This window comes from Nanorana parkeri, unplaced genomic scaffold (assembly GCF_000935625.1).
Source record: "Nanorana parkeri isolate BGI_ZX_2015 unplaced genomic scaffold, ASM93562v1 scaffold7, whole genome shotgun sequence".
In the NCBI taxonomy this organism is placed as follows: Eukaryota; Metazoa; Chordata; class Amphibia; order Anura; family Dicroglossidae; genus Nanorana; species Nanorana parkeri.
The window spans coordinates 4957021-5029109 of NW_017306275.1; the positions used below are offsets into that span (position 1 = coordinate 4957021).

A 72089-nucleotide genomic window follows, 5' to 3' on the forward strand; every position below is an offset into this window, starting at 1 on the left:
TGGTGCATGTGCCTGGAATGGTTATTTTTCTCTATTGCCAGGGCCAATGTGTGTTTATCTGGAACATTGCAACTTCTAAACACTGTTTGGTAGTGTCATCAGTAAAAACCTACATGCATCAGGGGGTCTGACAGTTCATTTAGAAGCTGTTAAGTTTTAGGACTAGGGTTGCACAGGTGATTATAACATGCGGTCATGTACTGTAGATATGTAAGTGTGTGTTGCCATTCAAAGTTAATTGCACTCTGATGCACCTCTAAAGTATGGAACGCACCTGCATTATGGCACACCTCAATGCACAGATGCATATGTTCATGTAGGACCTCTTTTTGTGTTTAAGGTGAATGAATGAGGTTCCTAATGCAACACACCTCAAATGTGTGTGTTGCAGAGCAATGCAATAAGGTTTGAATGGGTCCTAAGATATTTATAACCTTGTTAGCATTAGCAGCACATTAAATTATGTGTGTACTGCAAAGGAGATGACTGCCAGCAAGTTACATTTCTCAGTGGCAAAGGGATACAACCATCAAATACAGTTGACTAGAAGAGATATGGTGATGAACCACAAGATGGCAGTATAGTCATAAATACATTTTTTTTCACGGTTTCTTCCTTTGTAGATGCTGATTTAGGATAAGAGACTCATGGAAAAAGTCTAAACTAACTAGTGGTTTTTGAGAACTATCAGAATTCTATTAAAGCATAAGCGTGCTTATCCTTTTTGCCCCTTTGTCCTGAGATAACCGAATCCTCCACCACCATCTTTTAGGGCAGGTTCACACCATTTTCCAGACCAGATCTGATCCAGATCTGCTTCAGAAAATGGTGCGAACCTGCCCGCAGTTCCAGTGCATTCCAGATCCGACAAAATGAGACATGCAGTATTTTTCTGTAACGAACTGCGCTGGTGAACAGATGCCATAAATAGCATAGGAATACATCAGGATGCATTTTGGGTCCGGAAACAATCTGATCTGGTTTGGAGATGATCTGGATGTGGTGTAAATGGGCCCTTAACAAATGCCTTAACTTAATCCATTGGCCATGGCCTCTGTCAAGTCTCACGGTTCTGGCCATGCCTGCACATTACAACCGCATAGACTTCTGTGTGTACCTTGGTATGGACAGGGGCGGTTAGAAGAGTCTGCAGGAGCCAGAGCATTGCACCCATGATTCACTGATGGAAGTTGTAATGCTTTACTGGCTTCAATGCAAAAAAATAATAAATGTACATTTTTCTCTTTTTATAAATGTGTGCATTTTCTTTTTTCTTTAAAAATGTGGAATATACCTTTTAATGTCCACTGTACTAGCATGTGGTGTTTGTTAGTGGCAGAGGTTGAAATGGTCAACCATCTACTTATGCTGTTTTTCCAGTGCTTGCAATCTTGGTAGCTGTCAATGACACCCACTGGGAGCTATCCACATCACTCATTACTTGTCTACCTACAGCACCATGAACACGTGGAGAAGAGGAGACTGTGTATTTGTTTATTCATGCATAACAGAGTCAAGCTTTATCATCTGCTCCAGATTTTGTCTGCTCCAGGTCAGATAAATTCCCCCATAGTCTTATAATCAGACAGTAACTTTCTAAGAATAATTTCTAACAAAGGAATGCAAGTATGGTACAAACAGTGATGCTTGAGATATTAAGGCCTATAGTGTGACACTGCTTTTCATTGTCTTCCTCCATGGAATGCGTCTTGCTCTAAAGTAGAAGATCCTGTCGTTTAATCATCTCTTAATGTGATAGACTGACCTTGATGCTCTGAAGTGTAACCATCACTAGAACTGATAGTGAGTGGTACAACTATTCAAAACTATACATTTAATGCCCCGCGTTTTGGTTTCCTGTTACAAATAGATTCTGAAATTCAATTAAGATGAATAACGGTCTGTGAACTTACAGTACATATTCTATGTACACAAAGAAACATACACCCATGTCTTAGTCACTAACATACAGAATACAACAGAATTTTGCAACATAGTTTATTGACAACTAAGGTATCAGTTACATGAAATTTCATCTGACGGGGGTCAACATTTATAGGGGGCGGAGAGATAAGCTAGCCACACACTGTTTAAATTTTAGTTGACTTCGAGCATTGTACAAGAGTGGATGGAGTTGAGCCATAAATTCCTGGCCGAACAGAGACCACAGCCAAACTGGGTATTCTGACATTGGCACCCCTGCTGCTGTTGGAATACAGTAGCCTGGCGGGGGAATCCCCGCCATCCACGCTAAACACTTTAAAGTGTTTTTCCACTTTTGCAGTCAACTTTGAGAAAACTCCTCTATATGTTTGTTGTGTGTTCCCATTCACACAGCATATCTAAAAATATTTTTTAAAATATATTTCTAACCTTTTAAGATATTTCTTTGGTGAAGGCCTTTGTGCAGATTCCAGGCTACTCTGAACAGCTTGAAATTGAAACCAGAGGGTCAGCCTGAGCTTCCTCCCATTAACATACAATGTTTCTAAGTCTTTCACCCTTTGTTAGGACAGACAGTGTTCAAGTTTGCAACTGATAATGAAATCTGCCAGCATAGTACAGACAGGGTTAACATAACTTCCCACAACCCCTCCTTAACATTACGTAGGGGTAAGCTAAGTAGGATTTGCAAGCAAGTAAAAAGCACTTGAAAATTTAAACAGAATTTTTTTTTTTAAATGTTAAGTTGTGCAATGTGAATGGGAACATAAAATAGGTGTTATCTCAATTTGGCAGCAAAAAACTTTAAGTGTGAAACTGCATTAAATCAAATGTGAGCTGCAGGAGGGTTTGCTGACTGGTCTGCTGGTCACCATGTAAATCCTGGGGGGTGGTTGGCGCACAGATTATTCACAACTAAAAATGTGAATAGTGTTTATATCTTTGTGTTTATGCATCTCTACAATATACTGTATGCACATTTCTTAAAATGTTATCACTTTAAAAACCCTTTAACAGCTTCAACTCTTCTGGGAAGGCATCCACAAGGTTTAGGAGTGTGTCTATGGGAAAGTTTGACCATTCTTCCAGAAGCGCATTTGTGAGGTCAGGTGCTGATGTTGGAAGAGAAGGCTTGGCTCGCAGTATCCGCTCCAATTCATCCTAAAGGTGTTCTATCGGGGTTGAGGTCAGGACTCTGTCCAGGCCAGACAAGTTCCTCCACCCCAAACTCGCTCATCCATGTCCTTATGGACCTTGCTTTGTGCACTGGTGCACAGTCATGTTGGAACAGGAAGGGGCCATCCCCAAACTGTTCCCACAAAGTTGGGAGCATGAAATTGTCCAAAATGTCTTGGTATGCTGATGCCTGAAGAGTTCCCTTCACTGGAACTAAGGGACCAACCCCAAGCCCAACCCCTGAAAAATAACCCCACACCATAATCCCCCCTCCACCAAACTTTACAGTTGGCACAATGCAGTCAGGCAAGTACCGTTCTCCTAACAACCGCCAAACCCAGATACGTCCATCGGATTGCCAGAGAGAGAAGCGCGATTCATCATTCCAGAGAACACGTCTCCACTTCTCTAGAGTCCAGAGGCGGCATGCTTTACAACCCTGCATCTGACGCTTTGCATTGCACTTGGTGATATAAGGCTTGGATGCAGCTTCTTGGCCATGGAAACCCATTCCATGAAGCTCTCTACGCACTGTTGTTGTGCCAATCTGAAGGCCACACAAAGTTTGGAGGTCTGTAGCTATTGACTCTGCAGACAGAGTGGCTTACCACTTCGTGGCTGAGTTGCTGTTGTTCCCAGTTGCTTCCACTTTGTTATAATACCACTAACAGTTGACCGCGGAATATTTAGTAGCAAGGAAATTTCACAAATTGACTTATTGCACAGGTGGCAACCTATCACGATACCACACTTGAATTCACTGAGCTCCTGAGAGTGACTTATTCTTTCAGAAATGTTTGCAGAAGCAGTCTGCATGCCTAGGTGCTTGATTTTATACACCTATGGCCATGGAGGTGATTGGAACACCTGAATCCAATGATTTGGAGGGGTGTCCCAATACTTTTGGCAATATACAGGTCTATTCACTAAAGGGGGAAGAGTTTGGAGAAGGCAGGATAAGTGAACAATCTAGAACAAAATAGCTGATTTGGAAAAATTCTCCACTTCAGCTCACTTTCCAGTTCAGCTATGTTGTCCTAGATTGTTCCATTCTAACGCCTTCTCCAAACTCTTCACCCTTTTGTGAATAGACCCCATAGTGTATATTCAACAGAGAAAAAGGAGCAGATAAAAAGGAGTTAACTGTTAGCGTTCACATACATTTTAACATTACTAACACCTAATGCTTATTAACCTGGATAACTATCCAGGTAAAGATCAAAGCTATCAATCGAATTGTACAGTCAATTATGTTTAGATGAGAATTGTACAGAAATCCTAAATGTGTGTAAGCTTCCATTGACTGCATCTATAAAGAATGGAATGGGCTTGTATGAAGCAGTGATTGGGTACATTGGAGAGTTTTAATTAGCGCAAAGCAGATTGTACAAATGATCACATATGTAAAAAGAAATTCTCAAGTTTAATTAGTGTGTAAGATATTTTTTTTTTTTTACAAAAATACTTCTATTTATTAATGTTCTCACCCAAGATTCGATCACTGTTCACCCAAGATTCAATTTAAAAAAAGAAGGGAATCTTGGGTGAAAACACAAATAAAAAGTTCAAAACTGGAGGTATGGGAAAAATTATTCTTTGTTTTCTTAATAAAAAACTAAACAAAAAAAAATGTTCCCTGGCTGTAATTCTCATCTGATGGCTTACTTAGATGTAATGACATCAAGACATCAAATGTACTTTTGCACAGGCAGATAAGTAACAAGGAAGGACAGCAATGGCAGCCTCCAATTTTCTCTCAGTACAGGCTTCATTTAACAAGTCCCATGTCAGACCCATCACTGTCCCTCCTGCATTACAGGTGAACCCTCTTAGGTTGGTGAATTGATGTATGTGGAATAACTAAAATGTAAATTCTGCAGAAGCAGGCTTATTGGACAAGGCAGTGTGCAGTAACACACAACCAACCAACCAGTAACCAACCAGATGTCAGCTTACAGAAAACGATGAACTCTGCTTGGCTGTACTGCTGATTTACAAATGCTTAAAGTCCAGCAATTTTTTTTTTTAGTTTTGGATAAAGTGGGGATGAGTGTGAACTATTTTTTCACATTTTTACTTCTATTTGGGGCTCCATCATAGAGTTTTCCCTTCCCTTTCCTGTCTTGGCAGCGGACAGAATATTAAGGTAATTCTCCAAAAGCAATACAGACAGGAGTAAAATGCTAAGCATTCTGTCCCATAAAAAAATATAAGCAATACAGATGTACAACTGATGCAACATTTACCCAGAAATTCTCAAGTCTTTATTCTTTGGTGTAAAATATGTGATACGTCAATATAAATCAATGCATCTTTCATATACATATATGTACATTATAAAGATATGTACAACAAATATTTGGACCCTTTTGACATTGAAGGGACTATATGACAGTTAACCCCTCAGACAGCAATGGAGCCAGTTCATAAAAACAATCAGTCTTTAGCTTAGAGGCACAATACTGTACAAAATCCATCCTGATTTGTCAACACTGTAAGGAAGATGGTAAGCATTTTGGAGCATAGTTATGTCACAACAGCAATATGGCACAGACTAGATGTGTACATCAGTGGCTGTAAACTACTTATTTTCTTATCAATATATTAACAGCTGAAATAAAGTGCAATTACTGTTGTGCAACCAAATAAGGCAAGGTCAGGTTAGGTTAAGGGCAAACGTCAGTTGAAGATTTAGCAGTAGATAGGGTAAAGTATGATAGCCAGGGCATCAGTTCTCAGGCATCCAAGTGCATCAAGTAAACAAGTATGATTTCTTCAATGAAACACCAGGTCCTTGGTCCCATTAAATTAAAATACAAAGGACACTTCTTCTTACATTATTTCAGCTGGCCCAAATAAAAAGTAGCACAAATAGATACAAATATGGTATATGAAAATAAATGCACATGGATGATGCAAGTTGGTGCGTTCCTGATCTGAGTTTGTGGACTCCATCAATTGTCTCTTCCAGTCTAAGTGGGGAGGAGGCACACTGGACTAGTGGCACTTGGTAGGATGTTGCTCTCTTTTCAGGTCTATCTGGACTGGAGCCGTCACTTGGCCTTTGGCCATTGAAAAGCAAATACCTTCCTCTGTAGTCTTGCTCCATCCTAAAGAGCTCATATTCAGTGTGTGGAAGCCTTATCCCTAAAGCCACGCAACCATTTGTGTGAGTAACATCTTGCTCCACACCTACTTTCCAGGATCCCTCTGCTCCACACTCGTTACCATTGAAAACGTTGAGTAAAGAAGCTGTAGCATAGTCCATTGGTGTCACCTTCATGCGGTTTACTGTAAAAGAAAAAAAAATAACCTGTCAGTAACACAGTTACTGTCCTAGGTTGAACAACACTCACCCACTGTACTGCATTAACGGAAGAGCACCATTGTCACCCTAGGCTGCTTTCCTGTCCTGATTTGAACTACAAAATGTATTTCTTTCCTTGTCCCTATGAAATAGTTTTGCAGTTCACAGACGATAGCTGGGAAAGCTGATAACATTGTTTGAAATGTTAGTTATTTTTCTGACATGCATATCATTTAGAATACACAACAAAGTACTTACTGATGTTTTGCAGAAACATTATTACATTTTTGTAAGGTTTACAAATTTTTAATTCGGTCCTTCTATGTAAGTTACCATCTAAAATGTCTTTTTAATATCTGTATATTTCTTTAATCTTCTTTTTTCCTTTTTCACATTCCAAGAAATGTTGTATTATGCTACAGTACACCATTCATTAAACTACCATGTCTTACTCACCTTTAAAGATGAATTCTGTCCCTCCCATGACCTTAGTTGAAGTCACTCCTCTGCTGTAGCGCCCCTTGGCATAGATGGTAAAGGAAGGGTGCTTGCAAACAGGATCTGAGTAGTGATAGTAATATCCCTCCCAGGTGTTGTTTTTATCGTGGAATATAAAGTGTCTGGTGAGGAAGAGTACTTCTGGTCGGACCTCACAGCGCTGGCTCACCCATTCTCCATTTAATCCAATAGTTAGGTCGGCTTTGGGAGGTAAGATCGGAGGGTGCTGTTCATCTGATCGGAAGATGATTCTGCAGGCGATGCATGATTGATCGTGATTCTGAAATAGAAATATAAAGAAATAAGAGCTGGAAATATATTTTGTCACACACTAATTACAGTATACAGATTTGGGACTATGATCATTGCTTATAATTGCAAATGTTAAAGCTGAACTACTGGCAAACATCTAAATACACAGATGAAATACATATATGTGAGTAGTTTTACCTGCCAAAGGAGTTTCATTTATGCCCATTCAGTCATAAGGGTTACATAGCCCTGTCACACAGGACAACAAGGACGATGAACACTTTGTTAAAGTGTATTTCCACGTTTGCAGCCAAATTGGGATAACACCAACTTTACATTTGTTACATGTTCCCATTCATATAGCAAGACTTAAAAAAAAATACAATTTGCAGCACACCATTTTTTGATGATGTTGCTGCAAACCCCGGAACTGAAAAATCCTGCTTATTTCTCATTGTCTGAGGTGTTGGGGGCAGTTTTGCTTCAAATAATTAACTCTGTCTGATGTGCTGGCAGATTTTAATTATCACTTGTTAACGGGATGAGCAGGACTGTCTGTCCTAACAGCGTTAAAGACCTATAGACATTGTATGTAATGCACTTTTAAAAAACTGTCCCTCAGTCAGCTCACAGGCTGACCACTGGAAGCTATCTGTAAAGTCCTATGTACAATCCTGGTCCAAAGAAACAGCTAAAAAGGTAACAAATCTTTTTCTCCAATTTGGCTGCAAATGTGAAAATACTCATTAAGAAATACAGTGGTGGAACCTTTCTTCTTCCAGCCTGGACACTGAAGAAGCAACAGCAGACTGATGGGGTGATCTCTCTGCTCACTCTGCCCTCTCATCCTATCAGCCTATTCCTTGTCAGTGCATTTGTATGCTGTTTGAGGTAATGCTCAATCTGTTGGTTGTTCTCATTCAGCAGTGGGCAGTGTAGGAAACATTTGATGGTGTGGAAGCCATAGCTAAAGTTAGACTTACTATAATATAGCAGGGTAGCAAAGTATATAAATTACATTGCTCAGTTTCTAGCATTATTCTAAAAAAAAAAAAGTCACAAAGCTGCCCAAAGCTCCAAAACGCAGCTGGTCACATTTTTGTTTTTTATTTGTGGTCTCCAGAAACAGGTAGGTATTTGATTTAGAGAATCATAGACCTGCTACTCTGATCAGCTTTCCAGAGGGAAGAAAATACCCAGGACTTCTAAGTATGGAAGAGCATGTGAGTTAATCTTCTTCCTCCTATGTGACAGAGATGGTGCTTGGTGATTGGGCCACAACTATCACATGGGGTGGAGGAAGTCCTAAGCCCAGAGTAAGCTCTGACAAGAACATCTTGAAGCTTCCACAGGGTTTCCTTTCCTTGCATCTTTCAGGTTAATGTGGAAGAGTGGAGGGAAATGAAGGAAAGGTGAGAATGTGCAGCTGGGTGGGGGATTAAATTCCTCTACATAGACAAAGCACATGGATACTTTAAAATTAACCTGTCATAATAGGTGTGGGGACTGCCATCACTGACCTCATTTTAAAAATGACAGTAGTGTGTCTGTTTTCCTGTCTTCCTAAAAAATATTTTAATCAATCACCTCGAACAAGTATGGAGTTCAGAGTCAGAAGTCCTTATCTGCATGCTTGCTCCTGGTCAGTGTCTCAAAGTACAGACTCAAGGAGGGTCAGAACGGCAGCCAGGATACTAGCAGGTTTAGAAGGTGAGGACTACATTGGCAGCCTCCATGTTTCTCCCATGACAATAAAAACCCTGCCATTGCCGACTTTATTTTTAAAGGTGCAGGTTTCAAAAGTTGAAATTTTGACCCTGACTTCACTATCTAGTTAGTGAAAGACCAGGAACAGAAATGTAGCCCAGTCAGACATGACTGCCTTGTTCCAAGTCAGTGAATTAAAAAGCCAGGACCAACATGACCGTCCCAAAGCCTGTATGTTAAAAAAAAGTCAGCAATGGTGGCTCCCATATTTTTATTCACAAAGATTTATTTTTCCATGAATTAATATTTTCTTGTAGTACCACTGTTTGTAAATGCATGGAAACCAGCAGAAATGCTAATCTATGTGAAAGCGTGCCATGGGGGCAAATTTTGCCTAAATGTCCCTCTTTTCCACCTTAGAAAGCTGGTAGGTATGCAAATGCACGGTGTTTGCCACAGTAATAGTAATAATAACATAGGAATATTTTTAATTAATCACACTATAAAAAAAATATTTTTTCCAGGGAAGACACATTAATAAGGAATTCAAGAGCCAGCAGGATTTTTTAGGGGCCAGTTCAATTGACAACAACTAGAGGAAACCTCAATAGTTAGGCACCAGCTGTATTTTTTAAGAAGCATAGGCCACCTGACTCCTGGGATTTGTCCGGCCTTGACTTTTTTCAAAACAATTATTCAGAGCAGTCATGCTAAATCCTAGCTGAACACCAGGAAAGGTGCTAAATACACACAGAGGAACTGTTCTACCTGCCAAAACATTTGTAATACCAAGCAGCCACCCTTGGGATCTTGCACAGCCAGCACAGCTTAGGTAAGAACACACCCCAGCCAGTCTGTCCAATTCAATAGCAGGATTTTTTAGGGGCCAGTTCAATTGACAACAACTAGAGGAAACCTCAATAGTTAGGCACTAGCTGTATTTTTTAAGAAGCATTGGCCACCTGACTCCTGGGATTTGTCCAGCCCTGACTTTTTTCAAAACAATTATTCAGAGCAGTCATGCTAAATCCTAGCTGAACACCAGGAAAGGTGCCAATACACACAGAGGAACTGTTCTACAAGCCAAAACATTTGTAATTCCGAGCAGCCACCCTTGGGATCTTGCACAGCCAGCACAGCTTGGGTAAGAACACACCCCAGCCTATCGATAGGACAGAAAAGCAGCAGCACACTGATTAGGTGCTTCCTCTGCTCTCTTTTCCTGCCAGCATTCTTACTGTCAGCACACGTGAACATCATCAGACCCTGATTGGCTTCCAGTTCTACCTCTGTCTTTCCAAGTTTTGTTAAACAGGGGATTACAGCACACTGATGACAAGATAGATTCAAATACTTACACTATTTGAAATGTTAAAATATTTGTTTTCAGTTAATGAATGCGTAATTGTACTATTTAATGTTTTGTATATTTGCCAGGAGTTCAGTTTTATGCTATAAAACCACATTTAAGTTACATTCTTTTTTCAAATTTCCATAACTGAAGTCGCTAAATGGTTATGTTGTCTGTGCTCAGTAACATTAGCCTGGCAAATCTTTGCTAGGGCACTGTAATGCTGAAAAGGTTAAGATTAAGGAAAAGGCTGTTTTTGATGTTATATCAAAGCCCCCTTTGATCTTGATTAGAATATTGTGCTGCTTTTCCATAAAGGAAATGTTTGTCTGAAGAGATCTGTATCTCTACACTGCTGTCACATTTATTGTGTTTTACAGCACTACATATTTTATAAATCCGTCACGCTAACGTTTAATTGCAAATGAATGTAGACCTGCCCCTGTTTTACCAGTTGACATCCGCGGTGTTAAACCCCCTTCCCATCCAGGCCATTTTTCAGTATTCAGCGCTGCGGTACTTTAACTGACATTTATTCCGTCATGCAGCGCTGTACTGAAATGAATTTTATACCCTTTTTTGGGGACAGATAGAGCTTTCTTTTGGTGGTATTTATTCACCACTGGGGGTTTTATTTTTTTACTATATTAAGGAAAAATTACTGAAATTTAAAAAAAACAACAGTTTCCCCTATATTAAATGATAAAACATACAGTTTTTTAAAAATAAAACATGTTATACTATACCTCTGTTTAAGGGCTCATTCACACCAGACCTCATTTTCAACACACACAATTGCAGTTCAAAAATGAATAATACAATTTAAGAGCTGCTCACATTAAATGTGATGTTGAGACAGCCATGCGAATAATTAGTTCATGCAGGGTTTTCATCAAACAGCATTTTTATATTTAAGTCAATTGAACTGGTACTGTTCAATGTTGCTAACATTCTTTAATGCACAGATCTGGAGTGAAATTGATCTACAACCAGGAGGGAACTTTATATTAAAGCCTGTAGAATAAAAACCTTTTTTTTTTAGTTCTTGGTAAGGTAGGGAAGGGTTTGAACCTATGTCAGAGGTTTATTACTGTCTGTCCCCACTGGGACAATTTCTTCTTCTGGTGGTGTGAAATATTTTAATGGGGTAGAAACAGCAGCAAAAACACTTTTTAGTAGAGTGGTAAAAGGTTCAAATTTGTCAATTGTTTAGTCCTGTGGCCTTGCTAGCAAGACTTCCTTTCATTACCAGCTAAAGGAAATCTCTCCAAAACGGACATAGGCCTCAATGGAAATATGTTTGGTAGAATGCGGAAGAATTAGAAATCATTCTTGGTTTCTACTGCTATCTGGCAAGCCTGAAGTTGGGCTTCGGGTACCTTTAGGAATATGTTTATAAAGCAAATGGTGACTGACTGTTTAGATATTTGTGTGAAAAGTGTCTCACTGTCAGTGTAGTACAACAATGAGCATGCTAACGTGACATAAAACTGACATATATTTAAAATGTGATGATGTGATGTCTCATAGGGAGCATCTAATAGGTTTAATTGTGGCAAAATCAACCATTTAAATTGAATTCCTCATGGAAAGTGCAATTTTTGCCATGGCAGTGCCTATACACTCCCATGTCTGCAGCATTGGCTCATCTAAGACATGTCCTACCGACTCTTGCCTCTGATGACTGCTACTCTTGCAAGATTTGGAGTGTGTCATAAACTCTGTAGGGACAGCTGATGAGACTATTGTTCAATTCATAGTGTAAGAAATTCCAAGGTCCAAATTAAGAAAAAAAATAATATATCATATCTATTTAATATTAATTTAAGAGGTGTATATGGTTGAGGGTTCTTAAAAAATTTATGACTTGACAATAGGATGCATGGAGGCCGCCCAGGTGTGAATAGGATTGTAAATTAAGGATGACATCTTTAGTATAAATAATAGAATTAGTTTGTTTGCATGGCAGATTAGCATACTGACCTCCCTTTTGGTCTGTGAGAGCAGATATGTTATGTGTTGTTGTCCTGGTCACCTTGATTTGCTAAAATGGACAACTGGTTTTACAACATTATGTGTTTTGAAAGTGTCCTTGAACTAAGGAAGATAACACTCAAGTTAATTGCAAATATACTCTTCTCAGACAGGATGGAAGCAACCAGGTTATGGCCAACCCAGGTGTTATTAAATCAAAGAGACATCAGCTGCCACCCAATCGCTATCATGAGAGAGATCTGTTTAGGTTTTGTGGACTAATTATGGGTTCCTAATGATAGTGAATGAGTGTAGCTGGGATGAAGAGGCAGAGGCCAGAGCCATTGGGAGGCCATCTCAGAGGAAGCATTGTGGAGGAAGCCATTTTGGGAAGAGGCCAATTTTGGGAGGAAGCCATTTCGGGAACCACAGTTCAGAACCTGTGTAATTCTACAGGATGGGTAATATACATGCATCCAATGGATGAGTTATGCTAACCAGTTTATGATATTTTATGTGTTGTAGAAGTGTTGGGTTGGTGTCTTCCTGGTTTAGTATTGTTATTTTAATATTGTTGGTTTGTTATTGCTGTGCTAGTGTTCCTGTGACAGCAATCTTGGATACATGATTTGTTGTTTTGTGTTATAATTCTAACCCTTTCTTTATCAATAATCAAGTTGTGCATGTGAAAAACATGCAAAAAGAGGACTTTATCCTTGCAGTGCAGGGGTAGCCCCACTGCAAGGGTTAAGAATAATTTTTCCTGGAATTCTTCATTAAGGGCAGAACCCTAAGCTGGCAGGGTGTCAGTAGAGGGTTGGGAATAAAATGAGTGATTGTATTATTAACATCTAAAGGGTCCATAGTAATGGTGCCATCAGGTAAACAGATACTAGATATGGAAATGTCAAGAAAATCATGATGTGAGATAAACACCAGGGAATTACCATTCTTTCCACTGAATTGTCAGATGAACAGAATGATACAAGAGCTTCTTTTGGACCATGTTTAAAAGTGAAATGGTAAAGTTATAACAAACAGGTCTGTGTCTTGTTCCAACTTGCAGAGAGCACGTGGTCATTGGGATGTATGGAACTGTGAATCGGATGCCTTCACATGCAGTGCTGAGATCAAACAAAATGTATATACAGTACATAAAAGCCCTCTGCAAATACCGGAATCACTGTCTATGTATAATATATCATCTAATACAGTTATATATAGTTATGTGATATATGAAACATTACAGATAATCATGATATGTCCATTTGGCTGTCCTCAGGCAGCCTCAGGCATGGCTAAAAGAAACAGGACAACAAATTAATCGTGTGCCTTCAAATATTCAATTAAACGAAAACTAAATTTTTGTATAAAAAAAAAAATCCCTCCCGGGGAATTATATATACACATTTCAACATTTTTAATAATGGAGTCATACCTCCTGTGCTGACAAGGGCCCATTAAGTAAACTTTATCTAACCTTCAAAATATAACTGGAGGTTTCCATTAAAGTGACACCAATGCTACTAATTTTTTTTTTAGGTTTCTCTGTAGAGAAAAAGGTAAATTACTATATTGGCTTCTGCATATGAAAAACCTTCTTTTTGGTCCTTACATCATTATGGTGTCCTGTAGAGACGTAGGGGCCAACAGAAGGAACCACAGAACACCCCCCTCTCCACCCCCCCCTGCCATATATCCAGGGCTATGCTGCCCCTCCTGCGAACCTGGGACAGCCATGGGGGGTGTCAGTGGCTACAAGAATATATAATATATATATTGTATATGTGTATATATTGTGTATATACAGCCAAAAATATTGGCACCCCAGCACTTCTGTCAGATAATGCACTACTTCGCACAGAGAATTGTTGCAATTACAAATGTTTCGCCATTCTCATGTTTATTTCTTTTGTTTATATTGGTATGACACAAAAACGTGGAGAAAAAAGCCAAATCTGACAAATTCCACACAAAAGTATTGGCACCCTCAATAATATTTGGTAGCACAGCCCTTGGAAAAAAAAAACTGAAATCAATGGCTTCCTGTAACCATCAATGAGTTTCTTACACTTCTCTACAGGAATTTTGGACCACTCTTCTTTCGCCAACTGCTCCAGGTCTCTCAGATTGGAAGGGTTCCTTTTCCCAACTGTTGTTTTGAGATCTCTCCATAGGTGCTCTATGGGAATCAGATCTGGACTCATTGCTGGCCAGTCCAATACTCTCCAGCGCTTTGTCTTAAACAAATTCTGGGTGGTTTTTGACGCGTGCGTTGGATCATTGTCCTGCTGTAAGACCCATGACCTCTGACGGAGACCCAACTTTCTGACACTGGGCCCTACATTGCACCCCAGAATTCTTTGGCAGTCTTCAGATTTCATAATGCCATGCACACAGTCAAGACATCTAGTGCCTAAAGTAGCAAAGCAACACCAAACCAATAGTGAACCTCCACCATGTTTGACTGTAGGGACTGTATTTTTTTTTCTTTAAAGGCCTCATTTCTTTTTCTGAAAACAGTAGAATGATGGGCTTTACCAAAAAGCGGTCATTTTGTTTTGCCTGTCCACAGCAGTATTTTGGCTTTTCTCAGGTAAGTTTTGGCAAACTCCAATCTGGCATTTTTATGTTTCGGTGTCAGCAGTGGGGTCCTCCTGGGTCTCCTACCATAGCATCCCTTTTCATTCAGACGGTGACGTATAGTGCGAGCTGACACCGTTGTACCCAGTGCCTGAAGGTCAGCTTGAATTTGTATGGAAGTTGATGGAGGGTCTTTATCCACCATTCAATCCTTCGTTGCAATCTTTGATCAATTGTTCTCTTTCGTCCACGTCCGGGGAGATTAGCTACAGTGCCATGGGCTGTAAACTTCTTGACAATGTTGCATACAGTGGACACAGGAACATTAAGATCTCTGGAAATGGACTTGTAACCTTGAGATTGTCCATGCTTTTGCACAATTGTTGTTCTCAAATCCTCAGACAATTCTTTGCTGCTCTTTCTCTTCTCCGTGCACACAGAGACACACAACAGAAAGGCTGAGTACATTTTTCACCATTTTAACTGGTTTCCGTGCCAGTGTGATTTCTATGTTGTCAGCACCTGTTAATTGATACCGGTGAATTTAATTACAAATTACAGGAGCATCACAAACTTGTAATGTAATTATTTCTTGCAATTTGGAGAAGGTGCCAATAAATTTGTCTAGTTCATTTTTGGAGTTTTGCGTGGAATGTGTCAGATTTGGCTTTTTTTCCCCTCAACTTTTTTTCATACTAATACAAACAAAATAAATAAACATGAGAATGCCTAAACATTTGTAATTGCAACAATTTTCTCCACAAAGTGGTGCATTATCTGACAGAAATACGGGGGTGCCAATATTTTGACCTTGACTGTATGTACCGTATATATAGGTAATTTAAATGCAATGCTCATTTAAATGCTACTATTATAGTCTCTGCTTTCAGAAAATATATAATTATGAGGCATGGGGCGGAGGGGGAATTAACCAAACTTCAGGCCTAAAGTGTGCGTTTTAACATGCGTGCAAAAAAGCAGCAAAAATTACTCCTGGCAGAGAAAAGGTTAATGTTTAACTCTTGACGCAGCTATTTTTATGTTTTTCTAATCTTCAATTTCCATATTAACATGCTCTTGTTTTTACTAGTTTAGGAGCTCTCCAAACTCTGCCCCACCACTCAAATAGCACAACATAGTGATGACATTTGTGAATGGCACAAATAAATTGGGGAAGAGAAAAAAAATCAGAGGAACTTAAAGTACTACTAAAGTAGTAAAAAACATGAGGCTGTTTAGTGTTCTTGCACCCAAAGACAGCATTTGCTTACATGCTAAACACAAATTAATGCCCAAAAGTGAACTCATGTTGCCCTGCGTATTGAACACTAGCGCTGTGAATGTATTTAACAATTTGTAGGAGCCAAGGTACAGTTAATCTGTTAGAAAAAAACGATAGACTAAAGGGCTTTTCCTTGAAGAGGTTACACAGTAAAGAAAATTTTGCTGATTCCTAAGAGAAAGATGGCTGGGCAGGACTAAAGTAATAGAAGCTATTGTACGTATGCATGTCTTATTTTGAACGTTATATGGTCTGAAAGCTCTCTGATTTTCTACAGTATGTAAAAACAGGATTTCCAGGAACATAAAAATAAAGTAAAAATGCGATTTCTTTTTTTTGCTTTGTCGTAAATTGGGACATTTCATCAGAATTTTCCATTTTGCCAAAATGTATTGAGGTATTTTGGGAAGGCAAAATAAAGGTGCTTTTTGGTGGATTTTCAATGTGCAGTGGCCTTTAAATATCTACTGAAGGTTGACATTTTTCAATAAATTTTTAAACATGTATCACTTTAAATTTTTTTTATACCAACTTTTGAAAAAAAAAGTATTTTTTTCTCGTTGCACCTAGAAAAACACACAGTGGCAGCTATCACGAACATGGCTATGTTCATAGTCCTAGATTTTCTCATTTACAGTTTTTACTTGCAGCTCCACCTGCCGATTCAATCTGGTAAAGCAGAATACCCATGAAATGGCTTTCTGTGGGAATCACTTTAGCTCACTTGTCAAACTCCATTCCGCTAAGTGTAAGCAAAAGTAGGGTCCTGTTTTTGTTTATAATGTAACACAATTCTGCTAAACAGAGGGGATCTAATCAAATAAGAGCATTACCTGGAAACCCCTTTTCCTACAAACTGATGCATAATATGGATTTAAATAAAATAATCTAAAATACTACTTAATCAGCTTCCTCAACTTGTTCCTTTAATGCACTTGCACTTTTATCCACTGTTGCCACTGTGTAAAAGTTCACAGAGTGAACAAGCACATATTCAAAATCCTCCTCTGACTTACTTGAAGTCTTTCTTCTCATACATAGCTTATACGTAGTCATAATCAAAAGCTCTTATTTTTTTTATTTTATGCTTAAATGATTATATACAATCCTAAAAGAACCCATTGAGCTGCAGTTCTTCATAGATCCATTCTATAAATTTGATTTACCACCTTGAAGCTGGATGAGAGCTGCAGGAATTCGGAATTTGGCCAATTTTCTTACACGCTTATTGTGTGGTTATGGCTGCATTCTTCTACATGGCAAGCCTGGCCCTTTCATTATCTCTCATTTGCAGCCACAAGTGAAGCCACTAACAAGTGGAGAATGTGACATTGCTGGTTATTCTCCCAGCCTGGTCAGTTCAGCAAATGTTTATAGACTTTGGCGTGTGGTTTTTGTCTTTACTTGTGTGCTTGCCTAGATTTAAGGTACACAGCTTGATTATTATTTGTAATAACAAAACTAATGAAAGTATGGCAACTCTTTGGCAAACAGCGCAGTTCACTTCACCACTTTTGAACCTTATCACTCCCAGATTACCCCAGGGGGAAGTTAAGAGCTTAAACAAACACCTTTGTGTGTGAAAATGGCTCTTCGGCTCAGGGTCTTGTTACTTAACAAGGTCTCAGAGGAGCTGCAATTAGACTAAATAAAATGGCAAACATTGGAGAAACACAGATGAAAAGTCTAACCTTCAACTGACTGCCTGTGTTCTCTTTAATTAGGCTTTATTTTTCACACAGGGAATATCATGTTTTACTAATGTTATTTTTCTGGTCCTGAGAAAAACATATTATGAATTATGTTATACTCATTAACACCTAAAGCATTTCAGCTGGTTTTCAGGAAAGGGCAACTGTACCTTATCAAACCGGTTGCCACATAGGACTGTTCCACCAAAATGACAGCAACTGCATTAAAGGACAAATTTACTTTACGACAAAAGCTACCCTACTGCGGTCCAAAATCGTCTTTAGTGCTGGCTGGGCCTATACAGTGACTTCCTATAGATCTGAACAGGTCTTGACCCCTAGTGTCTCTAGTTTTGTGGTACGGCCAGGTATGACCATTTTATACCGGAGGAGGTAGACATCGGAGTAGGCCATTGCTTTAATGGAGATGTAAGAAAGCATCTGGGTGTTGGTGGCGGTAAAAATGTGTTTCCTGTGCCACCTATATATTTTTTTTATCGTTTTAAAACAATTTAATGATCTGCTCCATTTGTGGCCACAATGTTTACTGAATCACTGACGCAGTAAAAGCATGAAGCAAGGACAGTTCAAATTAAACTGCAAACTCCTATCCTTTACAGCCAAGAAAAATGCCATCTTAGCCTCTATTTGGATTGCCGTTGCCATGGTGCTGCACATATGATCAGTTAGGACATCAGCCATTCGAGGGCTTTAAAGTTTGGCTGAGTGCTGAAATAAGCACACTGGCAACTTTGACAGCTGGCATGGTTTAAAACTGTTTTTTAAGACATTAATTTTGCTGTCTCTTTAAACTGAAATCAGAATGCTTCATTTGCATCCTTTTTCCAGTCAGTTGCTAAAAAACGCTAAAGCTCTGGGATTCAGGCGATCAGCTATGGCAGCCTATATAATTCCCTTGGTAGATGTTCCCTTTAGGGGCGTCACTAAGGGTAAGTGAAATTGAGAGTTTTCCTAGATATTTCAGTGAAGTCACTATTTTGGCGATATGCATTGGAGTAACGACAAAATCGGGAAAGGTGAAATTAGGGTGTATTTCAAGGGTTCAATAGGCTTTAATTGGCTCCTGACTGTTAAACACACTCCTTTAAACTATCACGGACCTGTTGTTGAGCCAAATAATGGCATCATTATTAGCCTCATTATTTTATTTTTTTATTCCTTATTGACTGAAAAAGCGTTAAAAAAAAACAAACACTGTAGGTGATCACAGAGTAAGTGTACAAAATCTACAGACCTCATAATAAAACGGACTACACCGTATCACATTTACATAACTCGACTTATAAAGTCACATCTTGATTGTCCTAAATCAGCTTAGTACAGTAGTTGGTTCATCAACAGTTTAACGCAGTATTACATTCCTGTACAATAAAGCTCCGCGACTGAGTACTGTTCTCGACAAAAGGTGTGACTCATGGTGAAAGGAAAGGTAATAGAAGGAAAGAATTGGAACGGAGAGAAGAGATCGGGTCCCGCGCAGCCAACCCCCATGTCAGCAGTGGAGGGTCGCGGGGTCTGGCTCGGGACCCGAGCTGGACTAGTAGGTACAGAGGAAGGGAAAGAGAGATGAGGAGATGGCCTCATTATTTTATGGGGTTTTTTTGTTTGTTTTTTTTCCACAGAGAGAAAAAACAAACACAGAGTAGATCATTTTAAGCAAATGTCAACGTAAGCAGCTCAATAAGCAAAGATGAAATATTACAGAAGGTGAAATCAGTAATTTTGCATCAAAATAAATTTTGTCATTCCTTATTGTTACAGGATAATGTGACAACCTCTCTTTTTGGCCTGCTTTAAATGTATCTACATCATAAATATGATTATAAGGAATTGTGTTTACCTTGCCATTCTGTAAAGCAGGTTGGTAGCTGGAAGGTCTGTAATACATCCTTTGGGAGGTATCAGTATGTACATCCCCTAAGAACAATTCCTCTACTAAATGATCCAAGTTGTGATGCAAATACTGCTTTTCCACACGAATGAGCTGAAGTTCATGCATTGCAAAGTTAATAGCCTCTAAACATCTACAACTGTTGTCTTCCTTCCACAAATCGTAAGTGCCATCTGTTTTCCAGGGCATTCCAGGGGGTATAATACAAGGACAAGTTGTGTTTACCATCCAGGTGAGTTTTTCGGCCACACTTTCGCTGTGGGGTATCACTTGTACACTGTGCAATTGATAATCAGCCTCTGTCCCACCACGGATGATCCAAGATGCTTGGCGGAGACGGATTTTTCCACGAATGACCAAGGTGTACGTGGGATTCGTACAATGGTTTCCTCCATAATAGAACTGGTAAGCTTTAAATGTATTATTGTTATAAAACCTGTAGGATCTTGTGATAAATTCCGGTCCTGATCGAACTTCACATCTGTAAAAATATGACCATGGTTTCACTAATATGATTTTGATAAAACGCATAAGCTATATCATTGCTATTACAGTCTGGGTCCTCTTGTTCCTGTGACAGCTGCTCCCCTCATTTGTATCCTTCTCTTACAAGGATAGAAAGTGAGGTGAAATCTCTCCAGTGGGGTTGCAGAAAAAATTAACAACTTGACAAAAGTATTAACTATCAAAAGTTGGGCTGGAGTTGGGCTTTAACATCTCTTATAAAATCGAAAACTCAGCTCACTGACTGTTAAACAGACCACCTCATAATTTATGATCTACGAGAAGCCTAAAAATAAGCTTCAATTCTGACTAGCTTTCATCCACATTATGTTTAAGGGACAAATCAAACAAACAATAATACAAACACAACTTATGCTTAGAAAAGTTAACGTGTATGTAAAGCCAAAATTGTTTTTTTCAGTTTGGCGTAAAGTAGAGTTAGGGGGAGTTAGAACTTATATCAGTTTTTTTTTAGGTCTTTATTCCCGCTGGGGAGATTCACCCTCTCTATTGGTCCCAGTGGCCACTGACCCAGTAAAGAAAGTGATGGGACACCCAACATTATTGAGCTGTTACAGTAACAAGAGAGATACATCTCCCAATTAGTAAACTTGTTTTGGTGAAGCTGTCTAAGAGGGGATATCCTTTGGCTTTGATAAATGCTCTGTTATTTCCTGCTGTGTCTCTGGGACAAGAAATTAAGGGACATTTCCCAGACTGGCCACTGGCAGAAGCAAAACGTGACAGGGCTTTAGCTATTCCCTGCTCTATCCAAATTAAAAAAGTTAGCATACACTTCAAGGACTTTGGTTTAGCTCCCATATTGCCCTATAGATGATTGTGGTCTATGTGATCATTGCTTGCCTGTTCTTGCTACTTTCTGAAATAATTTAGTTCTTGTAATTGTGGCTCCATAGATTTATACTGCTGTGACTAACTAAGAAAAACTAAGTATGCAGAAAACGCATTAAGTGGAAGCATTGAACTAATGGTACCACTGCACTTCATTTATGGTTTTAGATGAGCTGAATCTCGGAAGGGACAGCAGGGACTATACTTCTAGCCTTCTGCCCTTTTCAGTTGGCCAGCTTAAGCAGGGAAGCAACGACTGCAATAGTTAGATTAGCAGTTTCAATATTTATTTCCTGACAGGTTCCCTTTAAGGAGAACATTAGAAACATCAGGTATTGGAAGACATCAAATTATTTGTATCATGGGATAGTTACCAAAACACCAAAGAAAGTTTCTTCTTTAAAGCTGGAAGACCCCATTTTTCTACTTTGTCTTGTAACACTTAATTCAAGTATGCTTTTTTTCCTGTCTAGTATGTTTGTAGAGCACAATAGTAAATTCTTCTCTGGAACACAACATTTTTGTGTTTATATAATATGCAAGTGCTATGTCAGTTGTGGGGAGTGTGGCTTTTAATGAAATCTAAGATACATTAATGACCACAAAGCATAATAGAGTTGGTCCTGTGTTCTAAAACTCTCAAAGGGCCCACTCTGACATCAAAATTAAAACCTGTGAGTTACAAACTTATAAGGAATGAATGTACTAGATTCTAAATATAAATGTAAAAAGAAACAGCCTCAATTTGCCAAGCACTTCTAAAGCCAGACAGCAAGGAAACTCTCCATAGACAGGTTTCCCTAGCATGCCCCATGCCAGACCACAAGGAAACAGGAGACTGCCTGTTGTGGCTGGAAGCTCTACCAGTTTATGAGTGGACACAGGAACCGTCAAGCCAGAGTAAGTGCTAAAACAGTGTCAGGATTACTCAGTGGTTGCCCTTGCAGACACGGCAGCTTAAAATGTTGACAGTGCTGATCAGCATTGCTCATTGTTTGTGATGCACTCATATCGTAATAAGTCTATACATCTAAATACAGTCAATGCCACAAGTTGCAGAGCCATTCAATCATATGTTTTTTGGGGGAACAGAAACAAACGTAGTGTTTAGCTGAATTCTACTGGGGTAGGAGAATGTATACACAGCTCACCTCGCTCCTGCCAGATGTATTTAACTGACTCTGACATAAACCTGGCAGGACTGAAGACATATATTCACAACATTCATATAGGGGTGGCTGACTAAAGAGTTTACATTTTGCACAAGACTGCATACTATTGCTTATTCCTATTTTTGGTTAGAGAATATTTAATGAAAACTTTTGAAATTTCTCCTTTAATCTGTTTCTCTCTGACTTTTTTTCAACCAGCAGTGGTGGCCTGATTATACAATATCTGAACTCATCTACTGTGCCCAACCAAGTCATACAGTAGCACAACATCTTTTTCATATGATGATCAAATGCTGTTACCCTGTTGAGACCCAGTGTCCCTCAATCACTGGAGGCATCTGCACAGTGACTCGAGCTCCATTGTGAAGATGTTTTAGCATATGGTGACACTGTGATTCTTTGTAGGCTCTCCATGCAGTTTTCTCCAAGGACCTGGGCTGTGACCTGTCTGTTAGTAGCACATTGGACCCATTTCCTAAACCTGTAAAAGAACAATAAACAATGTCAATGTTAAGATTTTAATCTGTAGCTCACTTTTAGTAACAATGTGAAAGGTCCTTTCAGTGGGCTGTTCCAATGGCAGATGTTCCCCTTTGAAGTCCCTGTGATCATTTAATTAGAACATGCTCAGCAGCCCCAGTGACAGGATGGCCTTAGATGAAAAGATGTCTTTCTAAGAGCATTGTGTGGTAACAAATCTGCAAGCCTGCACTTATGTTAGTGACACCTGAAGTGATGTTCTTCTTAGATCAGCCAACTGAGAGAAGTAGTTCATGCAAGCACAAAGTGTAGCTCCCTTTTCGCCATGTAAAGCAATTGGTGACACTACAATATTAGAACATGTTGGGAAAGTACTGGTTCTTCCGCCAGTAATCACCCTTCTGTCGTAGGCAACTCTGTTTGGTCACAAACTTTTCTTTTTGATTTATCCTCTGCAGAAATTGTTAATTTTCTTTAGCCGTGATAAAAGATAATATGTCCCGAGTCCAGGGTTTAAAGTAGAACTCCAGGATAACAGCCAAATAATAAAGTTGAATTACTTCTATGTTTACTGGTTTACCAACCAAACATTTTGTAATACTTCACACACCTCTGCCAGACAGCACAATCTGGATGATCACTCTGCTACTCTCTGGTTCAGCCTTACTGCTTCCTGCATCCTTCTTCAGTTAAAGGTGAATTATGGGGAGAGTGAAAAACACTCATCGCCATAATTCAAGCTGATCTGTGACACTGAAGCTGTCAGAGGTTAGCTCTATTGATCGGTAAGTCAATGAACACACACCGCTGATCGCTGACTTCCCAATCCTCTCCATGCAGAGAGCGGTGACTGACGGTCACTGCTCCCAGAGCGATTCCCTCCTCCCCTCTCCGTTTCTCCAGTGCTCTAGAGAGGTAGCAGAGCTAGCTGTCAATCAGCCAGGGGGATAGATCTCGACAATATTGTCCGGATCCGTCCTTTCTGCGTGTGGCTCTGTGCACTCAGCATATCAGGGGGAATAGCCCGCTTTATACTGAGTTTTGGGTCACCGGAGCACATTAGTATATCTCTTCCTGTGACCTTGAAGGGAACTATGGGCAAAAAAGGCTTCTTTAACTAGGCAGAGATGATAACCATAATTCCTTTTATATATATATTACCTCCCCACCTCCAGCTTGTTCATTTGACAAGGAATTATCGTTATCATCTCTGCCTAGTTAAAGAAGCCTTTTTTGCCCATAGTTCTCTTCAACATACCATGCTTTCAAGATACCATTTACCTGCCTGGAGTCCTAAACTTGTTCCAAGCATCGTATGACTCCTGACCAGGCTAAATTGTGAACTTTAACAGAGAAGATGCCCTTGAGTTTATTGGATCTCCGTTTCTATTTTACTGGTGTAAGAAATGTCGGTCAGATATTGTTACATGTTCACTTCTGAACAAAATTTGTTTCAATGTGCATGAATTAGCAGTGTTTTTTTGGTAAGCCATGCCCCATTAGTCCTGAAGGACATCCATATCAACACAGAAATTATTATATCAAATCAGTTTCCATGCTGATCTGGATGACCTTCACTTCTAGTAAACAGTGGAACTACAGTGATAAAAAATAATATGACTATTACAAGAATAACAGAAAGGAATACTCAACTAAAGAAAAATGTAAGTAAGGCAAAGGACAATGTTAATAGTGCACAGCATTTAATCACACCAGATCTTGAATTATTATTCTAATTTCTAAACTGATATGGTGAAATCTGATCAATTTAGTACAAGTTGCTACACTTTGCACAACTGTATTATTCTTTATACACCTTTTTACAATACATGTTTTTACAGACAGGGAAGAATAGTAGATTATGCATGTATGCCCATCCTTCTCACAATGAGGCTAATTTACTAAAGACAATGAGAATGTTCACACAAGAAATTGCTTCAGTTATGCAATTATGTGAAAAGGCAATCAAAGTTTACTTATTTTGTCTGCACATGATTCGATAACGAAGTGAATATTTACACAATTTATTTTGTGAATATTCTCAATGCTTTATAAACAACACATTTATAAACAAATACAGCCTAGCATACACTTATGTTAGTATCTTAGCTAGATATATTTGTCTTAGGCATGAATTAGTGACATTAACTGTGCAGTCTGCTGGGAGGTACATGGCCTTGCTGTTCATTCTGGCAGAATCAAAAAATCCTTCGGCAGGTAATGCAGATCATATATATTTATTACAATTGTGCATTAAGCTGTTTGGCTAGAGTTCAGCTTTTGAAATCAAAGGTCATAAAACAAGAATTGGAGTGAATAATTGCTTAAATTATTTTATTTTTTCTAATTTTCATAGAAAACTATATACTATAAATCAGCTTTTGGGCCACCAAAGATATCAGAGTTCGTGTGCTGTTTTTGGCTAATATGAATAGCAAATTAGCCCTTTTTTTGCAATCCCTTCCAACTCCCGTACCAATGCCGATCTCAGACAGCTTTTGCCAGGTTCTGAGGGGGTGCCAACACTTGCCATTGTGTATTACTTTCCCCTTTTTCATTAATTGTACCCCCCAATCAGAATGCGTGGGGTGGGAGGATGAGGGAGACGAGGATGAGCAGGCCTGAGAATGGGGGTTTAACGGGTGTAGAGTAGAAGGTAGGGTCAATAGTGATGCGCATAGTGTGCTGCTCTGAAACATATTTAAGGATTATGGCATTTGCAGAAACAGTGCCAGTGGTTGTGGAACACTGCACCAATTGAAGAGTTTAACAGTGGTACAAACAGTGGTAAAGGAAGAAATCTCCCAGCATCAGTGTGAGGAAAAAAATGTCCTTGTATCAGTGGTCACTGGAAGGAAAAAATGCCCCTGCATCAGTGTCAGTGGGAGGAAACAAATTCTGCTGCTTCGGTGTACGTGGGAGGAAAAAATACCATAGCATCTCTGTCAGTGCAAAGAAAGAGGGGAGCTGGAGTCAGGGGTACTTTGGGGTGTACCATGTTGCAGTCATGTGTTCAATGCTATCTTGGGGTCTAGTTGGGGTGCAGCCTGTGACATGGTGTGGTGGCATTGAGTGGGGCGGCACTGAAGCCAGAACTCTCATGCAGCCCTATGTGGTCCTGCGCACGCTCTCAGTCTATCATTGGAGGGATACCATGTAGGACTAGTCACTCCCTTACACCTCCTGGTGTGCAGCACCCCCAAAACCAGGCAACCATTCCAGGTGGCCGCTCCACTGCCTTTTCCCACCACTATTACATTTCTCACCCCTAAACATCATCATGCATACCCCAGGTTGGGACCACTGGACTAGATTATTTAAAGGGTCCCGCAAAAGTGATTTTTGTTGTTGTTGTAGTTGAAGACCTTATGGGCCGAGTCAGTTTTAGTTCCTACATGTCTGAATACTCCAACAGCAAGATCTCCCTGCCATAATTGCCAACTCCTGCCCACCTGAGAATTTACGTTGTTATCCCCACATCTGTGTGTCCCAGTAGTTCCTTTTGCATTATCCATAATATAAAATAAATTTAAAAGACTAAGACTCCCATACAATGGCCACAGCAATTGTGTAGATCAAGCACAGGGATTTCACCAGTATAGTTCTGGTAACTATCAGGTAGTTTAACTCTAAAGCAAATTCCCCAAAAAATCAGTTTTGGGTGGACTGACCCTTTATTATTAGGGTTACAAACAGGGTTGTTCAGATACCAGTTCAGATACCAGTTCAGATACCAGTTCAGATACAAGTGCCGATACTTGGCATTTTCACGAGATTTACCAAGGTTACAGCGGTTGAAGCTGGGACCTAGCTCTGGTGCTCCATCACTGTCTTGAAATAATTAGTCTGTATTGTTTTAGAAAAACTGTCACATGAAAATAAACAAAAATGTATCAGTAATTGTATCTGTGAGTAGTTGGACAAGTTCATTGTGCTTCAAAAAATGGTACCGGTGCATCCCCTATGTATATTTATAAACAAAACACCTCATACATTAAAACAGGGGTGCAAAAATCTCAGGAGCCCCCTATGCTCCTTAAAAATGACAGTTGTTTCCTAAATTTTGAATTTTTCTCTAGTTTAGTGTTGGAGCTGGAAAAGTATCTGTACTTGTACTTTTACTTGTACCAAGTACGGTACTTGGTTACAAGGTAGCTTTGTTTTTACTGTTAAAAATACATTACCAAAGATTGGCAAATAAAACAACAGCTCCCATTATTAATATATCAAAGAGAACTAATTTGTTAACTGTAACCTGGTTTACACTGGATGAACAAACTAGCTGTATTGCACAATGCTTCCTGTAGACCTTTCCCAAAAAAATATAATTCTTTCTCCAACATCAATGCCTGAAAAGGTTATCCTGAATGAACTGCAGGAGATGCAGCAATATACCCAATTGGTTTCTCAAAACTCTGTTACTCTGTTTTCGTGCAAATGATGGAAAATCTGGTAATGAAGAAAGATGAAAAGATTTATTGTTAGAAGGGAAATCATCACAGATATAACAAACATGAAACTGACAGCAAGGAAATAAGGATCATGCGGTTCAAAGCTTCAACATAGAATATTACAAGAGTTGACCCAGTTACCAAAAACTGTTTCCTGCATATTGTCACATGTACTGAAATGCTTGACCCATCATCAATCACATTGGGTACAGCAATAAATGTGTCCATTACCACTGATTTCTAACATTAATTGTGGATTCTGCATCAGAGTTAATTAAACATTATCTATATGCCAAAACCTTTTATTGTTTTATATAAATTGGTGAAGGGTTACATCCACTAGTCAGATTTCTAATGCTTGGGGAAATAGATTAATAAAGCTGTTTTTTGTATATTATTAATAATATTATTATTATCATCCATAGTATGGTGGTTGTGTAAATCTAGAGAATCTAAATATATGGGGCTGGCAGCTTCTACACACCAAAGGTTTTCCACAATTACCTTGGGTTGTGATAGGGATGAATGTATCTAGAATTGAAGCACCACAGCGTGTTATTTACGTCCAGTTACAGGTTTATTCCAATGATAGATTACTTACAAAGCCATTGCGCTTTTTTAGGGCTTTAAGTGTCCTTTGTGGTTAGCAACCTTATTTACTCTTTTGAAATGTAACCGCACTTTCCACAGCTGTTCATATTCAAGAGCAGATAAGCTTTCCTAGGGGATTTTCAACACTTGTGTGTATTTCTCCAGCACCGAAATGTCATGGGTCCAATGCAAAACAATTGGCTTTCTGTGAATCGTGCCCACCCTCTCTATTTCTATGAACCGTCCCCAGCCTCCCCTTTTCTATGCACTATACCCTTTCTTCCCTTTATATGAACTGTGCTCATCCTTCTTCTATGAACTGTGCCCATCCTTTCTTTTTTCAATGAACTGTACCCATCCTCACCTTTTCATTGAACTGTGCCCATCCTCCCCTTTCCTATAAACTGTGCCCATCCGTTCTTTTTTCTATAAACTGTGCCCATCCTCCCCTTTTCTATGAACTGCGCACCTCCTCCTCTTTTCTGTGAATTGTGCTCAATTTCTTTTTTTCAGTGAACTGCATCTATCCTCTCCTTTTCTTTGACCTGTGCCATCCTCCTTTTTTCCATAAACTGTGGCCATCCTCCCTTTTTTCTATGAAATGTGCTAATTCATCCCTTTTTTATGAACTGTTCTTTTCCTACCCATTACTATGAAGTAAGCATAGTAGCACAGTATTGAAGTGGAATCAAATGGATACAGTGGGTTCCGATCTGTCCTGAGAAATCTGTAGCACTAACCTTAAGCAGGGTATATTTTTTCATTCAGCTTTCAGACTGAACAGAAAAAAATCTAACAGATCCCTTCATCCATGCTAAACAGCGTGGGGGAAGGAATCCTCCACTGCAGCTAATGTATTTTGACAGCCAGTCCCCCGACTGTCAAAATACCTGAAAAGTGCCTCCATTCAGGTGCTGTTCAGCAAACAAATTTTCTGCCCATCTTATCAATTGAAGGGTATCAGATGGGAGCCAGCAGATAGGGTCACCAACTAAGTGAAACAGTTAATCAAACAATGGCTGCCATTCAATCAGTGTACAGCCAGTTTTAAGCTACCCATAGAAAAAAAGATAGAGCTCAGCAAACATGTAAACAGTCTGGATCTTTGGCAAAAAATTGTTACAAAAACAGATTCTTTTCTCTTCTAAAAACAAATGTAAGGTAAGCAATACCCTATTTATGAGACCAGATAATATAGAACTGATGCTTTCAGGTACAGGAATTTACAGATGCATATTGTTTATATTTAACTCTCCTAAGCTGGATAGAAATGCAAAAAGACTGATGACAAGGGTCATATAATGTCAGCCAGTACAGATAGATATACATTTGTAAGCCTTTAGCAGGCATCCCTGTTAAAGATCCAGAAAAACTACCTGCAGTGGTTGTGTCTTACAACACAGCAAAATGAAATAATTAAAGGGAAAAGACCGCCATAAAATGGCTACCCATAATAAAAGGGTTTACCCTGTAAAAGTAAGACAAAGATAATATTTTCCTTTCACAGTATACAGCACTCATGCTTTATGTTGTGTAAGGCGATGCTTAATTGGCTACCAGTGAATGGGTTATGCCTTCAGGCAATGTAGCTCTTTAATAGGACAACACTGATTACTAAAAGAGAGTGTAGAAGATATGGGGCAGCTGTGAAGTACTGATTCAGACATGACCGCCTCCTGTATGTACAAGACACTCTGCTCCTGATCATCCAGGCCTTTCTGACACTCTCACCTGAGCTTGGCCATTGACCTCTTGCAAAAGGTTTGCTTATATGTCAGGCGAGTGGAACAGATTGGTAAAGATAATCACAGAGTGTTTCATGTTGGAGGATCTCCTTTAATCCCAGGAGAAAGAATGATCACTGAATATCTTTAACCGCCTATGAACACACTGGATGAGTACTATAGCAACTATTACTAATGTTCAACTTTTCTCACTTTATAGAAGTACGAATGACCAAATATATTTGATGACAGTTTACTATAGGATAATGCATCTTACACATTACTTTATGTACAAAAACAAATAATGTGCAAGTCAATTCAGTCATGGAATATGCATGTTCTCAACTGAGCCGTCATTAGCTATGGGAACAACACTATGAAATGCAATGCTTAGCTTTTTAAAGCCGGCCATATACTTGCATGGATAGGGAGCCTGTCAATGTCAGAATACCGAACAATGATTGCATTTGACTGGCTACAGACGCTGTTCAGCCAACAGGTTCCAGCCTGGCTCCTTTGACAAAAGTCAGCTGAAAAATTGGCTTTTGTCAAATGGAGTGGCGCTGACAGGGCTTGAATTTTGGATGGGTCGGCAGAACGAAATTTTGAGCAGTGTATGGCCAGCTTTTAGTTTTTTTTATTTACTAACCACCACTTTTGCATAAAAAGAGCTATGGGGTGCTTATTTTCTACTTTAGGATTAATTTCAATGACAGTGAAGAAAGTGGGCTATCGGGGTGACCTACTAAAGACATAAATGTGCCACTTAGACCAACTAAAGTTTTATTTACATCTAACAATTATTTAACTGTATCAGAGAAAAATAATGACTTATTTAGTAAATTAACATTGTTATAATGGTGCAAAATAGAAGCTCCATCAAATACATTACTCTTCTGAAACGTAAAATAAATTATTTTAATTTTTTTTAGAGCGGTTGTTCTCCACAAGTTTAAAAATAAAAGCCAAACCGCGCTTAAAAGAGAACTATGGGGTAAGTGTTTTTCCCTATAGTTCTCTTAAAGGTCACGGGAGGACATATACTAGCATGCTCCCGTGACCCAAAGCTCAGTATATCGCGAGCTACAGCTCGCGGTATACTGAGACCGTCACAGCCGGGACGGGTCCCGACAATGCTGTCGAGGTCCACCCAGCTCCGTGAATGCCAGATATCTCTGCCTATCTAGAGGCAGAGCCAGCTATGCCCGCCCCCTCCTCCGTCCGTTCCTCCACTCAGCGCTGGAGGATCGAAGAGAGGAAGGTGGAATCCCTGCGGGGAGTGGTGACTGACAGTCACTGCTCTCTGCAGGGAGATGATCGGAAAGTGAGCGAGCAACGGTATTCGTTCACTCACTTCCTGATCTTTAGAGCCGACGTGTGACAGTTTCATTGTCACACGTCGGCTCCAACTATGAGGCTGAGTGATTTTAACTCACCTCATAGTTCTCCTTTAAATGCTATGAATAACAAACTTCATGTAGGTGGAGGGGCAATGCACCATAGATAGACTATTGAAACTAGGTCTAATCTGTTGCTTTGCTGAGAGGAGTTAATCTGTAGAAATGTTATGACACTGAATGTTTTACATTATGCATACTTGTCAATAATATCGTAGAAAGACGTACATTTAGATGATCTCACTTGGAATCTGGATCATATCTGCTTACTGCAATTATAATAATTGTTTTTGTGTCAGCTACTGGAATCCTTAATATATCCTCTTCGCTTCACATCCCTAAAGGGTATTTCACTTCTTTTTTTTTTATATAGGTGCAACTCAAATATGTACACTGCTTAATGCTAACAAACATATAAACCTCTGTAAAAATAGCCTTGCTGGTGGGGTATAACTATACATTTGTCATATTTGCAGGAAAAAAGAAATAGAACAGAACTCTAAATGCATTCACTGCAAAGATTTACATTTCTCTTGGCTGGTTCGCTGCGTACATCAATGGGCAAGTTTATAAAACTTGGAAAAAATATTCTTCACCTGAACTTCAACTGAAAAATTTGCTCATAGTGACTAGTTCGGCAAACCTGACCCGTCTTCTTCTTAACAATAGTGATCAGACAGCAAAATCCTTTCAAGGTGATCAATATTGCCTCAAGGCTTAGCCAGGAAGCATTGACCAGGGTCAGGGTCAGGAAAATGTTTTCTAATGTCTGTAAGCACCTTTAAATTAAACCTTTATTTTGCCGATTTAAGATTCCCTAAAGTGACACTAAACTCAGGAGTTAAATCTTAAAATGACATTCAAGTACCTTAACTATTAACAATAATGTGCCTTATTTGTCCATCACTCGGCTGTAGATCCTCAAATCATCTCTGAATTGGTGCTGACATTGTCCGTCCTTCTGGAGGGGGGCTACTTTTGTTGCTCATCGTTCTTGTGTGTGTTGTTAAGTAGCCACTGCTCCAAACTCACTCCTATGATGGACTACAATCTCTACAAGCTTGGGGTATATTCAGCTCCCCATAGCTACTCCCTTCTTATGCAAATAAAGTTGACCCAAAATACATTTATTTTCATGGTAAATTCCAAAGATTTAAAAACATAACATTCTATTTTATCCGGTGGGGTGTCTGATAATTTTTCAAAAAGCCCATCTTGCTGCTATTCATCAAATTTATGTGCTAAATATTCATATATAATGAAGCCACATCTACTGTGGCAAAACAAGTCCTTCATCTGTCAGAATATTATTTAAACAAATAATAATGTATCTGCTGTCTCTTAAAGTGACACTAAACTCAGGAGTTAAATCTTTAAAATGCATTCAAGTACCCTATTAACAAAAATGAATTTTATTTGTGTCTCACTGGACTGTAGATCCTCAAATCATCTCTGAATTGGTGCTGACACTGTTCTTCCTTCTGGAGGGTGGCTACTTTTGTTCCCCATGGTCCCTGTGTGTGTTGTAAAGTAGCCATCGCTCCAAGCTCTCTCCTGTGATGGACTACAATCTCACGTTTAGTTTACTAATTTGTATTGAGATTGTAGTCTATCATAGGAGTGAGCATGGAGTGGTGGCTACTTAACAACACACACAAGGACAATGGGCAACAAAAGTAGCCACCCTCCAGAAGGAAGGACAGTGTCAGCACCAATTCAGAGATGATTTGAGGATCTACAGCCCAGTGAGACACAAATAAAATTCATTTTTGTTAATAGGGTACTTGAATGCATTTTAAAGATTTCACTCCTGAGTTTAGTGTCACTTTAAGAGACAGCAGATACATTATTATGTCAGCACCAATTTAGAGATGATTTGAGGATCTACAGCCGAGTGATGCACAAATAAGGTCCAGTTTTGTTAATAGGTACTTGAATGTATTTTTAAGAATTAACTCTTGAGTTTAGTGTCACTTCCTACTTCAGGGAAGTGTAATACCTGGCCCTTCTGGATATGTGAAAACATGTTATTCTTTCCCTTTCCTCCCACAATGCAGTACTGGGTCAAGCTGAGGTAGACGGAGAGTCACTAGCCCTGTGAAAGTTCTGATAAGGCTGACTTGGATCTTGCACGGAATCCTGGTGGGCCATTGGGTTGGTCGAGGAGTGCGGGGAAAATATCAGGCTTGGGAAAAGGCAATAGACTAAGTACAGCTTCACTTTAAAGCTGAATAGGCAAACACAGCTAAATACACAGTTGAAATACAAAACATATAACAAATTATTTATATTGCTATCAATTAATTCCTGACATTTACACAGCCCTGCCACACAGCCATGTTGGTGACATGGATTTTCTGTGCTGAGGTTAAAGTGTATTTCAGCTTTTGCAGCCAAATTGAGGTAACACCTATTTTATATTTGTTACATGTTCCCATTCACAAAACATAAGCTAAAAAGAATGCTTCTTGTAGTGTAAATTGCTTTTACTCGGGTTAGGGTTTCTTGGCTCCTTAAAAGGATAATTAAACCCTCTGGGTTTTTTTTGCATGTATCTACTGCTAACAAGTTACCAAAAAGGTTAAAATATACCTGCGTCTCTGCCACGCACTTTGAAGATTCTCGGGCGGCCGCTAAGGATCATGGGGCAGGCACATGCGCAGCAGAGATCTTCGGCCCGGGAGAAGAGGAGAGACACAAGTCAATGCAGTCAGCCCGGCAGTGTGCACGTGGACAGACGCCATGGGGCACAGAAGACACAGAAGTCAGCGCTGGATCGGAGACCAGCACCAGTGTTGGAGGGACTGCTGAAAACTACTGGAAAGAAGATGATCGGATCAATAGGCATAATTTAAAGGTAACTCCAGCATAAGGGGGGGAGGTGGGGATTAGACTTTTATGTCACTTTAAGGGTTTACATTTCTACTTGCTTTTCCTTCTTTGTACTGTTATGACGGTTTGTGAGGGGTGAAAGGATTACAACCCTGGCTTCTCTACTGTACGTAAAAGTTAATGAGAGAAACACAATCCTTAAATTTCAGTCCTAAGTCTTTCTATTAGGACAGATCACCATGAAGGTGCTCAGAAAAACCTGGAATCAGCCATGTTACCTGCCGCAACAATAGGTAAGGAATAGTTTAAAAAAAAAAAAATGTTTCGGTATGTTGTGTGAATGGTGAACACACAACAGAGGGTTTTTTTTTCAAATCTGACTGCAAAAGTGGAAATACACTTTAAAGAGCATAGCTACTGTAGGTCACCTCCCTGCCCCCAGCCTGTTATTGGACAGTGTAGCAACTGATAAAGTCATCTCTGCCCTCTCCTCCTGGCAGCATGTTCTTCATCAGCTTATGTGAATGCAACAACCCTAGTTGGCCTCAAGTACTACCCCTCTCTCTACCAGTCTGAGTGGAGCCATAAAATGAATTAAAAGAGACTGAATCATGACTAATTTGAGTCTTCTACTAGAAATATTTTCATATTAATCTTTTATTTCTAAATAAATGCATTTATTGGTGTTTTAGCTGCCTGACGTTCAGCTTTTGTTCAGTACAGAGAGTGATGCTAAAGTGCAAAGAGCAGTAACCCATATCAATCAGTCTAATCAAATAGTTTCACATTGGCTGATTTTTCCTAGGAATCATACTGGTGTAATAAGGTCTGGACTTTTTCTTCCATCATCCTCCTCAATGTGATTATAATCAAAATGTCAGTGCGCTTTTATAGATGAGCACAAAGTTATTTCTGTTGAGCTTTTTGTGCTTTGTTGCAGGGAAGAAGGTTGCTTACTTGTTTATTATAGTTAGTGGCTCTTCCTAAAGATGACAAGACGGGGAAAGATAAAAGGCACATTTCTGTCTCAAGTTCCCTCTAAAGGAGATCTCCACTGATACAAAGAACAAAGGCATGCTTTGTCTGGGAAAAAAGCCACATGTAGCTCAGCACTTCTGATAGAAGAGACATCTTAAGAGAAGCTTTTATGAACTGACATTTGCTTGCTAGCCAGTAAGTGGAGATACAGTAATACTTAAAGACATATATATGCTCAATGCCTAGATATGTCACTTTGATGACTTCAGGCAGAACTTGCTCAAGTTATCAATGGGAATTTTCCAGCAGAGGGTGCGGATTAACAGCTTCAAAGCACATCAAGTGTATTCCTTATTCATACTTCCCTTAAGGACAGACTTCATGTCTCAGTTTTCCTAACCGTCACATGCTTTTCTTCTAAATGTACTGGTTAAAAGAAATAGTGATTCAAAAACGGCTTGCGTGTCTTTTGAGCCACTCGTTTTTTTTTCTCGGAGCTCAAATATAATTAGAAATGATCTTGTTGTTTTTCTCAGTTGGTGACAAATATTTTCTTCAACTTCAGCCTGCAGGCTGGGGATGGAATCAGCATCTAGAAATCGCCCATATAAGCCCAGCCTTTTGTTTCTTGTAAAAACTGTAACTTGACTGATTCTGAATGGAAAATGGCAGGCCATTCTTACAGCTCTGAATCCTGGGGTAGTGCCAGGACTGGCCCTAAGATAATATACCACTCTCTTTTCTAAGTATATTTGTTTGCGTTTTTTCGTGTTTCGGAAGTTTGAAATCTCAGTTGTTTTCCCCTGTTGGATCACGTTTAAGGTTTAGCATAGCATCGTACTTTAACCTCTTTGTCGTTCCTTCTTTTTCCCCCTTCCTACTCCCATCCCTGTCCTGAATCTGTGCTTATTTATGTACCAGTTAATAGTATCTGTATGAGCTATATCTGTGGTTGTTTGGCCGTGTGGCCGTATGGCACCTTGATGGAATTTTGTACAGAGATCTTTAATTTTTTTTGTCTGTTCCTACAAACACGTGTTTCTACGTTGATTTCCTGTAACATTGGAAAAACTTGAAAAGATTACATAATATACCACTAAACCCTGATGATACGATACAAATGAGTAAATGAGTGGGAGTGACCTTGAAGCGGTGGCTACACACAGGGATCATGGGGAACAAAAGTAGCCACCCTCCAGAAGGAAGGACCAATTCGGAGATGATTTGAGGATCTACAGCTGAGTGATACACAAATAAGGTACATTATTGTTAATAGTTTAGGGTATGTGTATGCATTTTTAAGATTTAACTTCTGAGTTTAGTGTCACTTTAATCATAATGTATAAAAAGTAAAAATCTGTTACACTAGACAAATACGTTTTTCTGTACCCTAGAAAATGCCTGTATAGTCTGACCAAATGCACAACCAATTCCAAGCAAAAACAAACCTGGAGTTTTATATGTTTACTTTAAAAAAAAAAGTTTACATTATTTTATCTTATTTGCACACCCATGCACTCTACAGAACTCCAGAGGCAGCAAAACAGTCTTCATCTCTATACATATGTAACCACACTGGTGGACACCTTCAGATATGACTGACTGAGGCAAGTGGACAGGTTTTAAGACCTTGCATTAGATTTGCTGTTATAATCTCTGCAATATGTTGGCCCCAGTGGTGTCTGCAGTGCATCTCTCCCAGCCTGCATCACAGACCTAAACACAAAAGGCCTTCTAATAGAACTCTTCATATCTAGGGAAGCACTGGACTTTCTCAGATGCCTGAAGATGGTCGCATTGTTCCTGCATATCCAACCATCCTCTAATGTTTATGGTGGCCTCAAACTAAACTAAACCTAGATTTAAAAAATCCCTGTAATCCTTGGTTCTCTGCAGCAGCAGACTCCCTTTGAGAAGGGGTGGAGGGACCCAGCTGTGATAGGAAGTGGGATCTGTATTCAGGAAGAGCCACTGATTGGCAGCCAATCAGTAGTTCTTCCTGCATAGGGATGTCATCCTCGCTGTGCCAGAAGCTCGACATTCACCAGCAGAATTTCATTTGAAAAAAAAAGATTTTTTTGGAGCGTTCCATCAAATTTCTAATAGTGAATGGGGTGAAATTACTATAGATTTCAACCATATTGACCAAAAATGTCAGAGCAGTAGGATGGAGAATTTTTCTGCCACAAACGAAATTCTAACAGTGAATGTGGGTTTCATTTGGGAAACTCCATTAATTTCCAAAATTGAACATTAGATCAAATAAAATTTTGAACGGCATTCTACAAGTCTCTGATGGCATTATCAAATGTCCTAACTAGATTCTTTGTATTAACGTTAGTTCAAAAATCTAACTGTGTATACCCAGCTTAAGACACAGGGTCAGATAAACTAAGATTGGCGGTTGTTACGGAATGCAAATTGTCGCACATGACATCTTATTTTGGCGCATCGTATGTGAAAAAACTATAATGACACAGCGCACATAATTTATTTGGCACACAGTAGAGTCAGACATCATCCTCTTTGCACAATATTGCACACCTCTATTGTGCCAAATATCGACAAACTAATCTTCTGAACCATTATTTATTTTATACAGATTATTAAAAAAATTTCGTGTGCGAAAAGTCCAGTATATATATACACTGAGTGGCCAGATTATTATGACCACCTGACGTATTTAGGCAAATTAGCTCTATTTAGCTATATTTTTGCGCTGAAGTTGCTAGAGGGCCAGACCATTATATATAGGGAAGCAGGTTGTTTACCACGACAGTAGAAGTGATTTTTTTCTGAAGATATGGGTAAACAACGCGATTTAACAGCCTTTGAACGTGGGATGATTGTTGGCGCTCAGACATGGAGCGAGTATCAGCAAAAAAGCAGAATTCGTTAAATGTTCAAGAGCAGCTGCTGTTAAAGTGTTTAACCCTTTCGCTGCCAAGCCCTCCGGAACATTTTTCAAATCAGCTGGCCAAGCCATTTTTGAATTTTCTGCAATTTTTTCCTATTGATTTCATTTTCAACTGCTGCGTTGCTAGCGTTTGTAAACACCATACTCCTTACCAGTCTACACCGTGAAAAAGGGTGCTGAAGTGGCTGCGGATGGTGGAGCTCAAATCCAGACAGATAGGGTATGTCACCAGCACACCGGAATGAAGTATTCAAAAACGTCTTTATTGACTCATGCACATCAAGTCACAAAGAAGGCAACATTTTGGGGCCCCGTAGGGCATGATGAAGGGAAGAATTTTTGAATACTTCATTCTGGTGTGCTGGTGACATATCCTATCTGTCCCTTTTTGTGCAAGAATAAATAATAATAAAAAACCTCAAAAATGGATTCTAGTTAACGATCCACATGCTGCGTCCCTATATCACATGATTAAAATTGTATCTGCAGAACCCAGACTCTGCCCTTATATTATTTGAAGAACATCACCAGCACACCAAATCAAATTACTGCATCAAGTGTTCATTTATTAATGCAGTCATTTGATTTGGTGTGCTGGTGACGTTCTTCAAATATCTACATGTGGCGGCACCCCATCCTCAGTCTGTATATCTATATGGGAATCCCGATAAGGAGTGCAGCAAGTATCCTTCTCTTTTGCCCTTATATTATGACACACACAAATATTTGAAGTGATACTGATGATTGCAAGTTTCAAGTATTTGTAAATTATATGCTTTATAAAGGGACAATTATTCTAAGCACAATAAAACAATATTTGCACATGTGCCTTGTAATTTAGATATACATTTATTTCTCTACGAAATACAAATATTTATAACCATGGTGTAACTATGAAATGAACCTGCTACCCATTGCTACTCCTATGCCTTTAAAGTTCAAAATAAGCATTTGTGTGATTGAGCGTCGAAAGCTCTTGTCATGAAATGCGGGTGTTTTGTACACTGCTCGGAGTGTTGTGATGCTGGCAAATGCCTTCTCTATTTAAGGGATTTCAGCAGTGGTCTCAGTTAACACATTATTCCCCCCAGAGAATTTTTACCTTTACCTAACTACAAACACATGTTTACAGACACACTGAAGAGCTGTTTGATTGTTTTGTCTTGCAATGACCTGCATGTGATGTAGCGGGGAACTTCAAGGGCAATTGCCACACAAAAATGCTTTCAAGCAGAAAGCACTTATTTGGTAATATACGTATCATATGTGGGTCTGTTTGCAGACACCTGCAATTTCCTTTTCTTAGTGAACAGCTGATATGGCGTTATAAAAGAGCCTGTGTCATCAAACTGGCTTTTCAAGTCACTTATCCATTAAAACTGTAAAAACACTATAATAAACTTCGCTAGTTTGGCTAGCACAATTTTCTCTTCTTTTGCTTCGTTTTTCTTTTTGTTCTTTTTTTTTTTAAAGATTCACATATGAGTTAAGTAAATTCAAGTCAAATAAATATTATTTAAAGTCATACAATGTAAATTATATGGTATTTTTATTGAAAAATGTAATAAAGTGGAAAAGAGCTGGAACTTGTAGGAATCCTCCTAATGGTGTCTCTTTATTGAAAAGCCATAAAAGCAGCTACAAAGATTGACAAATGTGACTACACAACTTTTTTTGCGAAGTCTTAGGTAACAATTGGCAGGTCCCTCACTCTGTGAATATATGTGAACATTCGTTTTGGAAGAATAATGCTAAAAATGAATGCTCTTAAAAGGAGAACTATGAGGTGAGTGCTTTTCATTCATCCTCATAGTTCTAGCCGACCTGTGACAATGAAACTGTCACAGGTCGGCTCAGTAGATCGGGAAGTGAGCGAACACATACCGGTGCTCGCTCACTTCTCGATCCAGTCACGGCTCTCTGCCGTGGCAGGGAAGGGACTAGATTCCCCCCTTCCCACTCCTATCCTCCAGCGCTGACTGGCGGAATGGATGGGGGAGGGGGCGGGTACAGCTGGCTCTGCCTCTAGATAGGCAGAGCCAGCTGTCACTCACGCAGCTGCGCGGTTCCAGACATAATTGTCGGGATCCGCTTCAGCGTCTCAGTATACCGCGAGCTCTAGCTCGCGGTATACTGAGCTTAGGGTGACGGGAGGACGCTAGTTTGTGCCCTCCCGTTACCCTAAGGAGAACTATGGGGAAACTGCCTAACCCCATAGTTCTCCTTTAATATATTTGTTTCCAGTTTTAATTTAGTGTGTTGTAATATTACATTATAGCCACTAGATGAAGATGAGCATCAGATATAAATACTTATTTCCTATGCTCCTCAGCTCCATCTAGTGACCATTATTAAATAGCCCCCATAATGCGAACCCATGCTTTGCCAATGCAGGAGTTTATCCTCAGGGCCTTTTTGCTTGTTTGCGGTACGTGAATATGGGTTAACATGAGTTGCATAAGGGCAGCTGATTCAAAGTGAACGGGCTGCCAGTGTAGCGTAATGTGCTAAAAATAGCACGACTCTTTTTCTAATGCAACACACCACTGTGCCTTTCTATGTGTTGCGGTGTGCTACAACACAGATGCATTGCCTTAGCGTGTCAGGGTGCCGCTAACTATGAAATCCATTGCAGTGCAGTAATGCATATTACATGCTAGCAGGTAAGTAAAAAATATTTTTTTTTTGCCAAAACAAACTTATAAAGTCTCTTCGACCAAAAGACCCTACACATGCTAGCAAATTTTCGTTATAAAGTTTTTCTGCAGCTTTAACATTTAACACCTAACCTTTCCCTAGAATGAGAACTTAACTCTTAACCTTCCTGCAATCCTTAACCTGATCTTTACCTCAAATGCAAACAAATCCCTAAAATGAGCACCAACAGCCCAATCCCGCGCTCCTCAATTCCCAAACCCTTCCAATACTTAAAGTGACATTAAAGTCAAACATATTTTTCCCTCCCCCCAATGTTAGTGTCAGCACTTAACTTGAATGATGTTTCGTAATCCGATCTTCTTCTTCTTTTCAGCCTTCTCTCCAGCGCTGCTGCGGGTCTCCGATCCAACACTGACTCCTCTGTCCTTGCTAGCACTTCCTGTCCCATGGTGTCTGCATGCGAGTGCACGCCGTCCATATACTTACCTTGCGTCTCTCCTCGTCTCCCGGCCGAAAATGTGAACTGCGCATGCGCCCGCCCCAAGGTACTTTGCGGCCACCCGAGAATTTACACATTTTCGGGCGGGAGGAAGACACAGGTAAGTTTAAACCGCTTTTAAAGCCTTTTTTTTTTTTACACTTTTTGCATATATCTACTGCTTGCTAGCAGTAGATATATGCAAAAACACTAGAGGGTTTAATAACCCTTTAACTACTTGCCTAATAAGGGCCCATTCCGTGCAATTAACGCACACTACCGATGCTACCAACTGATGCACAGTATTACGGTACCAGTCAGCTGCATTGGGGCTGGAGGTACGATTGGGGTGCCATTAAAATAAATAGCAACGCAAAGCACCTCCTACGATAACACAGGGTAGGTGTCTTGCACAGTAGCAAGTATTAATCACACGGAAGCGTGCAATTAATGCAACACTATGGTGTGAATCCACCCTAAACCTAACATCTAAGCCTAACAATAAACTAACTAAAGCCTCAAACTAATCCCTATCACTAAGTAACCTGTTCTGCATTATACTCACCTTGTCCTGCTCTAGGAGCCTCTGTACCAGAAGATAACAGGTCTTGTGCCAAAGTACAACAGCATTAAGATCCAGGTACAAAAAGCTCCTTATACAATCGGAACATATGACCAATTTAGGATTTTAACTGTCAAAAGATTATCTCAGAAGACCATATTTAAGAGAAAAGTTGAATTGGCTGATGGCTCAATGTATGGAAGGAAGAAAGAACAGTCATACTGTTGACCATCCTCTAGCTATGTCTGTATATTAATGAATTCTTCATGTTAAGATGGAAAATATACCTTCAATAAACACATGAAATACTGCATAAAAAAATAACTATATAAAGTGTACTTGAAATGGGTAAACAATTAACTAGTAGAACACTGTAAGCATCAATTATTTTCACAGTTGACCTTTAAGACAGTCTTTCATGTAAGCAGTAGGAATGGGTGATAATGGATATATTCCAGCTGAAATTTCCTGACACAACACATGGTCTACTGAGAGCAGTGTAGTATTTTTACTTGTATAATTTCCCCAATGGAGACATTGTTCACAAGTAAAGCGATGTCTGCATTACTGCACGGAGGTTTGCTTTTTATAAAAGACAGGTTCATGGATCTGGGAGAGCTGCTTCCAATCACCTCTTCTCTGTACCAGATAATATGAATGCAAAAACTATTTAACATCAGATATAGAAAGTTTATTCTGAGAAAAATGAAACAAGTCTCAACTACTAGTGCAGCTAACCATCAACACCCAAAACAAATTAATTAACTAATTAAGAAACAGGTAATGTTATGGTAATTTTTTAATGGGTCAATGAAAGAAGCAAAGGACTGGCTTCAGAAATCATAAGCTGTAGAAAGTCTTGAAAGAAAGTCAGAAGAGGTTTCTGCTTTGCTACCATGGCAATAACGTATGTAGGGGGAATCTAACCAAAACTGGAGCAGACAGAATCTGAGTAGTTGTCCATGCCAACCAGTCAGCTTCTCTCTTCAGTTTGTTCAGTTACGCTTTGAAAATGAAAGATAGAAGCTGATTGGTTGCCACGGGCAACTGCTCCAGATTTTGTCTGCTCCAGTTATGATAAATTCCCCACCATGTTTCCTTCTCTGTTAACCAACTGATGCAAATTACTTCTGTCTAATTCAAGTCTGAAAGAGATGTCTAGAAGATCTGGTAATCTGTAGTAATACACAGAAAAGTTGCCAATAGCCACAACATAAAACTTTGACTTTATAACTTTTTCTTGGACAACTTTTTTACAGACACATACACCTGAAGACCATGTTATCTTGGGAGGACCAAAGACCCGTGAAGACCCAGCATTGGCAATAGACTTTCCGAATCAAAAGTCAGTCAGACTGCTTGTGGGTGGGGGGTCTCTTGACCTTTACAGATGCCCACAGACCATACGATCATTGAGAGTTGACTATGCTTTGCTACTTTAAATGTCCAGGATTACCTGGACTTGCAGCACACCTAGTAACACCTTATCCGGGGCCATTCTGTCTTGGTGTTCGTGCAGATGAACATGTGAAGAAGATCCATTATGCAGAAACACAGCTTTTACTTCAGTCAAAGCATCCCAAGCCATGTAAACTGGGCTCCATTACTTCTGAATGGCCAAATCCCCACAGGTGGAACTGAGACTTTATTGCTGAGCATTGATGGTGAATACAAACATCCTCAAATTCTCTGCACAAATATACTTTTACGTTAGTACCTTATTAGCGGAAGGTGAAATTGCCGCAGATATTTCATGGGTGGTGATTTTGGAGTAATATTAAAGTAATGCACATTCGATTCTGATAAACTGTTAACATTTCATGGCCTGCTTAACTCATAATGAATACTATCCCCTTTACGTCATGCTTTAATATGGTGTCCTGGAACAGGGATTGATGAGATCTCTGCACTGTGCACAGCTATTTTCATAAGAACAAGGTTTTTCTAGGATTCCTTTGGCTTAGTAGAGAGTGAATTTTAACACACAAGAAATTATTCCGGAGAACAGACCTTTGTCTTTGATATGTGTATGCCTTTGGAACACTTATTTTAGCAGAACACTGAATTGTTTCCCCATTTCATCTACTTGGCAGCTGTTGTTTTGATCTGCCTGTGGGCTCCGAGTTGTCTCAAGGTTATGCTGGGGATTAAAACTTCTCTGTAATTCTAAGCAGATGGGTCTGGGAGAAAAGCCTTATAATTATTTGCCATACCCTCTAACCACAAACTCTTCTTTTTGAGCGCTAGGCTGGTGGATCACAGGGGTTTAGAGGCACCTAGGCATTTTGGCAGGTCTGCAAAAACAAGGTCTATTATGTAATGTACAAGAAAAGATAGACATCAGATCAAATGCTGTCACTTCTTTCAGAACAGTAGATTCTTCTTACCATTTTCCCTATGCTATCTGTAGTAAATGCATTTTTAGCCAGCCGGGGCTACTGGAGCTCCTATATGCATACAGAACTTTGAAGAATCCCTGTTAAAAAGTGTTCTTTATGTAATAGTTTGGGGCAGTGATGGTGCAGAAGTTTAACTTCAAAACTGGGCCAAAATTAGTATGTGGCACATGAAATGGTTAACAACAGCTTCCATGACAGGTGTGTTTCTTCATAACAGAGTTCCTTTATGTTTAACTCCAGGTCCACACCTAAATACATATATAAGAGTTGTTTTACAAGCGAAAGGGTTTGTATTTCTGTCCATTTAGTCCTGAGATTTATGCAGCCCTGTCACGACACCACAGCCTGCTTAGTGACCTGACATTGACATTATTCTACTGCAGTTAAGAAATACAACAAGGTCTTGTCCCTGCCCTCTTGTCCATGCCCTCAACCTGTGACTAGACAGTAAAGAAGAAGCAGCAGACTGATAAACTCATCTCTCTGCCAGCAGGGCCGGATTTACTCTCCCTGCCGCCCCAAGGCCAGGTTCCACAATACGCCGCCCCGCGCCGCCAACCCCCCTCCCCATCAATTGAGAATGGCAAACAGATGGCAGGGCGGCGGGGTTAGTTTCACATTTTTTTATCTTTATTTTTATCACTTTTTATTCAATTATTTCTTCTTATTTTTTTAAACCACGGTGGCCTGGTGGGAAATCCGGGCCTGTCTGCTCTTTACTCCTTTCAACATGTTCCTTGTTAACACACAAGTAATTCAGCCCAACTGATTGGCTCCTTGTGGTGCTTCATGGTAGAGAACAGAGTATTATACTATGGCTCTGGTTGTTTTATTAACCCTAACCCTAAGTGAACAGTAAGACTGTGGTCACTTACCGTTTTATTGAACCTAGAATCTATTCCCAATGCTCTACATAAGAACTCAATTAGGCATTAATACCCCAAAAACAGCACTGGGGGTGAAAGGGCCAATAGAGTCAGCTAATTAGGCCATATTGCATTGCACAGTGCTGTCAATCTAACACAAGAAACACGTTTACAAGAAGTGAGAGCACAAAGATGACCACATAATTTTGCTAGTGTTTCATCAATCTGCAACCAGCATGTCAACCAGTAGGGCAGTGTCACCGCTTTCTAGAGCAACGTTTTTAAACGTTTTTACAGTCATGACTTCCTTTAAAAGTATGCATATTCACAAGGCAGCCCAATCTAAAATGTAAAAACCTGACATGTAAAAATGTTGGCCCCCCACTTTCAAAATTAATGCCAGACCCTTATTCTAGATAGGAGTCTGGTATGGATTTTAAAGGAGGTTCCTTACAATAAAACCACCTGTGAATGCATCTCACCCTCCATGGATTAGCATCATCATTTATTTTCATGGTGGTAGCAGCCAGCCTTCCTGCACCATGGACAGGCATGATGCTGTGTTAAAGTTTTGAGGCACCCCTGAGGAAAATGAAAGGCACCCCAGTGTGCCACAGCACCTTGGTTGAGAAAGGCAGTTGGAGAGTTCTATAAAACTTTAAGGGGGCAGCAGTGTCTTCTTCCAACAAAGTGGTGGGGATGAGTAAATCCCAGTAGTGACTGAACATTAAAATAGTTTATATATTCATAATTCAGGTTTGTATTTACCTGAAGGTTTAATTATTACATGCTAAATCAGTAAAAGTTTGCTGATTCTCTACTTCTGCTGCTTCAACAGTATGTGTCAATGGGGGATACAACGTTAAAGCCCCTTTCCAGAGACCCATAACTGAGGACAGAATGTGTATGAACAAACTCTTCTGGTTTGGCAGGCTGTAGAATAGCAATGCTGGTGCTCTACAAAGAGCTGGGCTCTGGGACTCTTTGTATTTGGTGGGACATAGCCAAAACCTGTGCCAGTCTATATTCCATGTTCAATATAGATACTGTATAAATAGCAGAGGTCTATTGCCAATCAGAAGACTTTCACATGAGCACTTCACATAGACCAAGTTATTGGGTTACTTAATCCCCAGTAAGAATTTTTTATAATGAATCACTCTCCCTAAAATGTAAAACATGACTCTCATTGAGCTATACCGTACTCAAATATACCATAATAAAGCTGAACTCCAGCTATAAATATTTATGTACATTTACATTGGTCCAGCTTGGCACAATGTAAGTATACATAAATAATCCATGGTACAGGGATCCTATAAAACATTGTAGTAGCCGCAGTCACTACAGTACAACATCTTTCGGCTCCTTTACCGCTGCTGTGCTGAGCGACTGTGAGAACAGAGAGGGTCGCTCGCTCAGCACAGCGCCCATTAAAAGGAGAACTATGAGGTGAGTGATTTTCACTCAACCTCATAGTTTGAGCCGACGTGTGACAATGAAACTATCACACGTCAGTTCAAGGGAAGTGAGCGAAAACATACCCTCACTCTCTCACTTCTCGATTATGTCCCTGCAGAGAGCCGTGACTGTCACTCACGGCTCTCTGCAGGGATTACCCCCCCCCTCCCCTGTCCGATCCTACAGCGCTGACTGGTGGAACGGACAGGGAAGGGAGCGGGTACAGCTGGCTCTGCCTCTAGATAGGCAGAGCCAGCTGTCACTCACGCAAACTGGGTGGATCTCGACAGTAATGTCGGGATCCATCCCGGCTGCTGCGGTCTCAGTATACCGCGAGCTGTAGCTCGCGATATACTGAGCTTTGGGTCACGGGAGGACGCTAGTTTATGTCTTCCCGTGACCCTTAGGAGAACTATCGGGAAAAACACTTACCCCATAGTTCTCCTTTAAGCATACACCTAGCATTTTTAGCATTGATTGGAAGAAAGGCGGTGATGAAGTGTGGATCTAGCGTGATTGTGGTATATGCAAACACTTTGGACAATACTCACTAGGCCTGATTTACTAAAGGGAAGTGTGCAAGAACAGGAAGAAATCACCCTAAAGATTATAGGCTTACCCACCACTTATCTGCAGAGATGTTTTTAGTGCATATGTTACAGTACCCATTCTCAGTGTGCATTAAACTTCAAAATAAGGTTGTTTATGTGCCTTTATGTGCATTTACAGTGCACTATGTATTGTGGGCTCTTATGTACAGATCAAACGAAACTAATCTAGCAAAATGTACACTCGTCAAAGCATATGTTACAACCCCTGATTGCAGTGTGCACTGAACATCAAAATAAGCTGTTTTGGTGCCTTATATGCAGATGTGTTGATTTAGGGAATGTGTGCATTGACAGTCTGTTTAAAGAAAAAGATATAAAAAATGATAATGTCACAAGCACCAAGATTGTTCACCAAGGTAAGCTCCAAAAAACGTAAAATCTTCTAACCGTAAAACATCCTTGTTTTATCAGGATTCTTGAGCTTGGTTAAACCCCACAGTCTTCCAGGAGGAGGGTTGTTCCACAGCATTCATCCTTGCTCACAAGCTATCATTAACATGTGAGGCCTAGGAAAAGATCTTCAGATTACTTCCCAGAGGGCATCCTGAGATCTTCCATAAGATGTACACCCTCTGACAAGTGATGGATATGCCTTTTATGTTCTATTATATATTTTTTACACTCCTCCTTTTGAATTATTTTCTTAGTTATGCTCAAAAGCATCTGCATTATTCTAATAAATACATGCCCTGCATTATTAAGATTTTATACAAACATAGACTCTGTTATGTTTGATGTCCATTGAACTACACATTTGTTAACATTCTAATATTTACAATATTGTATTCAATATATTTTTGATAAACTCTAAATAAAATAGTTCACAAAAAAGCAGAGAGAAGTGACAAGGATGGCTCAAAATTTTATAAAATTTAAACCATTAACAAAACATTTGATTAAAGGGTCAGTCCACCCAGTAATGAATTTTAATTGCAGGTGGTGGGCTGAAACATCTGCTGGTCTTTCTATTTACGGGTCTTTGGAGATTTCGGTGGCAAGATTGGCAAGATCTACCTGGCAGAATTCCTGGACCTGTTCCTCCCCATCTTGCAGTTTTGAGTGTTACCACCCACCTTGGGGTGTTCCTGCTTGTTAAGTTGTGTTCTCTATAAAATCCAGCAGGAAGCGTGAGATCCTTTATAATATCTATGGCATGGTGTCTCAAGCACAGATATCTCGTCAAAGAGGCCCTTAAAATTAGTAGCAGTTAGATGGTTTAACATTCCAGCATTTATGGACTTTAGCTTGACTGACTTAGTGCGGGAAAGAAAAGTCTAAAAGAAAAATGTGTTTTTCCGCAGGTCAGAAACATGTCTAGCCTCTGCCCATCCTGTGAGGTCTGATAACAAAGCCCCGGACATCAACATGACTTTTTTTGTGTGGCCTGCTGCTTATAGCACTGTCAGGCAAAGTTGAAACTGATACTTTGATGGGGCTACAAGTAAAGGCTGGCTGGACAGTCACGTGTCACAAGTACAAGTTCAACTTGTTTCTCCATTACAGAATAGGAATCTTCTGATCCTAATATACCCTCACATGTGTATATAGGTAACAGGTGACACAGCAGCAGGAGGGAAGTAGTAGTAGTTACAGAGTAATATACTTAGTGATAAGTATATTAAACTACAACGTGACAAGCATCAGGATTGATCTTTAAGATATTATTGAAGCATGAACCAAAGGATCAGCAAATAGGGAGGTAAAAGTATGGATATTTTTTTGTTACAATATGCATCTGCAAGCAGCAGAATATCAATTGTGTACGTGTGCTTGGCATGGACAATGCGTACATGTAAGTGCATGCTTACAGTGATACACGGCCCTGAACGCATGCACTATGGCTTCTTTACTTTAATACTGCTTTCACACCTATGACTTGTGGTAATAAACCTACATTTACAAAATGATTACCACAACACATGGTAACACATGGCACTTTGTGCAGTACATTGTGGTGTACAGAACTACATTATGTGGCAATGCACCCATGCTGCAGTATACTGTAACATACATGCCATGCATTGTGGTTCACCACAAAAATGCTGCAAGGACAATTCTTCATTTGTGGCTGTAAGCTGGCATTGCATTCTAAATGAATGAATGGCTGCCTAAGTAAGGCAACAGTTCTGCCTTAGACTATGACTCTTACCATACACAATACAAGGTAACATTGAAACAGATCAGAAAAGTGTGTATGAGCCCTTAGCCCTGAGTCACACCATTAGTAATATTAGTATACACTCAATGCTGTATTGTTCCAACATAAAAAAGCATAAACAAAATGGATAACCGTTGTAAGATAGTCTCAAATTATTAGTTAAAAATCACAATTTTATTCTAGGTACAACACTACATAGCTGCTGTATATTTGTACAACGCAGTATGTGCTGCTTCGCAAATCAAATTTGTTCGCATGTACACTATCATAGTTCTCAGTGAGCGTTGTGTATGTTTAGTAAGTACTGGTGTAGTAGGCTTTGGTTGCTCAGTCTGGCTTGTTGATGTATCAGTGCAATTGCAAATGTGTATATCCTTTAGTAAATCAGACCCTTTGAGGCTCCAAATTTACTTGCAGAACCATCTTGACTGGATGCCGGCTCTCCTGTTTACACAGCTGTCAGAATTAGAAACAAGTGAAATAGCTACTGAAATTGCTGCTTTGCACTACCCTGTAATGGTGAGTTCCTATTAATCCATGGCACTAGTGACCCGCTTAAAAGAGAACTATGGGTGAAGTGTTGTTTCTTCTTTCTCCAAAATTCTCTTTAGGGTCACGGGAGGACATATACTAACCTCCTCCCATGACCCAAATCTGCAGCGCAGCCGGGACGGATCCCGACAGTACTGTGGAGATCCACTCAGCTGCGTGAGTGACAGCTGGCTCTGCCTATCTAGAGGCAGAGCCAGCTGTGCCCGCCTCCTACCTCGTCCGTTCCTTCACTCAGTGCTGGAGGATCAGAGGGGAGGGGGGAATCCCTGCAGGGAGCCGTGACTGACAGTCACCACACTCTGCAGGGAGATGATCAGGAAGTGAACGGGTCGGCTGCATGTTTCTGCTCACTTCCCGATCAATAGAGCCGACCTGTGACAACTTAAAGAGGATCACTGGTGATCATTAAAGATAAACAAATGTTTTAAAATACACCCCACAAGAAGAGATTTCGGGGAAAAAATACTGTGGTAATTAAAACAATTTTTGAGAAATAAAACATTTCACCCCTGTCTGTTCACCAATAAAAATTATGTGAAAAGCCCAGGGGTCCTCTTTGTTTTGCTCTGAGGTTCATCCCTTGGGAAAAAAAACCTCAGTCTATATGATTTGAGTTGGACAGCATGCCCAACATCCAGCTACAGAATCAGTGTCACTGAGAATTCATTTGTACCTATGAGAGAGAGGGATCATGGTTTTTCTTGCAAAGCTGAGAGGGCAGTGAAAACACGCAGTGGTAGCAAGTTTGGTTACAAAAAGAAAAACCAAACAGTATACACGGTCTGGTGGAGTGGCAAGTAATTGCAGTTATCCACTCTTCAATAAACAGACCAATCCTAGGTGAACCTTCGACCATATGCATTGTGTGTGGTCGCCCTAAATCATGCATGGACAAATCCCAGAAGCCAGGTAGCCAATGCTCCAAAATTGCAGCTGGCACCTAACGTTTCAGGTTTTCTCTAGTTGTTGTCAATAGAGCTGGCTCCTAAAAAATCCTGCTGGCTTCTGGAATAGACAGGCTGGTTGAATTCACAATTAATTCATTGAATTCACAATGAATTTGTCCATCCCTGCTCTAAATTATAATCCATTGTGCCACTATCACCTCCCCAACCCAGTCTCTGCACCCAACCTTATTCAAGAAACAAGCCCCATGCAAATACAAGTTGCCTGACTACTATGTTGTTATTGACTGACCCACAATAATCAGGCAGCATATGAAGTCGGAGCGAGCGCAGAGCTCCTAACCTGCATACTTGTTGTAGGACAGTGACTCTGAATTAGTGATGTGCGCATGCTTGCTGTGGACACAGTTTGCCAGAGCTTGCCCAATCCACGCAAAACTGTGAGTGACACAGCTCCCTCCTGGTTCAATCAGTTTCAGCCGGGGCATTCACCGCCCCTTTGTGACGTGTTGCTGCAGGATGGGGAATGCCATGCCGGCAACAAATTGAGCCAGGAAGGGGTTGTGCACTGACAGTTTTGCACTGGCTCAGGCAAACTTTGGTGAACTGGGTTCATGTCAAGTCCAGGCACAGCACTATTTCTGAGTCATTGTCCCACAGAAATTATGCAGATCGGGACTTCTGATCTCTCTCTCTCCGACTCCACTTGCTCCCTGATTATAAAAATAGTATTAAAGTCAGTGGGGCAGCATCACCGCCAGGCACGTGCCAATTTCAGAAGATCAACAATAGCAGCCTCCGTATTTCTGTCATGACGGGGGCTCTTTAAAAATGAAAACTATGGTCAGTATATCTTTAATAAATACCATCACTACTACATGTTTCTCTCGCACAGAAATTCCTTTAGCACATCTGATCTTTTTCAGACATCTTTCTGGACAGTTTCTGAAAATAACATTGAAAAAAAAGCTGTGTGTGAACGAGCTGAAAGCACAGCCAAAAACCTCAGAAAGTTCAGCAAAAAAAGATTTGGAACGAATCTCTGGCAAGCAGGTTACGACAACTCTCAGGATTGATTGGATATCACAAAGCGGAGGATAAACAGCTGGGATTAATGCACTAAAGTCAAACAGCATGCTCCTGGCAAGCAACTATTCTCATGGCTCACAACTAAATCATATTCTTCATTCAAACACTGCTAAATACGTGTTGATTGAACCCAATGAGTACAAAGAAAAGCTTGCAAACAAAACTGACATGGGGAACTTTACCTTTAGACCAATGTGATAAATGTCTGAATTGCTCTGTAAGATTTTTAGACAGAATTTCTTTCAGTCCGCTAAGCACTAAGGGAAATCAAATGACTGAAGAATGACAATGGAAGCAATGCAGCATTACGAATACAGTGCTTCCTGAGAAAACACTGCTAAGTGCCCCTAAGCCTGTGCTTGCACAGCGAATACTAATAATCGCAAACATGAAACGGTTGTACGTCTCAACCATCCCCTTGTCACTCAGTCCTATTATAAACAAACCATAGGAAAGTGGGCCTAATTTATCAAAACTGAGGGAAACTGTCTGGGATGCCCAGAACAACCAATCAGAGACCACCGTGTATTTTTGTCAGTGTAGGGTAAAGTACATTTGTCATGAGAGAACTATGAGAGGGAATCAAAAAGTAATGCCTGCTGAGTTATAGAATGTTTAAAGGATGTCTATGATTAAGAACTCAAAATATATATGTTTTTCTATATTGAGTTTCCATTAGTTTTATCCCAATCCTAATAACCATATTGATATTTGTAGGTTTGATTGATAACTTACTTATTGAAGATGCCCATAGGATGTACTTCCTCAAACCACTGACACTTTTCGCTCTGTGAATATGAACTTCCTTGTGTCATAACCCTGACAGAGCCTGCCTTCTGAACTACAACTTAACGTCTGAACAATGTAACATGATCATTGCTTGCTGGAAGCAATGCATGATGGGACATGTAGTGTTGAGAAAATGAGATTGCATCACAGCAAGATGCAGGGAAAGAGATACAAAGCACACTGGGAGTCCAGGAAGTTGTTGAAAGTAATGGAAGGAACATTCACTACATAAAAAGGGATTTTTTTAAGTCATTCTCAAAAACAACTCTAGTATTATTATGTATTTCTATTACAATGCTGATGTTATCACAGGATAGGATATGCTGGGACTTTAGAACTCCTTTAATTATGCTGAGATGGAAACAATGAGCATCATACACATTTTCTATAAATTCCTCTACTCAGAGTTACCCTTCCACATTGCCCCATCACGTTCAATATATATACGTCATTGTTTAACCCACGTCTCAAATCCAGATTGGAAAAATTCTACAGAGCATTCTTTACCTCTCATTCAGTGACTCGTTCATTTCAGTTTTTCTCTTTTTAACTTCTTTACCCAACAGCCAACATTGCTCACGTCAATAGCTGCATCACCATACACATTCTTCAGGCATGTATGGATCTCAACAGTGGAACAACCCTATTTGATCAGAAACTCAATTACTGCTCTTTGTTTCATCTTCTCATCCCCGATACACTTGGTATAATTTAAAAAACAGACGCATGAGTTAGACCATATGTATGACATACAGTATATCAGGCATTTTATTATACGTTCACATGAACAGCAGACATGAAAGAACAGGCATTACTTTTTGATACCCCCTCGTGTATAGACTGGCAACTAGCCTTGTGCCATGACATCATGACCAGGAACAAGTATGGCTGTACACAGTACAATTTTCTTTAAAAACATGAAACTTGTATTGTTGGGGTAGACATATGACCTAGTAACATTTTCAAATGCAGCTTTAACTGAAGGTAATATCTGCTTGAATTGCCTGGTTATATGACAAGTTTGCTTTAAAGCCTATCTCCAGGGGAAAAAAAACCTCCCCTTGCAGTGAGTCTACCCTGCAAGGGTTAACTTCTTGTTAATGTCTATCCCACTCCCCTAGCAGTCGGCATTCTCATAATTTGCCCCATGTTCCAGCTAGTGTCCCTTGGTATCCTTAAGAGGCTGTGGGCATTGGACTTGCAACCTGCGGAGATAGGCTTTGTGATGACTATTAAAACCTATATACTTTTTAGAGTATAGTTCTATTGATTTAGATGTCAATCCAGACAAAAAAATGTTGCAAAGATATGTTAATCATGATCACGCAACGGACAATTGCTTAGCAAAGGGGTGGGCAAATTCACGTGGAATTCAGAAGCCAGTCCACCCAGTTCTGGAGCCAGCAAGATTTTCTTTTATAAGCCAGCTTCTGGAGGGTGGCTACTTTTGTTCTCCATGGTCCCATGTGTGTTGTAAAGTAGCCACCACTCCAAGCTCACTCCTGTGATGGACTATAATCTCACATTTAGCTTACTCATTTGAATTGAGATTATAGTCCATCACAGGAGGGAGCATGGAGTGGTGGGTACTTTACAACACACACAGGGACCATGAGGAAGAAGAGTAGCCAACCTCCAGAAGGAAGGACAGTGTCAGCACCAATTCAGAGATGACTTGAGGATCTACAGCCGAGTGATGGACAAATAAGATACATTTCTGTTAATAGTTAAGGTACTTGACTCCCAAGTTTAGTGTCACTTTAAGGGCAAGTTCACACCAGATGCATTTGGATGCAGCCCGTTCAGTTCGTCAGCTGCATCACAACCGCGTTACAATGCTTTTTAATGGGATTTCTGGTGCTATGTTCACCCCAATGCAGTCCGCTCCGTTGCAGTCAGAAAAAATACTGCTCGTCTCATTTTATCTGCACCTGATTCCAACGCAATGCATCAAAATCGCATGCATACGTACTGGAGTGCACCCGAAAAGCCCATTTTAAGATATAAAAAAGTGTCAAAATTGCATCACAATTGCTGTAAAAACTCTGCAAAACGCATCGCACTGCAGCTGCGCTGTGCACACAGTTGTGGTGTGTACTAGACGTTAGTCTTCTTTTTTATGGCGTTATACAATGGAATTGTGCATGGTATCCCTGCAGGGACAAAGCAGCTAATATGGAGGGGAGAGTGTGGAATAAATAAACTAGGGAATTCAAAAAATTCTTTAGAATTTGAAATAACATATCCTACACAGAGTTTCACACTTAGAGGGTGGCTTACTAAAGATGTGAAAAAGTGATTGTTGAACTAGACCAGCGAACATGTTTAGTCAAGCTTTCAGTCAAGCATGGCATAATACAGTACACTTTTAAGATCATTTATTTTTTAAATTTGCCTGCAGCATGTAACATTTCTTTACATGAAAGTGTATTGAAAAGTACATATGATGCTTATCAAAGGGAGCAGAATGATATCTTAGGATATTCTCCATGCACAACATAGACAGCATGATATAGGATTCATCCACCAAGTTGTTCTCCATTTCTATTGCTCCAGCTTTTGTATGTGAATTTACTGCATATACTATCAACCACACGTCTTCACGTCACGATCATATAATAAGTGTACGAAATGAAGAAAAAGTATTTCAATGGGGTTTTTCAGGTGTTAAAAACTGACATTAGATTTTTTAACATAAACCAATACTGTAATGTGTGTCTTACTGTAATCCATGGTTGTTTCCCTTCTCTTGTCACAGGGTAACACAGGAACTTCTCCAGCACGTCTGGATGCCTTGCGTGAACATATATTCACGTCACCAAGACTGAAGTCTGCTCCTATATATATCACTCCCTTCAAACAGTATTTGGACATGTGCAGCCTAGAGGGGCACACAACTTAAAGGAGAACTATGAGGTGAGTGCTTTTCACTCAACTCATAGTTCTAGCCGACCTGTGACAATGAGACTGTCACAGGTCGGCTCAGTAGATCGGGAGGTGAGCGAACATATACCGGCGTTCGCTCACCTCTCGATCCTGTCACGGCAAAGGGAGGGGCTGGATTCCCCCCTCCCTGCTCCGATCCGCCAGCGCTGACTGGCGGAACGGACGGGGAAGGGGGCGGGTACAGCTGGCTCTGCCTCTATATAGGCAGAGCCAGCTGTCAGTCACACGGCGTCTCATTTTCCTGCGAGCGGCAGCTCGCGGTATACTGAGCCTAGGGTGACGGGAGGGCGCTAGTTTGTGTCCTCCCGTTACCCTAAGGAGAACTATGGGGAAAAGCCTTAACCCCATAGTTCTCCTTTAAACTGTGTCCCTACCACCATTTATAATCAGGTACAGGATATAAGAATAAGAAATGAAAGCAGCTGTATGTCGGCAATGGAGTACATTTACTCTATATTTATAAATAATTCACACCAATGAATTCCATAATAAAAAAAACACCAAAGCAATTTAATAATCACACATGTAACCGAAGCAAAGGCATTAACAGAGGCTCATATTCCAGAGGACACTCATTGTGACAGGCCACTTTGTAAAGGTGCTCTGATTTATAGATATGTTATGCTGGGAAATGTATCCGCTATCCAATATGACAATGTTTTAGCCTTAATAACACAGTGACTCAGTGGTTAGTCTTGCAGAACTGGGGTCACTGGTTTGCATCCCAGCCAGGACTTTATCTTCATGGAGATTGCTTGTCCTCCCTTTGCTTGTGTGGGTTTTCTCTAGGTATCCTGGTTTCTTTCCAGAGACATGCTGGTAGGTTAATTGGCTCCTGTCTAAAGCTGGGTATACACTAGTAGATGTATTTGTCCAGCTTTTCCTTCTAGATTCTAAGCTCTCAAGAGCAGGGCCCTCCTAACCATCTTGTCTTTAATTGTACTGTCTCATTTCATATTGTACAGTGTTGCACAAACTATATAAATCCTGCATAATATAAATCAAACAGATTCCTCCATCCACACTAAACAGCATGGACAGAGGAATCTTCCGCTGCAGCTATTGTATGTTGACATTCCACCTCACCAGCTGTCAGAATACCCAAACAGGGTCTGCATCTGATTGGCTGCAGGGGATGTTTGGTTGACAATTTTCCCCCTGCTCCTTCCATTTTCAATCGAAGGATGTCAGGCTGGAGTGGACTGAGCAAATTTTGGCCAGCTATTCAAGGACCAGCTGAAATCCGTTCAGTGCACAGACCAGCTAAAGCTGCCCATACACCTTGCGATCATCAGACAAAACTTTTCGTCCGATGATCGAACCGTTGTATGATTTTTGTACGGCGGCCCCATCCTGCCCGATCATTGCAAGGTTGAATCATCGGTAGTTAAAAAAAACACTTGGACGAATTGCGGTAATCGACCGCACGTATTTTCATTTGCGCATGTGCAGTGTAAATCGTACGAATTACGACGTACGGAAACGCCCCCGACCTTTGCGAAAATTGTAATCGACCGAAGTTTTCTAACCTGCTGGATAGTAAATCGATTGTACAGTATTTGCGGTTGTACAGTGCCCATCAACCTTACAAATATCGGACGAAAGCGCGATATTCGGCCGATGTTCGTAAGGTGTATGGGCAGCTTTAAAATGGCCCCAGTTTATAGGTATGCATATGAGATATAGACCTTAGATTAGGACTGATGCGCATATACAGAATGTTACATCGTTCGTGTTATAAATACCTGTAATAAATAAAGTAACACACTCTGATAATATACAGAGACTTTAATTGACAGCAGGGCTTGATAAATCCCATGAACCAGGTAGCCAATGCTCCTTAAATATGACAGCCGGCACCCAACTTTAGAGGTTATCTCTAGTTGTTGTGGATGGAGCTGGCTCCCAAAATAAATCCTTCTGGCTCCTGAATTCCATATTCATTTGTCCACCCCCTGACTTGCTGACATTTGTCCACCCCCTGACACTTCGGAGACACAACTTCAAGATAAATAGTGCTGAGTGCATGGAATCAGCAAATTGTGAATTCTTTTTAGAGCACAGAATTGGTCTGCAGAGCATAATACAGTTCATTATTCATTAGGGCTCATTCACACTGGAATCGGCCGGCACGTATAGCTCCGTGCTGCGTGCACGGCCATATCAGATAGCTCCCGGGAAGGACAGGTGCTGCGTGTGATGAGTACGCAGCCCCCGTCATTCTCTATGGGACTACGCGGCTGTACGCCCCCCTACGCTCACCTCAAGTGCAGGTCCGTACGAGTGCTTGTTTCCTGGCTCGGACGCAGACAGGATTTATCCGGTCAGCGTAAGAGTACGCTCACCCGCACGGACGTGCAGGGCAGGTGAGCGTAGGGAGCGTATGGCCGCGTAGTCCCATAGAGAAAGACGGGGGTTGCGTACTAATCACACGCAGCACCTGTCCTTCCCGGGAGCTGCCCGATACGGCCCTGCACGCGGCACTGAGCTGTACGTGCTGGCCGATTCCAGTGTGAATGAGCCCCTAATGCCTTTTTGCGTGACAGATCTGCAATCAGGTGAATAAAAAATCTGATCCAACCGCTACAAAGAACAACGCACAGTACTTATCACACAGGATTTACAACCCTTGCCTAGTAAGGTGCCGACAGGTCCAGTTAATGGCAATGATTGGCGCACAAACATGGACGTTCACATTGGTCAAACTTCCATGTTTAGGAGATGGGAGAGCAAGCCCTGGAGCCACCAAGGGGAAAAATAATAACGATTGGCTGGGAAAATCCATCCTGAACTCAACGTTTTTGTACATAGTGTGTATGAGGCCTAATTGCTATACCCAATAGGAAACATTTAAATCTGCACATTCTAGAGCAATGGCCCTTCTATACTAAGGGCCCATTCACACCAGAAGCGCTGGGATGTGTTGTGCTGTATTGCCCAATGCAGCCCCAATGCAAGAACAAGCTATTTGCCTTAAGTCCTATTGATTCCGTTCAAAGGAAAACCCTCTTTCCAACGTAATGTAAAGCTTTGCAGCGCACCATGGTGCATGATGACATTACATTAACTTTAGGTGCGATTAGATGCGTTTATATATGCATTTAAAATTGTTTTCTAAACGCATTTATATATATGCATCTAATGAATTCCAATGGATCTATACACACTGGGGGAAATGATCAGAACTGGAGCAGACAAAATCTGGAGCAGCTTTGCATGACAACCAATCAGCTTCTCTCTTTCATTTTCAAATCTTATCTGAACAAACTGAAAAGAGAAGCTGATTGGTTGCCATCGGCAACTGCTCAAGATTCTATCTGCTCCAGTTTTGATAAATTCCCTCCGCTGTGTTTAGATGCTTTTATCTGCCTTTAGAAAAAATAGAAGTCAGATGGGTCCAGGAATAGATTGCAACTTCTAAACGCACCAAAATGCACCTAAACGCAATTTGATGCAAGGATTCGGTACCAGATGCTTCTAAATGCATATAGGCGCAATTTGACGCAAGGATTCGTACCGGATGCTTCTAAATGCATATTCATGTAAACGCACATAAACACGCATCATTTGACGCATCTAGAAGCATAAACACAGCATCTAGACTGACAGACTTTTCTCTACATATAAAGCACAAAAGCGCAAGTGGTAGGTGTGAATAAAGCCTAAAATGTAAAAGAAGTGTCCACAATGCAATGCACATTAAAACGCACACTAGTGCATGTACATTATGTGCATGATATCGAACGCACTGTGGCGAGAACAGCGAGGTCTCCCATAAGGTCACAGATCCACTCGCTTGCCCTGGTCATTGCATATGTATTTTAAGTTATAGGCACTGATGCTTGAACAGGGATACCCCTTGTGCTGCAGCAGAAGGAGTAAGACTGCAAGGCAGATGTGACAAGCTGGGTTCTCCAGGAGAATGTGCTTATCAGTCCTGGATAGAGATCAGATGCCAGGGTAGGATTCAGCCCAATCAATGGAATAGCACTTTAGGGGGGTCAGACCCTTCAGCAGCTCCTCTCCATTTGCTGCCATTGCATAGAACACACAGGAAGACCCCGATCACCCCAAAGTAGTAGGACGGAGGACACATACCGGAGAGGATGATCCCTGTCAGTAGGACAGCTCTGAGACTCGAGCAGGACATCTCCATATCCCCAGACATCGGGTGATCCTTCCACTGATAACAATCCACACACAGCTCGGTGTAAAGTGTACAATCTATTCCACAATCCCGCACAGCTCAGGGCGATGTATCCATCCAGCCGTGTCCGTGTACATAGAGAGCCCGGAGCGATCCTCCCCCGTACACCGCAATCAGCAGACTGCAAGCGCCGGCTCACCGTCCTTGTCTACATGTACTGGCTGAGCTGCCTCCTAGTCTCTGCATTATAAATACAGGGGGCGTGATGGGGGAGGACCGAGCCTGACATCCCTGCTGCTCCGCAATCAGGACCATGCTCCTCATAGATCCCTACTCCCATCTGTATGGGGACATCCCTGCTAAGGGGGTCAATGTATATAGAGAGGTGCCTATAGATCCCTAGCACCACACAGTCCATCTGTATGGGGAGGACCGAGCCTGACATCCATGCACCGCAATCAGGACCATGCTTCTCATAGATCCCTAGCACCACACAGTCCATCTGTATGGGGAGGACCGAGCCTTATAATCCCTGCTGCTCCGCAATCAGGACCATGCTTCTTCTCATAGATCTCTATCACCACACAGTCCATCTGTAGGGAGAGGACCGAGCCTGACATCCCTGCTCTGCAATCAGGACCATGCTTCTCATAGATATCTAGCACCACACAGTCCATCTTTAGGGAGAGGACCAAGCCTGACATCCCTGTTCTGCAATCAGGACCATCCTTCTCATAGATCTCTAGCACCACACAGTCCATCTGTAGGGGGAGGACCGAGACTGGGACTGTGCGCTGTATACAGAGGACCGAGCCTGACATCCCTGCTCCGCAATCAGGACCATGCTTCTCATAGATCTCTACCACCACACAGTCCATCTGTAGGGAGAGGACCGACCCTGACATCCCTGCTCTGCAATCAGGACCACAATTCTCATAGATCTCTAGCACCACACAGTCCATCTGTAGGGAGAGGACCGAGACTGGGACAGTGTGCTGTATACAGAGGACCAAGACTGGGACAGTGTGCTGTATACAGAGGACCAAGACTTGGACAGTGTGCTGTATGGAGGGGACCGAGACTGGGACAGTGTGCTGTATACAGAGGACCAAGACTGGGACAGTTTGCTGTATACAGTGGACCAAGACTGGGACAGTGTGCTGTATGGAGGGGACCGAAACTGGGACAGTCTGCTGTATACAGATGACCAAGACTGGGACAGTGTGCTGTATACAGAGGACCAATACTTGGACAGTGTGCTGTATGGAGGGGACCGAGACTGGGACTGTGTGCTGTATGGAGAGGACCGCGATGGGGACTGTTTGCTGTATGGAGAGGACCAAGACCGGGACAGTGTACTGTATGGAGATTACCGAGACTGGGACTGTGTGCTGCATGGAGAGGACCAAGACTTGGACAGTGTGCTCTATGGAGAGGACAGGTACCAAGACTGGGACAGTGTGCTGTATGGAGAGGACAGGTACCAAGACTGGGACAGTGTGCTGTATGGAGAGGACAGGTACCAAGACTGGGACAGTGTGCTGTATGGAGAGGACAGGTACCAAGACTGGGACAGTGTGCTGTATGGGGAGGACAGGGACCAAGGCTGGGATGGTGTGCTGTATGGAGGGGACAGGTACCAAGACTTGGAAAGTGTGCTGTATGGAGAGGACAGGTACCAAGACTGGCACAGTGCACTGCATGGAGATGACAGGTACGCAGTCTGGGAAAGTGTGCTGTAGGGGAGGACAGGGGCCGAGACTGGGAGGGTCAGTATGCTGTATGGAGAGGACAGGGACCAAGATTGGGACAGTGTGCTGTATGGAGAAGACAGGGACCAAGACTGAGAGGGACAATGTGCTGTATGGGGGGGACAGGTACCAAGACTGGGGGGACAGTGTGCTGTATGGAGAGGACAGCGACCAAGACTGGGAGGGACAGTGTGCTGTATGAAGACGACAGGTACCAAGACTGGGATAGTGTGCTGTATGGAGAAACCTTGACCTGTAAGAGGATGGATACCAAGACTGGGACAGTGTACTGTACACAGAGGACAGGTACCAAGACTGGGACCGTGTGCTGTTTGGTGAGGACCGGTACCAAGAATGGGACAGTATGCTGTATGGAGAAGACTTGACCTGTAAGAGGGTGGGTACCAAGACTGGGACAGTATGTTGTATGGAGAAGACTTGACATGTAAGAGGGTGGGTACCAAGACTGGGACAGTATGTTGTATGGAGAAGACTTGACCTGTAAGAGGGTGGGTACCAAGACTGGGACAGTATGCTGTATGGAGAAGACTTGACCTGTAAGAGAGTGGGTACCAAGACTGGGACAGTATGCTGTATGGAGAAGACTTGACCTGTAAGAGAGTGGGTACCAAGACTGGCACAGTATGTTGTATGGAGAAGACTTGACCTGTAAGAGAGTGGGTACCAAGACTGGGACAGTATGCTGTATGGAGAAGACTTGACCTGTAAGAGGGTGGGTACCAAGACTGGCACAGTATGTCGTATGGAGAAGACATGACTGTAAGAGGGTGGGTACCAAGGCTGGGACATTATGCTGTATGGAGAAGACTTGACCTGTAAGAGAGTCCAAAGAGGGTGCAACCGAGGCTGTGCCATATGACATAACAGTTGGAGTTAAATTCCTAATTGAATTTCCTTAAAAAAACGATTAGGTTTATTTATAAGGCAATCTATAGTCTTTTACCATAAATTAATATTATCAAAGGGCTACTAATGCACAGTAGAGTAGAGAATATATCCAGGGTGCAACTTACAATCACAGTTTATAAAATGGCATGGCTGTTACTGACTTACAGGTCTATTCACAAAAGGGTGAAGAGTTTGGAGAAGGCAGGAGAAGTGAACAATCTAGGACAACATAGCTGATTTTGAAAAATCTTTCAAATCAGCTCACTTTCCAGTTCAGCTATGTTGTCCTAGATTGTTCACTTTTCCTGCCTTCTCTAAACCTGTTAATGTCTAAGACTTGCGGTCTGACATACTCCTGTCCAAAGAGGCACCCTGAGGCAGTGCCATATTACATAACAGTTAGAGTTACATTTATGTATCTATATATATTACATTTATAAATATATCTTATCGGTGAGTGTTATTGCTTTAGAACCTTGATTCTTTGTAGAGTGTGTGTATGTGAAAGTACATTGGGGCAGCCATATTGGCTCATTATATGTGCAAGCCTTTGTACATGATTAGCAGTACTACATAGCCAGGTCTGATGTGGCTGAAAACAACAGACTCTCTGCAAATCTATACAAAATAATGAAAGAAGGCAAAATGCTACACACAAAAATGCATAATAAAATATGAGAAAAGTTATATTCATTGCACCACACAAATATTAAAGAGAAGTTCCCCCACCCCAACACAATGAAGGCTATCTCAGCAATCAATAAAGCTGAACTATAGCCAAACAAGTCTAATGGGTCTTGTCTCCATCTCAGTCTGTGACCAGACAGGGAAATAATAAAAAGCAGTCTGATGAGCTCATCTCCCACTCTGCCACTCTGCCTTCTCTTCCTATCAGCATCCCACTTGTTAACAAATGACCGCTGCAGAACAACCAATTGGCTCCTTGTGCTGCAACTTACTCCAGTCTGAGCTCTGCCATAAATAGACTGCAAATGGCTAAAAGCAAGTCAAACAATATTTACATTGCAAATGCATTACATTTTATGAGTAGAGCTGCATTAAATGTAGTTGGAGTTCGGCTTTTAAGAAAAACATGTACCAAAAGCAATACAGCGACTGCCACTGCTGAACTTCTGAAAATGTTAGTTACTCGGCTGTATCCGGGCTCCATACTTTCTAATTACTGACTCTGAATGAGCACGCAGACAGCGAAGTCAGGGAAAAGTATCCAGATCTGCTCACTTGTTTTAAGTCGGTGACTTAAAAATTGTTGACGCCCTCCTATCTGCATATAGGCTATGAAAGCAGCATATTCAAAAAGCATAATTGGGCAGTGACAGTGTACATATTTTTTTCAATATAGGTTTGCTTTAAGCAGGAAATACTAATGACAATCCCTGATATACTGGTACCTACAATAGCCAAAATCTATAATACAATTATTAAAACATGGAACAGAAAAGCAAGTAAAGTGTGTAGAAAGTCACAATGTTTACTTGTATACAGTATAGTGCACTATAGTTTTGTTTTACTGAGACAAAATTTGATTTACTGCATTGGCAGCACAGTGGCTTAGTGGTTATCACATCTGCCTTACAGCACTGGGGGTCCCCAGTTGAAAGCCTGGTCAGGACACTATCTGTAATGAGTTTGCATGTTCTCCCTGGGTTTCCTCCCACACTCCAAAGACATGCTGGAAGGTTAATTGTCTCCTGTCTAAATTGGCCCTTGTATGTGTGATAGGTACCTTAGATTGTAAGCTGCTTGAGGGCAGGGACTGATCTGAATATGCAGTATGTAAAGCACTGCATGAATTGTTGGCGCTATATAACTAAATGCCGTTAATGCTTTTAGCAATGTCTATTAAATAAGCCTATATGTGCAATAAGCACCTCTCAATTGCATTTAGCCTATGTATGTAAACATGGCATGTTCTGCAGAAAACTATACTAAAACAGTTAAGTGAATTTTCATCTTGCTTTGTGTGTGAGCTTCATGTCAGACCATATGCAAACCTTATGCCATAGCTTTAGGTGGTTCTCCATTGAAGAAATCTGTTCAGCATTAATTCTACCTACTGACCTTTAAGACCACCCTTGTATTTTAGTACACATGTTCTTTGCTAACTGCCATTCTGCACTCCATACTACAGTAATCCGTTTCTTCTGTTTCTGAGTTCTGAAAATGCATAAAAGTAAGCTGTACGTTTCCTTTCTCTGTGCAGCAATAGAAAAATTATTTTATGGGTCAAGCACTTTGCCTTTGAAGTAGGATACAATGAACACATATAGGACAGTGACTGGCCAAACTCAAGTAATTTCGTAATGGGAACAGTGCATATGCTTTGAGTAAAGGGATTGAGGTTGCTAAGACAGTAGCAAACAGCATTTCAGAACCCTTTTTCAGTCACGGCACCCTATGTATACAAAATCGTGAGGCACCCCAGTCCAAGATGTAAAAAATGCAAATGTTACTTCAAATTAATAGGAAACTTGAGCCTGGGGCGATGCACACAACTGGCAAGGATCTAGCAAGGATGGATGAGAGGCAGACACAGAGCACCGTGTCTGCAGCCCTCATTCACTCCCTGTACAAATACATTGCAGAGAAGGGTAGAAGAAATGCAATAGACTTTCACTCTGATGTGAAGGGGGGGATTTCACATCAGATTGAACAAACAGCAAAAAGTTTTCCCAGCACACTCGCCAGCCAGCATGCTAAAAAACGTGTCTCACCGCTAAAGTTAAAAACAAAGGTTTAGATGCACGTCTTCTGCCGAAAATGTGAAAGCCCCACAGCCGCGCCAAGGCACCTATAGATAGTGCGTTCCTAACTCTAAACTATGAGAGTCTCCATCTTGGAGCACATGGGGTAAAAGATCAAATTGGGTGCAGTTTTGTCAGGAGGAAGCCCAACCTCCCCTAAAGGCACAGTGAAGCACAAGGGATCCCGCACATCACAAGGCAGCTGAGACCCCCCATGCATCACTGCACCAAATCAGTCAAGCAAAACAAATGGCAAACACACTCATCAATTTGTTACCAGCTTTACAGCAAGGTGCACATGGAAGGGCCTAATACAGTACAAACCGCAAAAAGTTTAAGGGTGCCTTGGCGCGGCTGTGCGGTTTTCACATTTTCTGCAGAAGACATGTATCTAAACCTCTGTTTTTAACCTTAGCAGTAAGACAAGTTTTTTTGCATGCTGGCTAGCGAGTGTGCTGGGAAAACTTTTGATGCACAGGAAATGATATTGCACTGGAAGTGACATCGCACAGGAAGTTACATCACACAGGAAGTGACATCGGACAGGGAGTGAAAGCGGGTGAGCATATATAAACTATCATGTTTGGCTCCCTCATTGCTGATTGATCTTCAGCTAGTCCGGTACCCTGTGCTCTGAAGTCTTGACTGTCTCCTGTTCCTGACCTGGCTCGACTTTGACTCCCTTTCTGCCTGCTGCCTGCCTCCTGTGACCTTGGCCTGCATTCTGCATTTGTCTCCTGCTCTGTAGCTGCTCTAATCAGCTCCTGACCTGGCTTGTGTCCTTGACTCTGCTCCTATCTCCTGGACTGGTACCTCGCTGCCCAACTGGCTTAACACTTGGCTCATGACTCTGACCTGCTTTGGCCCATTGCATCTGTTACCTCCGCATCTGGACTGTTCCAGTTCTGGCACCAGTGCTACTCTGTGCCCACACATGCCCTGTTATCACCTCCAGGGGTGTTGGACAAGAGACGCAAGGGGCGCCATCTCCTCTATCCGGTCTCCATCAAGGTACGTGAAAGTACAGACAATTGGACTTGAAAAATCCGAGGAAAAATAGCAAGATTCAGCTCCCATAGACTTCAGTGGGGTTCATCAATATGTTTTGGGTTAGCAGACTTCTTGCTGGGTTCACTGAACCTCCTGTGAACCAAACTTATGGCATGCGTTATATAAAGTCAATAAATAGGTGACTTATTATATACATAAATGGATATTGGCTAGTGGGAGTTGGTGGGAAATTGTATACAGTGACATGAGTCAGTCCCTATGTGGGTAAGAAGATGGGGCAATGGTGGTGGAGTGAGTGCAATAAGGAGCAGAGCAAAGTGAAGGCAGGGGGCAGAGGAAGTGCAGTTAGTGATTTCATTTGAAAGATGTGTCCATCACCAATTTATGCTACATGTGATTTGGGGTTTGCTCAGGCTTCAACTTTAAATGATCAGAACCGGAATGATAACCATGCCACAAGGGCCATAATTAGAGAGTTTAATGCTAGGGATTATTTTAGGAGAATAAAATGGAAATGGATGCATTGCTGAACATCAGGCATTGGTTACATGGGCAGGATACACTGCACACATATGCCACAGTTCTTGCACCCATAAAATATTCCTTAATTACTGAACCACGAGTAAGATAGTCACAGTCACAGACACAAATAAGCTTCAAGGTAAAGGATCAGTATGTAAAAAGGAAAAATAAATCTATTAAATTATCTTATCGGTATGCAAAATATAACCAAAGAGCTGAAGGTGGTAAGGAGGGCCCTGCCCCTGAGGGCTTCCAATCTAAAAGGGAGGGGGAAGTGATACATGAGGAGGGAGCTGTGTGGGGATGAATTGTTTGAGAGCGTGATGGTTGAGCGGTTAGGTTGAGGTGGGAAACCCATATTATGGGTTTTGCTCAGATTTGGATAATACTTTGCGCAATATAGTTATAAATATAGTTATATATAGTTATAAAACTATGTACACATGGCTTATATGGTAGCTGCCATATAAAACTCCCAGTTACTGTGCCCTATCATTACAGTCTTCTTACTCTTACTGTAAACTGCTGGCAATTTGTATAAGGCAAGGTTCCATGTCACCGCCCTATCAACCAATGCCATAAAACTGTATGGGTGTTGCTGCCTCTGTACCACATGTGTTTTTTCATTGGTGCAATAGTATGTTGGATACATAAGGGTGATCCTGTCTGGATCTGCACACCCAGAACCACACTGCTAGCAGAGTAGGATGGCTGGTTAACCTACTCTTCAAGAGGTCAGTTCTAGGTATATTTTTAAAGAATGGGTAAATCTGGCTCTTTCTGCCTTCATGTCCTTAGGCCTGGCAAGGTGGGGGGATAAAGGGTGGCAAAGTTGAATGCTCAGTTTGAACTGCTCAGGTTTACATCAGGTTTACTTTAAGGGACAATAAGCACCTATTCAGCTTCACTAAAATGTTTTATTGTCTACACCAGAAGGGGTTCGGGCAGTAGCTACAACCTGGAAGTAACCACAGCCGTCTCTTAGCCAGGTATAAAAAGTTTTGACAGTCCCTTTAAAATCAATCACATTTTTGTTAGGCCAATACAGTTATCTTCTCTCCCTTTTTATCCTTAAGTAACCTCATTTTTTAATAAGACTTACAAAGTATAGTATCATAGACTAGTGTACATCTTTCACTAACATTCCAGGTTAACACCAAGACTGGAATTAGCTCTAAAGGTGGTGTGGGCATTTTCTAGAGATGAGATAGTTTAGTGCATGTCAGTATCCACATATCAGGCAGTTAATTATAATGATAGAAACATTAACTGTCAGCTTAACAGATGTTGCCTTTGATCTCAGTTACTATAAAAATATACATAAAAATAAAATGTATGGTCTGTTGTTTTTTGTGTAGCAAGTGTTATTTTTCTGCATTGTGTTCTAGACAGAAGTCTGCAATAAAACGTGATTTAAGAAAGAGTAAAATGATTGCAAAATCAGCTGTGCACAAATTGTCTATCAGCACGTCAGCTGCACTGCATGCAAATGGGTTCAGCAGACTTCATAGTGAATATAGAAAAGCAAGATCAAGGATGTGTATAGCACAGGGCCCCAAAGGAACATTAACCTCTGACCCTCATCATTCTCCCACTCACATAAAGAGCCCAAGGAAATATTTATTAGCATAATCTCAACAACTGAACTCAGTCAAACTGCCAGTGTAGCTTATTATTTGTGAATACCAGAGTGTGCATTAAGACTTTTGTTGCTGCAAGATGTATTCTGATTCATAACAAAACTCTTTCATGTTACAAAATCATTTTTATATACATTGCAGTTAACAAATATTTGACTTGAAGCAAACTGGTCTGGCTTAGATTTCATTTATGGTAAGTATGCACAAGTAACAAAAATGCATTCAGTTAGGATATAACAGTATAAAGAATGTTAGAACATTGCCATAGGCAGTGCTCACTAGGGGTGGATTAAAGTGAGATTCTTGCCTTGTCTCTGGTGGAGTAACAAAGAAGAGATACATGATTTACATTAATCAATGCAGATTCTAATATACTGAAGCTTCGTTGGAGAGGGCTACTGAGAGGAATGGAACAGTGCACACCGTGACATTAATTCTGTCTTCCGACCCATTTCCAGTACATTCTTTTTTTAAAATGGGTGGTAAAACTTTACATTCAGTGTTAGATGCCATCATAAGTTCTCATTAAATTAAGAGGTAACTCTCAAAAGTATCCCTTTCCCACCCACAATGTGTATATTAACTTTCTCCAGCATGATGCCCCACGATGGAGATATGTTAGAAAATGCCCTCCCTGTGAAAGCCACAAGCTGACAATTTCCACCACTTGTGGCTCTCAGTCCAGGCTGCCATTGACAATTTCAGTCCCAAATGACAATCTAGTGGTTCCCGATCATGCAATCACTAGGTCAACTAAGACATAATGATCACATTCAGGTTGGAGGCTTCATTGACAAAATAAGCCATCAGTCTGCAGATGACACTACAGATGGCACTGCAGTCTGAACACTCCTGAAAATATAGAAAATTATTTACATATGCAAATTAGTCATAGAGTTATTGCCAAGTTAACTGATGTATGCCGACACTGGCAAATTTGACCTGGGCATCTAGAAATGAACGACCTCTAGTCATGAAAGGGTTAGGTAATATCATTCAGACATCTATTTGTTGTTGAACAAGTTCAACATATTTGTATGACAATTGTAAAATGAAATAGGTAGTAGTGATGATTATTGCAGGCTATTATTACAGGAAATAAAAGATGAAAATTGTGATTGTTGGAGATGTTTTAGTGTTAGAACCCAGTATATTAGTACCCAATTTGAAAACTGACTAAAGAGATTAAAATATCTCATCACCAATACTGATTCAATGGGTAATACAAATACACACAGCTGTCTTTTTACATGCTTGGCCAGCACATTACTTATTTTAGATCATTACTTCTATGCTTTACCAGTTTACAATAACGTAATACTCTAGCGTATAATGCAAAAACCTTGAGCGATCACCATTGTTGTTAATACTGCTCAGTATTCTGAATAAACCTTTTCAATATTAAAATACATTCTAATTTGTACCATAATTTTAAATGTGCCTACAAAATTGTCCAAAATTGCCAACACTAACCTTACATTGTATTCATTATTTTATTTTAAAGAAATAAAACTTATAGGAATGGAAATGCCATAGTATACAATTTTGTAGCAATCAATGCGCTTTATTATAACTGCTTCTTATACTGTTACAGGTTAACTGGTGGTATAGTGTTACATTGGGTTTGTACATGAAACCCTGGGCTCACAGGAAGTATGTGGAAAGATGCCGGGTGTCATTCAACCAGGAAAAGGGGTGCTGGATCTGTATGTGGTAAGTCTGCAGGGGAAAGTACAAAAATGCAAGAGGGGAGGTGAGTAAAACTGATGGAGCAGCTTTTTAATTTTAGTGATCCTGAGGACTGGAACTTTTTATTGCTTGCCCAAGCTGGACTTGGCCTTTAAATTGTTTAGGACTGGTGCTACATGTATTTATCTATTCCACCATGAAAATGAAATGGATAAAATGAAATAAACATATACAGTATACAGTATATCATAGATGTTAAATAATGTTTACAAATATTACTACCCAATTGTGCTCAACAATATTTGGTCAGACACACAGTTGTAGGCCAGTTTCTGTTTTGGGCCAGGGTTGCTTTTTATATTCAGAGTGGCAATGCAGGTGACAGATACTGTACATATCTTTTAACATCATTGTCTTTTGCAATACTGAAATCATTTTTCCACGTTTATATGGTAGAGAAGTACTTAGACTCTTATGCAGCACAGAAGCATTTGGCGAGTACTTAAAGGGTTACAGTATAAGAATAACCTTTTTGACAGTCTCAGTCAAACTCCTGCAAGTTTAGCTATCACAATTCCATCTTTTGTGTGAAAGTAATCAGTTTTGGGTTATGTCTTCATACTTAAGCTTTTAAAAATAAATAGTGAACTTCATTCTGATTAAACTTCATCAGTGTTTATTTATTTGTCATAAATTTGGCTCTTCATGATGCTTGTCACACGAGTGTGCATGATTTTTTATAGCTGTGATGGAGAAGGGGAACATTGCATTAGTGATTAATGAAGTAAAACATGAACTTGGTTGACTGTTATTATTCTGCTAATGGACATCTTGACCTATGGAAACACTCACATCACCATAAGAAAGCATGTTAGCTACTTTTCTTTTAGCAGATCAATGGGAATTTTTCTGTTCTATCTTATGTATATGCCTTTCCTTTTAGCTCCTGACAGCTAAAGGAAATGTAAACCTCTGAATGATCTTCACGCTGAACACTGGTTAACGTGGACCTTTACTGTGGAAGCTGTGCCCCAAAAAGAGGAGTAGAGCAAAGTACTAGTTACCAGTAGATTCTGCAGACTTCCTGTAGCTGCTCTTTCACCATTCTTGACTTATAATGCCTTGTTCCACATTGCTTCTGTTTGTGGAAGTGGCCATCTTGCTAGAGGAACAGGGATTTTCACCTTCAATGTAGACATGGTGATCTGATAAATGGTGAGGTAATCAGTTGCAACAGAACATAATGAATGAAGCAGGGAGATCTTTGTACTGATGGTTCTCAAGTATAGCTTTCTCTCCAGCAAGCCTTTAGGATGAACAGTGAGCAGCAATGTAGTGGCACTTCCAAATCTTGTGAGACTAAAAGTCAGAGGCAGCCTTAGATGATCTCTTACTGCAGGCATACAGTATACAGTATACACTATAGAATCTGTCAGGAAGTGCACTACTATTTTTCAGGAGATCTTTCATTTTTCTATACCTGGGGTGTACATATGTGGTGGATAAGGTGGTCCAAAACCTCCCAGATCATCCGTGGTACAACAGCTAAGCTACACACCGCCATCTCAGTCCTCTAAGTAATCCCATTGACCTCAGGAATTCAAATGTGTATCTCTCTGTTTTTGTAGCTTTGAAGAAGGAGGTCTTTGAGCCCCTGAATCGTCCCTGAATCACGCTGACTGTTCTGTGTTGCCATTTGTGAACCAATCCTATTACTAAACATTTTGGATTTTTGTACTATCTTGTTGGTACCCTTATTGGACCTTACATACATGAATCCTGGGTACCCTTGTTTGAGGAACATCCGTTTTTATTAAGAGGGGCCTCTCCGGAGCTCTTATGCTATCACGTTCTGACTGAACTTCTGATTATTTGAATACTGCACCTCACCTCTACTTGTTCCACCTCTAACTAATCCCATGACAGACTGTAAACCAGCTAGCTTTAGAGAAACAAGATTACTGTAAGTGTTTGGGCAAACATTTTAAGAAATACTTTGCAGGGCAATGTATATTTTCTTTATCTGGATTTATTATTGAAAAAAAAAAAGAGAGTTTAAAACTCCTTTAGCTGCGACGCCAAAGCAGACCCCATGCTGCTTCCAATAGCACATCCTTTTTTATACAAATATTAACATGAGACAAGGGGTGTCATCATCTAGGTGTGCCTAGCCCTGCTTAAAATTACTTGAAACATAATATTAGCTCTCTTATTAGCCTTTGTATTTATTTTCATTTACAGTTGTACATTTACAGTACATTGTAGACAAACATACTGAATCCTTTGGTATTTCCCACTTGAATGTGGGTAACTGAGTGCATAGGGTTCTGTTTATGGAGGTTTTTCTACTCTTTTTTTTCTCTCTATGGGTCGAACTGAGTGTCTTTTTCAACCTGAATAACTATGTAACTATATAATTGATTTTTTCTTTATAGAAATAACATTTAACCTACTTTCCTAAATCATCTAGGAGACCATACGCAGGTGTAATTGCTATGACTTTTGTTTTCACTTTTTTTTGGAAGAGAGACTAAATTACAACTACAGCACATAAAAAGTTTGATGTCTGCAATTTGGTATTTTAATGCTTTATATTCTGTTTTACC

At 40.6% G+C, this 72089-nt stretch overlaps 1 protein-coding gene across 1 annotated transcript; it reads right to left on the reverse strand.

Moving 5' to 3' along the window:
• Positions 1-5955: 5955 nt before the first annotated feature.
• Positions 5956-59217, reverse strand: APCDD1 (APC down-regulated 1). Its single transcript, XM_018553399.1, has 5 exons — positions 59148-59217; positions 22506-22686; positions 19627-20158; positions 6884-7205; positions 5956-6411 (listed from the first exon to the last, which is right to left on the reverse strand). Exons 1-5 carry the CDS (start codon positions 59215-59217, stop codon positions 5963-5965), a joined length of 1554 nt encoding a protein of 517 aa, XP_018408901.1. The 3' UTR covers positions 5956-5962.
• Between the last annotated feature and the right edge of the window lie 12872 nt (positions 59218-72089).

Bases quoted from the DNA above. Each gene is read 5' to 3' on its own strand.
- APCDD1 (XM_018553399.1), bottom strand. From the start codon at position 59,217: ATGTCTGGGGATATGGAGATGTCCTGCTCGAGTCTCAGAGCTGTCCTA. The intron at 7,206-19,626 runs GTAAACACAATT...TTTCTATTTCAG, and splicing joins CTGCTTTACAGAATGGCAAG to AATCACGATCAATCATGCAT. The intron at 6,412-6,883 runs GTGAGTAAGACA...TTTCTTTTACAG, and splicing joins GACAGAATTCATCTTTAAAG to TAAACCGCATGAAGGTGACA.